Source organism: Podarcis vaucheri, assembly GCF_965113315.1.
Source record: "Podarcis vaucheri genome assembly, chromosome: 9".
NCBI lineage: Eukaryota > Metazoa > Chordata > Lepidosauria > Squamata > Lacertidae > Podarcis > Podarcis vaucheri.
Genome location: NC_138767.1, coordinates 8,246,393 through 8,318,481, shown reverse-complemented (window position 1 = coordinate 8,318,481; position 72,089 = coordinate 8,246,393). Strand labels below are relative to the sequence as shown.

The 72,089-nt window shown below is 45.4% G+C and overlaps 1 long non-coding RNA gene across 1 annotated transcript; it reads right to left on the bottom strand.

Annotated features, from left to right (window-relative positions):
- Positions 1-36,882: 36,882 nt before the first annotated feature.
- On the bottom strand, positions 36,883-43,330 carry LOC309540602. Its single transcript, XR_014223379.1, has 3 exons — positions 43,169-43,330; positions 39,812-39,917; positions 36,883-37,068 (listed from the first exon to the last, which is right to left on the bottom strand). It is a non-coding gene; the product is annotated as an uncharacterized lncRNA (long non-coding RNA).
- Between the last annotated feature and the right edge of the window lie 28,759 nt (positions 43,331-72,089).

Below are 72,089 nucleotides of genomic sequence, written 5' to 3'. Positions count from 1 at the left end.
TTACACCACACACTGTTGACAGAGGCTTTCATCTGTTATAAACTACAATGATGTTTGCTTCACATGATAGGATTACTTCTTTAATAGTTTTCCCCCTGCCTAGCCTGCCCTGTCATTTTGGGTAAGTGTGTGTTGCTGGTTTTGGTTTTGTTTTGTTAAAAATCTCTTTATGTATAAAGCACACACTTTCATTGTTGGAACAGAAATATACTGCCATTCTCTTGCTATTCTAGAGTGTAATCACATTTAAAAGCATATCCATTTGTGTTGAAGGCGTCTCACATAACACCTCCTTATCAGGTGCAGAGCTGAACCTCAAGCGGGAGGGGAATCACTGCAATCCTATATTTTTGGGAGCTATCACAAGCCTAGTAATGCTAACTAGTATTGCTGCAAGTTTTCCTTCTCCCTCCCAAACCTTCTCCCTCCTATGTCATGTCTGTTTAGATTCTGAATCTGAGGACCAGGACAGCGGCGGAGCAAGCTGATTGGGCGCCTGGGGCAGCACACATGGCCTGCGCCATGGGGCAGGGCAAGCCACCCGTGGGGCGGGGTGAGCCAGGGCAGGACACTCCGCAGGGCCTCCAAGGAGTCTGCCTGCCTCCTCCCACTCAGCCGCCCTACAGCTGAGGGGGAGGAGGCAGCGGGCGGACCGCTTGGAGCTGAGCGGAGCCTGTGGGCACCCAAACCACCGCGTTACTCTGCAGGCCCCCCCCCCCGGTGAGTGCTGCCCGACATTTTGTCACCTTCTTTAGTGGTGACACTCGGGGCGACCCGCCTCCACCACACACCCCTTCCTCTGCCCCTGGATGGACTTAGAACTGATTTTTGTTTGGTTAGGGACTTTATTTCCCTCACTTCTGGCTCACTTTATGTTGTTGAAAGCCAACTCCCATCAGCACCAGCCAGGTAATACTGAGACACCCTGAAGAAGCTGGATACACAGCTTGGGGGTACCTCTGCATCCATTGCTGTCACTTGAGGCCCAGGTGGCCTCAATAGTGCAGGGAGCCTCTCATCAGCTTTGGCAGGTGGCTCAGCTGTACCCCTCTCTGGACAGAGACAGCTTAACCTCTGTCATCTATGCTCTGGTATTCTCTAGGTTAGATTACTGCAACGTCTAATATATGGACCTGCCTCTGAAGTTTCTCATATTCCATTGCTTTGCTGTCTGCATCACCAAGCCTTTTAAATGGTTTGCAGACTGTACTATGCTAGCTGGGGGGGGAAAACACAACCCCACTTTAGGCACCGTAACAAGCCCTGTTCCTTTTGATTCGTGTTCCGTCTGACTTATGTTCCTTGATCTCCTCCCCTAAAGAAAGGCTGGATCTAAACACATCAAAGAAGCGATTCAGTTAAATGCGCTGCAAGCTCATACAGGGAAATCCAGTAGGGAAAGACGAGGCTCCACGGTGCCATTTGGTGCCACAATGTTATATTGCATATACGATGCATATAAAACGCTTTTTCTTTACCGATCTTGCTGAGTTCAAAGAGAAACCAAGCCCAGGGTCATGATAGCTACCCTTCTTGGCAGCCTCTGGATTTTGATATACACCACTTGCCTTTGGCCCTTGTGATCACTAGATCGTGCATCTGCAAACTCTGAATTTTCTTGTGCCAAAATGCATCCCAACCCACTTGTAACCATGGCTCATGACTCACTCTCCCCCCCCCCTCTCTCTCCTGATGCTGAGTTTTGACACTGCTACAATGAAGGGCACCACCTTGCAGCAAACTGTAATGACTGTTCAGTTACAAAAACCCAAAAGCAAGAAAGAAATAACTATGCATATGCAAAACCCAGATCCTGAGCAAATGTCCTTTCCTAGTGCTGTTGGGAAAATAGTAATCGCTGACCCTGGTTCTAATTGCACAATAATTGAATCACAAAGAATATTATTTCCTTCTTTGAAGCAGGCTAGTTCAAAACATTACTAAAGATTTATCCTGTAAAAATATAATCCCTTTCTTACCATTAATATTGTTCTTCGCTCCTCTTAAAAAGAAAGAAAGAAAGACTACCTCCCCTATCTGCTTTGGTGCTTCAGAAAACAGTTTTATCAATGTAAATTAATTCTACATTCGGATACATATCCAAGACTTACAAATAGCCAGAAATGGATTTGTGTATCCCAGAGCAATGTGTTTTCTTAATCATGGCCAAATGCAGGAGCCCAAATAACCAGGAGAGGCTCAGTGGACCAGACAGATGAAGCTTCTCATGCTTTGCTTCACTTTGTCACCTCCATCAGTCAATTGAATTGAGCATATGTCCATGATACACTCGCTCCAGATTTCTAGCTGAATGATCCATTAGAAAATAAGCCGATTCATTAAAACATAAAAATGAGAAGAGGATTCATGGAAGAAGAAGTGACATATGGGCCAATAAAATGTCACTGTTTGGTTTCTTAGAGAGAGGGGGGGAGGGAGGAGGAACTCTGTCTGTATGTCTCAATGTTTGTAATAATTTGACAACCCAATGCAAGGATCTCTGGGAAGGCCCAGTTTCATGTTGGACTCACTTCTCTTGAAAATCATAAAATGTTTTGGAAGGTTCCCCCCAACTCCCAGTTTGCTATTTGGCATAAGAAGGGTGGCAGAGCTCATAAATATGTCCAGGATGTAGGCCACACTCACACCAAAACATCTAGGGCTGTATGGTACTACTTGAAACAATCATGGCTTCCCCCAAAGAATTCTGGGAGATGAGGCTTGCTAAGGGTGCCGAGAGTTGTTAGGAGGTCCCTAGCCCCTTCCCTGATGGGAGGGTGTTCCATAAGGCCCTCCACTACTGAGAAGGTCCTCTACCTTGTTTTCTGAACCTTGTGATGAGGAAACCACCAGAAGGCCCTCAGAGCAGAAGTTCAGTGTCTGGCCTAAATGATGGGGGCGGAGGTGCTCCTTCAGGTATACAGGGCTGAAGCCATTTAGGGTTTTAAAGGTCAACACCAACACTTAGAATTGGGCTTGGAAATGTACTGGGAGCCAATGTAGATCTTTTAGGACCAGTGTTATCTGGTCCTGGTGGTTGTTCTCAGTCACCAGTATAGCAGCCACATTCTGGATTAATTGTAGTTTCTGAGTCACCTTCAAAGGTAGTCCCACATGGAGTACATTGCAGTAGTCCAAACAGGAGAAAGCCAGAGCATTGTACCACTCTGCAATCCCCATGTGGCTTCCAGTAGCTGGTATTCAGAGGCTGCCTCCAACAGTGGAGGTAGAACACAGCCATTTCAAAGGATAGCTGCGTTTCAGTTCACATGTTATTGACATGTGTCCCAGCTGGCATGGCTAGTGACCAGGGATGATGGAAATTGCAGCTGAATAGCATCTGGAAAGAAAGAAAGAAAGAAAGAAAGAAAGAAAGAAAGAAAGAAAGAAAGAAAGAAAGAAAGAAAGAAAGTAGTGGGAATTGGGGTTGCTTGTGCGTAAACTGCAAACTGCTTCAAGCTGGTCGTATAGCTAAACCTTTCCCTGGTTTGACAGCCCTTACAACGCGACTGTCTTAGTCACTGGCAGAATCCGTTAGTGGGCGTCTCCTAAACTTCCTCCAACATAGAAATTCTTTGACTCCAAGTCTCCTCCTAGATTCTCTGCGCGGAAGCCTTCTGCGCAGCGTGGGCGTGCCAAGCGGAGGTCCTGTGCTCTCTCCGCTGATTTCACTGGAAGAGTCTTGGAGCCTCCCCTCCGCAGTACTCTCAGCCTCCCCTTTCTCCCTGGTGTCCCCTGGATTTCCTTCCCCAGCGGAAGCTCTCTCTCTCTCCTTGCTAGTTCCCTCCCCTGCATCATTGGAGCGTCTTACCTCTCCTCTTGCCTCTGATGGCAGTACCCTGACAGAAAGAAAGAAAGAAAGAAAGAAAGAAAGAAAGAAAGAAAGAGAGAGAGAGAGAGAAAGAAAGAAAGAAAGAAAGAAAGAAAGAAAGAAAGAAAGAAAGAAAGAAAGAAAGAAAATATTTGGGGAGGCATTGCTCATCTTACTTTCCCTCTGCAGGTTTTCAAGCTCCTCCTAGGCTACCATGCACAATTGCAAGCCCTCCCTGGTTCTCCCAAAGTGCAGTCGTTAAAATGAAAAGCCATTTGTCTTCTAGTTACATTGTTCAGCCGGTAAAAACGCACACAAAACTGGATTGCTCCAGTGGACATGCTCCATGCTTCAGCACTGACTGCAAGGTCAGAAAAACTCCTCATTCAATTCCAGATGGAGAAAGCAGATGTCAAGGTGAAGAGAGGTGGGGGGAGCCTAGCAGATGGAAGTGTTAAGCATTTCCCATACCGAAAGAAAAGAAAAGAAAGTGTGATTCTGCCGGGTGTATTGCAGCTCAGCATCTTATCTCTAATCATTCTTGTTAAGTTTAAAGATGCTGCTTTCACGCAATACACCCCCCCACACACACACCCCTGCCTGGCTTCTACATTTAGCAATGGCTGCCTGTGTAATCTCAGAGAATAAACTGCCGATCCCGCTCGAGCACTTTGTCAACTCTCTTGGTAATATTTGGATTAAAGTCGGGGAAATTAAAAAGATTGCCGCGGTTAAGGAAGTTTGCCATCTGTAAAATCGGAGACTAGTCACGCTAATCAGCCCCGTGAGTTAATTGGATTTTGGAATGGGCTGGTGTGAGAATGTTGGGAGCAGATTAAATTCAGACTTCGTCAGACTACACATTAATTCCATTCAATTTACAGCACCTAATAATTTAGGACTGGCTCCTCACAGAAGGTGGAGTGGATTTATTTATGTATGTATGTATGTATGTATGTATGTATTATTTCGTTTTTGTACCGCTCTTCATAAAATAAAGTAAAAATCCAGTGTGAACAATGCTGAGCAAAACTCACAGTGAGCCCCACTGGCAGTAAAATAATTTGTTTGAAGTACCAGTGGGAGGCGCAGAATAGGCCACCTCTCAGGACACAGATCAAATATGGGTACCATATTTGTTTTCATCATATTCACCTTGCTCTTCAGACTCAGAGGTAAATGTATCCACTGTTGCAAGTCAGATTGCAGTTGGCCATTGTAATGGGAATTGTAGTTGCTTGTGTGTAAGTCACCGACTTCTCTAAACTGCTTGTTTGTTTAAACCTTTCCCTAACTGAAGCGCACTCCTGTGTGTCTGCTTCAGTCGCTGGCAGAATCCGTTAGTGGGTGTTTCCTAAACTTTTTCCAACATAAGAATTCTTTGACAGCCAGTCTCCTCCTAGCCCCTCTGCGTGGAAGCCTTCTGCACAGAGTAGGCGTGCCCAGTGGTGGTCCGGCACTCTCCCCGCTGATCTCACTGGAAGAGTCCCTGAGCCTTCCCTCCAAAGTGCTCTCATTCACTCCTTTCTTCTTGGTGTCACCTTGATTCCCTTCCCCCTCGGAAACTCTCTCTCTCTCCTTGCTGGTTCCCTCTCCTGCACTATTGGGGCGATTTCTCTCTCTGCTGGTCTCCGATGTCAGTTCCCTGACAGCCATGTTACCAGCATTCCTGGGAACTAGAATTCCAAGATGAGTTAGCTCAGTGGGGCACAATCTAGAAATGGCTGCCATTGTCTTACCAACTGATGGTGGTGAAAGGCACTCAAGCCACCAAGGGCACCTTTGCCTCCAGTGACAGAGCTGGATTGAAGAGCACCCTCAAAATCTGTAAACAAATTCATTTCGTCCAAGCCACTCTGGGAGCCTTCTGGGCTGAAAAGTAGGTTAACATGTCCCAGATACACACATACACAGTGCTCGAGTCAAGAGTTGGTACCTTGTACCTAGCTTATAATGTGGTGCTCAGCCAAAATCAGTTTCTCGTAAGCCCAATTTCTGCTGTCATCGATGCCACTGCAAATTCTGAGGAATCTCAGTGGGAAGGAGTTGGCTGAACAGAGATTGATAACAGCCTGGGAACCCTTTAAAAAAGTCACTTTAAATTTATAAAGAAAAGAAGCCAGAGAACAAGCCAATGTTTGTAGCCCAGTCAACATAATGAATAACCCCTTAATCTGCCCTATCTCATGAAAAAAAAATAAATATTTTTTTATATTGGGTGCATGAAAAATGTTTATTTGTCGCATGGAAAATACCACACATCGTCACTACAGTCTCTTGCAATCTGGCAAAATATTTCTTTAGTTAAGTAACAACACACATACACACTTTTTTACAAATGTTGTCCTTCAGCATCATTCTGAAGGACAGGACTAGCCCTATTACTGGTCTGAGAGATATGGCTTCCTCATGCAATAGAAGGTAAGGGGTGGGGAAAGGGGAAAGGCATTGGCCCACAGGACCATGCAGTCTACGCTACACCCCTAAGCTAGCCTACCATGATCAGGTGTAATAGAGAATGCTGTCCCATTGTATCTCAGCTCACAGTCAGAGGTACCTGGCCTCCCCGAGGCATTTGAGTGAGATACTGTGTTTACCTTCCGTCTGCAACTCCCGGCAGGCTAGGTAAACAAACCGGCGATTCTCCTCATCAGTCAGACGTGAAGAACACACCCTCTGCTACTCTGTTTCTCTCCCTCCCTGCATTCTCCCCAGGGAGGGGAAATGAGACAGACAGGAGTCTATTTACATGTTTTATTCCTGTCATTCAGCAGTACATAGAAAACGTGACTGCACCCTTCAGACTCCATCAGAAGAGTCACAACTCCTCCCCTGTACTTCCAGCACAGGTCATATGACACTCTGAGCTAACATCCGGTGCTCAGTACAGAGAATAGACTCCTCCTTTTTGCCATCAGTACAATTGCAAACCAAAACATCCTGTTTTGCATTCCAGCCATCTGGAGCTGGCTTTTGCCTTGGTGCTTTTTCCCAACACGCTACACCCCTAAGCTGGCCTACCATGATCAGGTGTAATAGAGAATGCTGCCCCATTGGCAGTAAGAACACAAGAAGAGCCCTGCTGGATCAGGCTGATGACCCATCTTGTCCAGCATCCTGCTCTTGCAGTAACCAACCAGATACCTGTGGGGAAACCCATAAATAAGTGCTGAAATTAGATCCACCTGCAAATGGTCAGTTTCTGTCCATGGAATTGGACAAGCCACCTTCTTGCCCTCTGCCAGCAACATGTTTTGGGCCAAAGTTAATTTGTACAGTCAATTCAAAGGCCTTCAAGATGGAGAGAGGAAGAGGGAAACATGGAAAATTGGGAGCATTCATAGAAACACTAAGAAAGCTATAACGCTTCTGCTGTTGTTGGCAGCTAACCTCCCCTGAAACTGAAGCATTAAAAGAGCCCACTGCAAAGGTAAGCAAGTTTTGAATGAGTAAAAAATAGCAGGGAGTGGTTAGAGCAGGATGGGGAACCTGTGACCTTCAAGATGCTGATGCACTCCAACTCTCGTCAACTCACCATCATGTCCTATAGTCAAGGGGAACTGGAGTCCCACAAGACCAGGAAGGTCATATGCTCCTTACACCTGGATTAGAGGGACGGACAAGGACTAGGGAGTCAAGAGTTCATATCCCTACTTGTTTTTGAAGCTAATTGTATGTCAAAGATACTAGGTGTCCTTGGGTTTGTGTATGACTGCCCCACATATGAGCATAGGCCAGCACAAGCCAACCTTCCCTAACCAGGTACCCTCAAGATGTGCTTCAATCAATGCTGGCTGAAGGTGATGGGAGAGGAAGTCCAACAACATCTGGAGGGTACCAGATTGAATTGGGCTGCCTAACACAAAGCACAGTACAATCCAAAAATATCTACTTGGAAACACGGATGGGAAAGGCATTAAACTGAGTTCACATTAAAAGCAAACCTCTCTAATTCACACTTTCCAAAATGATGTGCAAACTGAAATGAAGACATCTTTCAAAACTGGCTTGAGAGCAGTACATGTGAAAAGGATCTAGGAGTCTTGGTTGACCACAAACTTGACATGAGCCAACAGTGTGACGCGGCAGCTAAAAAAAGCCAATGCAATTCTGGGCTGCATCAATAGGAGTATAGCATCTAGATCAAGGGAAGTAATAGTGCCACTGTATTCTGCTCTGGTCAGACCTCACCTGGAGTACTGTGTCCAGTTCTGGGCACCACAGTTCAAGAAGGACACTGACAAACTGGAACGTGTCCAGAGGAGGGCAACCAAAATGGTCAAAGGCCTGGAAATGATGCCTTATGAGGAACGGCTAAGGGAGCTGGGCATGTTTAGCCTGGAGAAGAGGAGGTTAAGGGGTGATATGATAGCCATGTTCAAATATATAAAAGGATGTCACATAGAGGAGGGAGAAAGGTTGTTTTCTGCTGCTCCAGAGAAGCGGACACGGAGCAATGGATCCAAACTACAAGAAAGAAGATTCCACCTAAACATTAGGAAGAACTTCCTGACAGTAAGAGCTGTTCGACAGTGGAATTTGCTGCCAAGGAGTGTGGTGGAGTCTCCTCCTTTGGAGGTCTTTAAGCAGAGGCTTGACAACCATATGTCAGGAGTGCTCTGATGGTGTTTCCTGCTTGGCAGGGGGTTGGACTCGATGGCCCTTGTGGTCTCTTCCAACTCTATGATTCTATGATTCATACTTCTCTTAATTTTGCAATGCCATTCTCTGGCCAAATTGTGTGTACAAAAGTGCTCATGCTCAAGCAAAAGTAATATGAATCATTTTGTTTCATAGAGCAGCAGATCTATAAAAGTATATCACCCAATAGCAGCAAAAAACCCAACCCAAAGAATGCACCCCACTCTGACAAATGCAACTCAGCCAAAACCTTCCCCGGCCTTCTTTCCCTCTGCAATTGCCTAATTACAAACAGTAAATCAGGAGCGGGGATGGAAGGAAGTGTAGATCAATTTACGAAAGAAGGGGAAGAATCCCAGAAACAAGATTATCAATCCATTCCAGCAAGTTTTCGAACACTGGAGCTGCATTGAAAATGAACTCTTGTAAATTAACCAGCCCAAGTAAATGCTGACAGGATCTTATCACTGTAATACACAATAAAGCCTCCATTATTAAAATTCTACTTAAGAATAAAAAGCATAGCGCAAGATAAGGCTGTTGTGAATGATCATTTAGCATTAATCCTAATGACAACCAGTTCCACTTTGCTGTTGAAGTTCCCGTCTGCCTGGGCTTTCATTTTGAAAGGACAACACGCCTTAATCAATCACATTTACTCCCACTATAATTTAAATCCAGGGCCCTGTTATTTTGCTATAAATAGACTACCAGCAGCCCTTTGTTTCTTCACCTCAGCTCTGCAGCCTTTGAAAGGATGTACACATAGGAGGGATTATGTGTTGGGGACAATCACCAGCATCACCAGCTGAAAAAAAGGATGACAAATTTGAACCCTACTGTGGGATGAACCTTTCCCCCTCTTTGTAAAATCACAGTTGTCCTCAGGCAGGGTATTGTGGTTGCACTGGTCACCCCAAAACAAGCATGCATCATATGGGGGGAGCTATTTAAAGATCCAAGATAAGGGAAAGCCAAACTACAAATCCTCCCATTTTACTAACCAGGTAGAAGAATGGAAGGGCCATCTTGGCTAATTTCAGCAGCACAAGCAGAAATTAGGAACATGGAAAACTGTCTTACACTAAGTCAAACAATAAGTCCATCTAGCTCAGTACTGTCTGCACAGACTGGCAGCTGATCTTCAGATTTCCAGACAGGGCTGTCTTGCAATTCTCCCTGGAGATACCAGGGGCTGAACCTAGATTCTTCTGCATGCAAAGCAGATGCTCTACCACTGAAGAGAAATATCCTTGCAGTTTTTTGACAGCTTTCGAATAGAAGTAGACACAGGCCCAAATATTTGCCTTCTATCAGTGTTTGTGTTTGTGCATTTTACTTTATTTTTAAAAGTTTCCCATTCACTATAATAGGGAATGTAAAAACAGCTATGCACACACCCCTTTGGCCAAAGTGGATGGAATTTGTAGGCAGATACATTGAGGAAGTTTGTGGAGGGTTCCTTTAACATTTGATTTAAAACACACACACACACAAATCAATTTTTTTTTTCATTTTCTACCAGAATTGGGTGCAATTTGAAGGCATGGTGACCCCTTCTGAGGAGATGAAGCCCCCGTTGAATGGTTTCTTTAAATGTAAAGGTTCATCATTGTTCCACCCGATGTGTATGTCTTTAAGGGGCCGGAGCAAGGGCCAGAGCAAACTAACGAGACCCAGCTTTGCAGCTGTGAAACATAGCAGGTGCTGCTGAGTTGTGTTAATCAAGCTGTGTTAGCAATTGGGTGTAGTATATAAGGAGCAGCACCTAGCTCTCCCATTACCCTGGGGGATGGGTTGGTGGTTGGGTCAGGTTTGTTGTTGATGTATTTAGTGTATAAGGAGTTTTTGTTTTTGTAATTAAAACCTTGTCTAAGTTATTTTTGAGTCCCTTTTTAATGCATGGTCTCCCTAGCAAGACTATGCAGCGCTACCATACTGCAAATAGCCAATAGCCCCGCCCCCATTTTTATTTTTATTTTAAATATCTACAGTGCTACTCCCAAAATAGAAGAATTTACCATTGGGATGTGTGAAATAAAGATTATTGGCCGTGGGAGAAGAGCATGGAGCCACAAGAAAGACTGGGGTGGAGAAATTGTCACCCCTAGCAAGGACCTGTATCCAACAAGAATCATTTATGGAGAGGTTAGCAGCTGCCCCTCCATGGTTTTTTTTTTTTTTTGGGGGGGGATACAGCCTCACTGGGAGAGATAAATCTTTGTTTTGTTTTGTAGAGGGGAAATGATGGTGCAGAAAAAGACCCTGTTACTCCAAGGGTCATTGGTGGGGGTGAGATTCTGGCTCCCCATTGGTTTTGAGGGTTATACTGGTGCTCAATCTACTGACATAAATAGCAGAAACCACAGATCTACATGGAAAACAAACACAGATTCACTCCCTCCTCTAAATCACAGTGGTTGAAGTGCCCTGGAAGAATAGTTTACTGTCAACTAAAAGCTAGACCTGCCAGTCAAAAAGTAACAGTCCCCACTTGCATCTCGAGCCCTGGGTGTTTTTCCCAGTTACCTTGGTTCTATTTCTTGGTGGTGGGAGCGGAGGCACTTCTTGGACAAACAAAGCCACAAAGTCATTCAGAAGCTTAAGACGCCTGCAATCCACCTGTATTATCCTGATGGTGTAATTTAACTCAGAAACATGGGAACATTCTCCAAATAATCTGTTTTGCCTTTTCATAGAGGATGCACAAAGAGTCAATGCCAAGCCCTGCTATTCACCCTGGCTTTTAGAAATAAATAAATGCAATGTTTGGCTGCAGGGCATCTGAAGGAACTCCTTATTCCATATGTCACTTAAAGGTAAAGGTAAAGGTCCCCTGGCAGTTAAGTCCAGTCGCAAACGACTGTGGGGTTGCGGTGCTCATCTCGCTTTACTAGCCAAGGGAGCCGACGTTTGTCCGCTGACAGTTTTTCTGGGTCATGTGGCCAGCATGACTAAGCTGCTTCTGGTGAAACCAGAGCAGCGCACAGAAACACCGTTTACCTTCCCACTGGAGCAGTACCTATTTTTCTACTTGCACTTTTTGGCATGCTTTTGAACTGCTAGGTTGGCAGGAGTTGGGACCGAGCAACAGGAGCTCACCCCGTGGCAGGGATTCGAACCGCCGACCTTCCGATCAGCAAGCCCTAGGCTCAGTGGTTTAGAGTAGACCACAATGCCACCCACGTCCCTATATGTCTCTTAACCTTGTTTTTTTTTTAGTTCTTATGGTGCAGCACTGCTCTCTGTACCACAACCTTCCAAGATGACATTTATGACAGTGATGCTTATAGCTATTTTTGTGTAGTTCTCTTATTAAGGAAGCCAAAGAGGCATATTTAGCCAGCCTGCAGAAAGGCTCTTAAATTCCTTGTTTCAAGGAACTCATTTGGCTGATTTTGCTGTGGCTGCTGCTCTGATTAAGTATATTACTGAGTTTGTTTCTGTAATTTCAATGTCTGCAGTTTTGTTTAGCATTATATGTCTTAACTTGCTTTGCTGTCACATGGACTTTTTGAATGAGTGGTGCACAGATAGACTGATGAATGAATAGATGCTGGCGATCTTTTTCTGCTTCCAGTGTTTAATCCTACATTGTGCCCACCCATTCCTGCTGACTCACTGATCTGAGACATTTTGCATCTTGTCTCTCAGATTAGCAGGAGCTTCCTCCCATCACCAACAGGTGCTGCTTATCACCAATGACCAGAAATGCCGTTGCTTAAATCAGGGGTCGGCAGCTACTCACCAGTACCAGCAGGTCACATGACAGAGATATGGGCTGCACTCATGCGGCAGCTTATTCTGTTTTCCTGATGTTTCCTTAGCTGTTATTTTGCACATTATATTTGAGCTTTTACACAACGTAAAAGCCACTTCTGGAAAACCAACTGAATATAGTGCACGTTTAACACTCATTTCTATGTTATTTGATTCTGGAAAAACAAATCCATTTGGCACCCTCTCAGCCTGGAAAATCATGGGAGTTTTGTGTGGCAATTTTCCTGACTTTTTCAGAGCTTTGTGCCACAGCATCAGCTTTGTGCATTGTGCTCCCTTCCCATTTCAAGGCTCACTCTTCTTCTTCTTCTTCTTCTTCTTCTTCTTCTTCTTCTTCTTCTTCCTGATGAGAAGTCATGGTGGTATTTCAGCATAGAAAGTCATGCCAAAAAGGTAAAGCCTAGAACAACAGCAGAATGTAAAAAGACAGGAGGGATGACATGGAGGAATGACATTGCGTGGATAACATTTGCTGCAACCTGGTGGTATTGTGGTCCTGGGGGAAGACTGTGAGGAGAGAGAATTCGTCAGGCAAGGCCTCTTTCCACCTGCCTTGCCCCACCCTCTAGTCTCTGCTTCTCAATTTGTATTGTATTATTTTATGTACTGTGGCTTGTCGTTGTTTTATTGATTATAGTTTAGAAATTATTTATTGTAACTGTTGAGTGGATTTCTCTTTAACTTTTATGAATTGATATTATTATTTTGTACTATTCTAATATTTGTTAAATGTTACTTTATTTGATGTAGGTTGCTTATTTTAAAGTTTTGATTTATTATCACATTTTTGTATTGTGTTAGATTGTTATAAGATGTACATTTTTTGTTTCTTCAGCTTGTAAACTGTCTTGAGTATTGTAAGATAGAAAGACGGTATACAAATAAAAAATGATGATGATGATGGTTGAGATTTGATGGAATGGGTGTGTGCATCATGAAGGGAACATTAGAAAACCTTATAATCTTATAACCAGTTCTCTCCCTGCGAGAAGTGAAACTACAGGAAACCAGGCAGAGGGCCTTCTCGGTAGTGGCGCCCACCCTGTGAAACGCCCTCCCATCAAATGTCAAGGAAAGAAACAACTATATGGCTTTCAGAAGACAACTGAAGGCAGCCCTGTTTAGGGAAGTTTTTAATGTTTGATGTTTCATCGTGGTTTTACTATTCTGTTGGGAGCTGCCCAGAGTGGCTGGGGAAACCCAGCCAGATGGGCGGGGTATAAATAAATTGTTGTTGTTCTTGTTGTTATCACCACCACCACGTACCGATTTTCAGAAGCTACCACTGTACATAAGATGAATTAGGCTTTCTTTAGCCAATAAATCCCTCTAAAGAAATTTGACTTCTATTAACATGCCACCCAAAAAGTCCCTGGTTTTGGTATGTGATCCCAGAGGCTTCTACTGACTGCTGCCCTATGTGCAAATAAAGATTTCCAAGTGAAATAAAGGGTTTCTAAATGAAACGGCAAAGAAAAGTGTTTGTTTTAGGGGGTGGGGGTCGAATAATCACAACAGAAATATGTGAAAGAGCTTTGTCAAAGTCAGGCAGATCTCACAATAGCTGTGCAAGTAAGGTGTAAAGCTGAAAAGAACACAAGGCAACAGGAATTAAATGCTGTGCGTGCAAACAAGTGCATAAGTGCTCAATCAGTACCTCCTGTAGATGAGAAATCAAGAAATTTCATATTTGTTTTTAGAGGACAGGAAGGCAATCTTGTTATAGAAATATGCAAGTAAAATGCGGCACATTGGCACATACTGATTCAGCTGGCACGTGCAAGGAGCAAGAAAATTTGCCTTAGGGACAAATATGTATTTGGTACTCTGCAAGAGCCCTGCTGAATTGGAACCTCTTCGTACAAGCATCCCGTTTTCCACAGTGGCCAGTTAGAAGCCAATTAGAAGCCCCTGGGAAGCCCACAAGCAATACTTGAGGACAAAAGCCTTCTCTTCCTGTTGTTCCCCAGCAGCTTGTACTCACAGGAATGCTGTGTCCATAAGTTGGGCATCATGGCCAATCTCAGCTGTTGGCAGAGCTGACTTTATGATGGGAGAGAGGTTAAGCACTGGGCCCTCTCGATTTAGAAGAAGTAGATTGTTCAAACTGAGATTTCTTTCACACTTTCCTTACCTTTATGAGTTATCCATGAAATGGGAAGAATGGTGGTTTGGGTTCTCAAAGAAAGAATCTAAGTTTTGAAAGCGCTGGAGCAAATGACATAAAGAGCAGGAAACATGGCCATGGTTGAAAATGGAATGAAGTACAGGCGTCCCAACCACTTATGTGTGGTCACCTCACATACGGTGCTGGGAAGTAAATAAATAATTTGATTCAAATCTGAAAATGGCGGGAGCGAGCTGGAAAGTCCTGGTGACTTGCAAGGAGACCTACCCCAGAGCCTGAAGACGATGTCTGTGAGGGCGGATGAAGCCCCGAAGATACCAAAGGCACAGTGTGGCTTTGTTTAGGCTGCTCAGCCTCCCCACCTAGATGGATGAAGAGAAGGCAGTTTCCTCCTTTCCTATGCTGATGGTTTCCCAGGTAATTGCAACTCTCAATATTGCAAAACAGAAAAAAGGAGGGTGGCATATGAAATAGCTCTTGATTTTGTGAGTTGTATGTGGGTGAAAGCAGCAAAAGTGGATACGTACCTTGAACTCAGCCCCAAAATTATAATCATAGAAACACGTGCTTGGCATAGTTAAATTGTACATGATAAATAATGCTGTATGGTTCCCAAAGATACGGTGGGTTCAAGTACCAAGAAAGTTAAACTTTCGCCTGGCAGGGGTGGGGAAAACATATTATGTAATGTCCACTCTAAAGACAGTTGGTAAGCTGTTGGTTGAGAAACAGGAGCTGTGCTTGTTGAGATTTTGGCCTGCAATGATCAAGGTCTGTAAGAAAAAAGGGGGCGCATCAGTGCAAATTAAATCGTTATTGAAAGCAGGGCTTCCTTTAGAAAATTAAATACAACTTCTAGCTCTCTTCAGCTTACACAGTTGGCCTATGAAACCTGTTATCACCAAGTAAAGGCAGAGATATATAATCTCCAACAATAGCCCATTTCTTTATCATCTCATTTGTCAATTTTAGAGATGAAGGATCCCCACGGCGCAATAGAAATTCATCTAAATCGACCTCGTTGATGAATTGGGAGCTTTTCATGTAGTTTTATGCTAATTATTTCTCTCCACCAAACAGAATCTGTTGATGACGGTTTTCACATTGTTGAGGATCAGCGTGAAAAGCCATGGAAAGGTGGAATTGAATAAACCTGCTGTTCCTCTCACAGTGGTACTTTAATCACCTCCCTGCAAGCAGTTTGCTAAAAATGGGCTGGGGGTTTAAGAGGGGAAGAAAGAGATGGGTAATATTGACCCATGCTTTGAGGTAAAAACAGCTTGTCCTTGACCCACACGTCACTGAGCCCCTCGCAGAACTCTTGAGGTAAGTAGGAACTTGGATGGGAAGTCAATGTGTCAACACCATTGCTGAGGTCTGGATAACAGACTTGAGGAGCTGAAGGATAGCACACTGATGGCAGACAACTGAAAGACCAAAGAACAATGTACCTGCATGGGAGATAATTTGTAAGGAAGCAGTTTGTAACATTGCAAAATGGAATTAGTGATCAAAGGGCATGAAGGTTAAGGATGTAGCCTTAAGCTACCAAGATATTAGCTGTGCACACACTGTGAATTTAAAGCACATTACTTCCTCCAAGGAATCTTGGGAACTGTGATTAGTTACAGCTGCTCAGAATTGCAGCTCTGTGAAGACTAAACTACAGTTCCCAGGAATCTGGGGGGGGGGGGAGTCATGTGCTTCAAATGTATTGGAGGGGGGTGTGGAGAGACGGCTGTAACTACTCATTCTTTCCTCCATACAATTAGCAAGGGGTTGCATGTCATAATGTAACTGGAGCTGCAAAATCGATTCCATGCCTTTCCCTCAGACACCGATTCTGGGCCAGAGGAGCAAGAATAGCAGTTGTAGACTTCAGAACACACTGAGGTGACTGTGGAAGATACAGTGTGCAGAACAATTCCTACCATTCCCCAGAGGAGGAAGAGATATTTGGTGGTGGTAAGTGACTTCCTACTGAGAAGGACAGAGGCACAGTGTGTTGAGGTAACAGGATGGTGTGTTGTCATCCAGATGCAAAGATTTGCAATGTGACAGAGAAGTTGTCGAGTCTTATAAAGCCTACTGACCCCCCAACCCCTCCCTTCTGATTCATGTGTGTACAAACGATACTGCCAGAAACAGCCTTCTGATGTATGGCAAGGGACTATAAGTTGAAGCACCTTGGGACACAGGTGGTCTTTTCATCATTCCTTCCTGTTGAAGGTCATGGCTTTGAAGTGAGAGGAACATATTTGAAGTAAACCACTGATCTTTCAGAAAATGATGCTTTAGTTGAGATTTCTGCATTGCAGGGGTTGGTCTAGATCAGCGTTTCTCAACCTGTGGGTCCCCAGATGCTGTTGAACTACAACTCCCATCATCCCTACCTAGCAAGGCCAGAGCTCAGGGATGATGGGAGTTGTAGTCCAATGACATCTGGGGACCCACAGGTTGAGAACCGCTGGCCTAGATGACCCTTGGGTACCTTCCAGTTCTATGATTCTGTAACATACTCCTGCTTCTAGAGGCCTTTTAGTCAACAGTTTTTGACAGTGTGGCAAGAGCAGCACTTTCTAGCTGGGTGAAATGGTAGGACACCTGTTATTTGCAGGCATAAAATGCTGGCTTGGTGCATGGATCCTACCCCCATTTCCTACCTGCAAGCTACTTCCAGCTGCTTCCACCACACCCAGAGTTCCCAATACATACGTAAAGAGAAAAAATGCAGATGAACAGTGTCTAGGGATTCAAGGATATGGAGGCAGATTTTTCTGCAGAGAAGCCATCACCGTAGTTCGCAGTTCAATGCTTTCTACTGATCACATTGATTGGTTCTTCTGCTGAAACTTCCTATTTCACATCACATTCTATATTTTTGATCACAATGTGCATTGGCTTCTGCAGATTCATTCTTATAACTGAGCCCTCCTAGTTAATTAATGTTCCACTGTGGTGCAGTGGTTAAGAGCGGTAGACTCGTAATCTGGTGAACCGGATTCGCGTCTCTGCTCCTCCACATGCAGCTGCTGGGTGACCTTGGGCCAGTCACACTTCTCTGAAGTCTCTCAGCCCCACTCACTTCACAGAGTGTTTGTTGTGGGGGAGGAAGGGAAAGGAGAACGTTAGCCACTTTTAGGCTGCTTCGGGTAGTGATAAAGTGGGATATCAAATTCAAACTCTTCTTCTTCTTCTTCTTCTTCTTCTTCTTCTTCTTCTTCTTCTTCTTCTTCCTAGATGGCTTCCCAGGAAACCTCAGCTCATTTCTTTCTTTCCCAAATTCTAAGTTCTGTCCATTCATGAAAACACACTCAGTGTGCCTGTGTAGCAAAAGAGCTGAATGGATAAATAATGAATGCATATGGCGGCCATTATTTAGGAACATAGGGAGCTGTCAGGCCACTGGCTCATCTAGCTCAGTATTGTCAATCAAGACACTGGTTGCAGCTCTCTGGGTTTCAGATAGAGGACACACCTTGGCCAAACCAGAAACATCAAAGATTGAACCTGGGATCTTTTGCCACTGAGCTACAGGCTCTCTTCTGCATTTTGCAACCTGCAGTAAGCTGTGATAACTTGTCTCCACTACAGTATGGTAACCACATCGCTGGGAACTGAAATTCCAAATGCTGCATTTTTTTCCTGGTCTTCAGCAGCTATGTAGCTGGCAGAATTTCAACCAGTGATTCTTTTTCTCAAGCCTGGGTCTCTGCGCTGGAAAAGGGTTAACTACCAGCCAACTCTCTGATTCCACCGAGGTTTGCAGGAGAGTCCTTTAAGAATCTGAATTGGAAGCAATGATGTTTTAACTTGCTCCTAAATTATCTAGATTGAGGGAGAGGGAGTTGGAATGCTGGTAACTGTAGCTCTGGGAAGGGGAAAAGGTGTATGCTAACAACTCCCAACACCCTTAACAAACTACAGCTCCCAGAATTTTTTGTCACAAGTAGTACCATACTGCTGTGAATGTGACCAAAGTGTTTTTTGGTCTACCCCTCAAAGTTCTGCAGCAAGGACAAATCCAAACTTTAAAGTACCGGTACTTCAGTTATTTTGCCAGCAAGTCCAGCAGGGATTCCACCCACTCCTGTCCTTCATATCATCTACAAATTAATTGATGCTAGCTGAAAATATCCAACTATTATCAAGCCTTTTATATTCTTATGTGTGCACCCCAGACTAATCTAATAAACACCTCATTTAATCCATTCATGGCCCATGGCCCTAATTAACTATCTTTTACGTATTCAGGCCCTTCAGAAATCTCCTTTTAAAAATAAATACAGCTATATCAGTATTGTCATTTTCTAAGTTTATTGAGAGACACTGCTAGTCAATGGGGACAAGATGGACAGGTGGTCTGAAACAGTATAACACAACTTTCTTTGTAAGTTTAGTAGTTTTTGTTTCTTAAAATGTCATCAGTTGACATCCAGGCCTCCCTCCCTCCCTCCCTCTCTCTCTCTCTCTCTCTCTCTCTCTCTCTCACACACACACACACACACACACGTAACCTCAACTTGTGTGTGTCCTATCAGGGTCAAATGGAACAAATCATGCAAATAGTTAAAGTGAACAAACGTTCTTTAATTGGAAGCACAATTATACTAAACGATAAGAGCAATTGCCCAAATAGAACTAAGCACTTCAGTAATTGATTTAACACATGAACAATGCAATCGTCTCCCTGTGTCCAAAGAGACAATTAGAAAATTCTATGCTTGCAAACTTTGTAGCCAGTCCAAACTTTTTCTTGAATACCCCATGGTGCCAGATACTTCAGAGTTATTCACTGCGAACCGCTTTAGTCCCCGAGTGGCAGGAAAACCACAGCAAATGACAATGTTATAATCTGCTGTTTTTGCAGGATATAGTCCTGCAATCACAATTCTACTAAAGAATACCAGAATCACACAAACCAAATCTCCATCCCCTTGCTACTGTAGCACCCTGCTTGTGGTTAACGCTTAGCTGGAATGAAATATTCAACGCAGCAATAGAGAAATTAAAATAATAATTTATTTGTCAGACAAATAAATGAGAGGCACAGTGGTATATGGTTACCAAGCTCTGGCCTGGGCTCCTGCCATTATGGCCAGCACTTATATTCCCTCAGCCCAGGCCCCTTGCTCCTCCTTTGGCTGCCTCTGTCCAATCAGCCTGGTTGAATTTCCTATTGGCTGATTGCTATAACCAATCCTAAAAGATACACCCATATCCTCCTGTCCTTATATGGAACACAAAGAGCTATATATTGTTACATCTATAAATGACAAATAAGTAGTAATATATCTTACATGTGTCTCAACAAGGAATCTTAATTACCAGCTCACCTCTTGCCCTCCTTGCCCTATTGCCTTCTAAAACAAATGGTTAATCTTAAATTTTTATCTTAAACATATGTCAAGGATCTTGAGTTTCACATCAACATTGAAAGATCTCCTTCATTTGAAGGTTTCTAAACAAATGTCTGACAACTAATATATCAGGACTGCTTGGATGGCGTCTCTTGTCTGGCAGGGGGGCTAGACTGGTGGCTGACTTACTTTCAAAATACAACTCTTACAACTATATGAAATAAGAATCTAGCATTTCTTAAATCCTTTGCATAATTACATTTAAGCCAGCATATTTCATACATTATAGATAGCTTTTTAGAAGGATAAACTTCCTCAAAGTAAAAAGGAAGGAACAGTTTACAGCCTCAAAATAAAATAGGGAAAAAAAGCCTCTTCCCCTGTTTACACTCCCCCCCTTCTCCAGCCAGTTGCTTTTTCCATTAGCTCTTCCCAACATTTATTGCCCTCTAACTTTCTCAGTTTAAGAAAGAAACAGCTTTAAAAAGACTTCCCAAAAATGCTTTCTTTCTGCCAGCTAGATGCTTCTCCATTTGGTCTTGGCCTTTTAACCTTATAAAGAAGATCTGGCTCATTTTACTGGGAGGCACATTGGTATTATTTTACTATTTACCAACTATTAATTATGTTTATCTCTGCCTTTTTTATCTTCTGTAACATGTAGGGTCAGTGTCCGTTCTCAGCCTGTAATTTCAGCTTTTACGACTTTGAGAATTGTTTTCTGCTATAAATCAAGGGGCCCCTTGTCTAGGAGGAAAACATTGCCAAGGTTCTGTAAGCTGCTGGTCTTCTGCCTGGCATGAAACTTTTGAAAATCTTTAAGCTCTCTTTAATATACAAGCCCTGATCAAACATTAATAAAATGCAGGCTTATGCCTGATGCCTCACTACCTATCTGTACATGTACAGGATTCTGGTTTAGTTATTTATTCTTACCCTGCCTTCACCACAGGAGCACTGACTCCTGAGGTATGAGCCTTTTTGGCTCCCCCAATATTTCCCCCTCCCCATTTCCAAAAAAATCAGGGGGCAGAGGAGGCTAAGTACGGAGGCAAGCCCTGTGTGGCTTCAGTGGCTGGCTCCTTCTTCTCCTCCCACCCCAGAGGGATGGTGGGTCAAAGCAGCAGACGTCCTCAGCTAAAGCTTCTGGATAGGAACAGTCCATGAAACAGCCATATCTGCTTGCTCAATGTTCCTTCCCAGTTCCTAAGCTATTTTATTTATTACTCCACCAGCTGGAGGGATGAGGCAGTAAAATATGAAATGTGCATTTCCTTGTAATGTTGTTATTCTCAGAGCCATTTGTTCATTAACTGTAAATGGCACAGAGAGAGAAGAGAGAGAGGGAGAGAGAGAGAGAGATGCCCAAGGTGGACCTACTAGGAAAAACAGGCTAGGGCTACATTTGGATATTCAAAGACCGGTGGGGCACTTTGTCAAAGTTATTACTCAATCTGATTGCAAGTGCCAGGAGAGAAAGTGTATGAATGCTAATGAGGAGGGATCCATCTATCCATCATTCCAATAGGGTACTCAATCACCCCATGAGAAGGTAGTATGTGTCCCTGGAATGTGCTTTCTCCTATTCATCAGACACCTGCATTGACTTGTGACAAAGGAAAGAGAGTTTCTTTTCTTCTCTCAATAAACTTGCATTGCATTTTTAAAATAGCAGTCAGCAATTCAAAAGCTGGGCTCCCCGCAGACTGCACTGACGAGGAACGAAGACCCCACCACCCTTAACCTCATGCTGGTACTACAGACAGACCATCGGGATGCTAGTCCTTGGCAAGCAATCTGGGTTGTGGTAGGACATCTGAAATTATCACGAGAGGGAATGTGTTTTCTGGTTTTCAGCTCGTCAATGCCATACCTTGGACTAAGCTGTGGAAAAGAAGGAGTGCAGCTCATTGGCTGAGCATCTGCTTTGCACATAGGAAATCCCAGATTCAAATCCTACTGGCATCTCCAACTAGGACTGGAAATGTCTCCTGTCTAAAATGTTAGAAACTTCATGGTGCTTGGGTTATTCCTGAGTGCAGCTGGCTTAAACTGCTTCTCTTATCTCTTCTGGATTTCACTTTCTCTTTCTATCTCTTTTCCTTCTGTTGTGGTGTTCTGTACACAGTATGCTTAGTGTTAAGGTTTAGACTTATTATAAGTTATTGTAAGTTTAAGTTAAGTCTGCTGCAACTGGATTTCTTATGGACAGTGCCAATCTTGAATGCATTGGATTTATGACCATTATGCTCATTTGCCTTCAGTAGCAGTAAAGGTCTGCTGGATAAAATACAATTGCCTCTGGTCTATGTTTTGGGGAATCCTGCAGCGTGTTTAAGTTTTTACTCTGCTAACTATACATTGGAATCTACTCTGGATCAATATTGAGTAGAATTTCAATGACATAGACAACGGCAATCTAGATGGCCTAGTGGTCGACTCTGTAAAAGGCACCCTGTGGTTATATCATTGGTGCAGACTTGAAGAAGGTATTGGAGAACATCTAGAACTATCTAAAGATCTAGAATGTCTAAAGTTTCCTACCCTCTGCCAAGGCGAGAGTCGGGAGCAAGTCCGCAACAGCTCACAAGGTGTCGGTGAAGTTAACTCTTTATTCGGTGTGGTGTAGCGGTTAAGAGCGGTAGTCTCATAATCTGGTGAACTGGGTTCGCGTCCCCGCTCTTCCACATGCAGCTGCTGGGTGACCTTGGGCCAGTCACACTTCTTTGAAGTCTCTCAGCCCCACTCACCTCACAGAGTGTTTGTTGTGGGGGAGGAAGGGAAAGGAGAATGTTAGCTGCTTTGAGACTCCTTCGGGTAGTGATAAAGCGGGATATCAAATCCAAACTCCTCCTCCTCTTTATTCAAGGAAACAAAGCAGCTCAGGTCTAGTAGTCACAACAACTCTTCCCAGTAGATCTTGTCCTAATGAGGCAGTTGCAACAACTGAAGTGTTAACAAAAAAATACTATTTCTTATGTACAATGTGATATCTGGATTTTCTTCTGAAGACCTTACTTTGAAAGAAAAGAATAGATCTCTGGCCAAGGTTTGTTTTAAGCATAACGAAAGTGAAAAATGATGTGCTCTGGATGGGAAAGCAGCACAAAGCATGACTTAATCAATAAGTTGCCAATAGATTTTGCATAGGGGTGTATGTGTGTTGGGAAAACAGTCATTGTTGTAACTATAAGCTCTGTTGGTTTCCTGCTTTTTTCATTCTTTCTCACAGTTCAGCCTTACAATATGGACAAATTTTTCATGGGAAGCCTTATGCTTGGCTTTGGTGAAGTTATACAGCATTTTGTGAAATAAGGATGTTGTTCCAAGGAAACAAGGAACGAAAAGACCCACCCAAAACTTCCCAAAGACTTCCCACTGCCACTTCACAGTGCCGGATTTACGTATAAGCTAAACAATCTATAGCTTAGGGCCCCAATCTCTTGGGGGGGCCCCAAAAAAATTAAAGGAAAAAAACTGGGTGTACATTTCCAAAATATAAGATAAAAAAAATTAAAACTACATACAGCAACAGTGTTTTGTGTTGTGTAGGCTCCTATGATGTAAGTAATGGGCCCCACCTGCTAGCCTGCTCCCTAAAATATCACAGGTTTGCTCATTTCTATATATTGGGTGCCTACATTCTGTATGGGCTGGTTGAATGGCAACATATGCAAATGGCTTTAAATATCTATTAGGTCCATAAATTACCATATAGAATATATTCAACACAAAAAAGCGACAATTTATTGCTGACAAAGGACAGCTGGACATACAAAGGGCACCATTACCTTTAGTAGCTTAGGGCCTCATCAAACTTAAATCTGGCCCTGTCAAAGAGAGTAACCATAGCTCTGTGGTATATAGCACAAGGGCTGAGGAACCACAGAGTACACTTACTGTAACTGTTGTGGAACTGTGGAACTTCCTGCCACTTAAGACTCACCAGATCCTAAATAACAGTGTGTGCCCAAAATAAATTTTAATTGTTCATGTTTTCTAAATAAGTACCTAGCATTTAAGGATCAGTTAGTAGCCAAATTAATATCTTTAGCAAGATAGATAGACAAGAGTGTTCCTAAAATCTTTTTAAAAATCTATTTGAGTGGTTAATGATTAGGTTTTTATCAGCCCTTCTGGAAAGGCTGTATTATATATTTAGAGGATAATTTTCACACTGCAGGTGTGACACACCCACCCTAGAAATATTAATTGGCTGCCTTTATAATCATATAGTAATGTAGAAGCAGAAATGATTGATCTAACAGCGGGTTTACTTTGAAACTGTGTGTTAAATGCTCAGGTGCTGCTAATTACATATCCCTGCATTTCATCTTCAGAAATGACCCAGGCAAGATAAGAGAAAGTGAATATAACCAAGTCATTGATATCAGGTGAAGATGAGATTATCAAATCTGGAAATGAAAGCCTGCTAAGAACAGGGTGGGTGGATGAAGCAGCATAGATAACACAGCAGCCTTTCCCCAATGATGCGCCTTCCAGATGTTTTTGGATTACATCAGGCATAGGCAAACTCAGCCCTCCAGATGTTTTGGGAGTACAACTCCCATCATCCCTAGCTAACAGGACCTGTGGTCAGGGGTGATGGGAGTTGTAGTCCCAAAACATCTGGAGGGTTGAGTTTGCCTATGCCTGGATTACATCAGCTCCAGCCTGCATAGCCAATGGCCAGGGAGTTTTAAACCCCCCAAAAACCATACTGCACTAGATATTGTGAGAGACTGGAGTGATGCAATTATTTATCTAGAGGAACTGCAAACCTGGCTTAAAATAACGTGAGCGCTTTCCTGCTAAGTGCATCCATTTCAGAGCCTCCTCGGCACTAGAGTCTGGATGCAGTGTTTGACTGACAGCAAATGGCAGGATTGCTGGGGTTAGCGGCTGTATATGATGCGAGAGACAAAGGACACAGCCCTTATCTGTAGTTCTGAGATCAGCTCTGGGGAGCCCCGGTTCAAGAAGGAAGTTGACAGGTTGGAATGACTTCGGGGAGAAGCTGCCAAGATGATGAAGCATCTACAAGACAAATCTTACAAAGATCCGGATACGCTCACTGTAGGAGAAAGGCGATTAAGGAAGGACGTGCTGAGAGTTTTCAAACAAAGGGACCTCAGGATAGTGATGGGAGAACCAGCTCGTTTCTGGTCCATGCCACTTCTTCATTTGTTCACCTCTAGGTCCCTAGGGGTTCCGCATTCATCGCTAACTGAACAACGTTTCTCCGCAAAAACGCACATTTATTCGCTTAACAGATTTTTAAACTGCTTCACAGTCAAATGCTACCAAAGCAGTGTGCAATCAGATAAAGTGAGATGAGATATGGGAGATTCGTACACTTAAAAAGAAAGCATTTCTTACAATTGTGCAGTTAATCTAAATGCATGCTCATAATGGATGCTCCATAAACTAGAGGGAGCCCCAGTTGACGTAGAATCAAGACGAGTTAAGCAGCCAGGCAACGAGAAGGTAAGTAATACAGGTTTATTTAATTATTTGATTCAAGCAAGAGCTCAGACTAATAAGGGCACAGTGTAAGGCCGCTTGCCCTGGGAGCCAAATCCTGCAGTGGAAATTTATTATAAAAAGAATACCTGAGAAATTGTGAATCATAGAAATGCAGAGTTGGAAGGGACTTTGAGGGTCTTCTAATGCAACCCCCTGCAATAGCTTATTAGGAGCTAAGTCCTACAGGCAGGAACCCTGTAGAAGCCTAGTTTTCTGTCCCCTCCCAGCTGAGGCTTGAGTGGCCATAGGAAACTAGGCTGAGCACCAGTTTTGGAGAAAGGGTAAAAACAAAGCTCTGGATAGAGATAAATAGTTTCACACAATGCAGATCTAGCCAGTAGGCAGCTTAGTGTCCCCTTTAGAAAACAAGCTCAGTTTTCTGAGGTTAAAAGGGTTAGGCATTTGTCAGTGGGCAGGGGGAGGGCAGGGAGGAAGACAGCTGAAAGCTTCAGCACTCAGTTCAGCTTAAAACTAGCTAAAAACTAATCTAGCACATGTAAGTTACAATTTTATAGGGCAACCTGTGCATTTAGTTGTGTGTTGTTTCTAGTAATCTTTTTCATTTTTTATTATTTAAAACAATTGAATTAGGGGGAAATTACCGGTACTTGCAAAAATTGTATATTAGGAGAAATTCACACTAAAAATCTGTACAGTGGTACCTCAGGTTACAGACGCTTCAGGTTACAGACTCCGCTAACCCAGAAATAGTACCTTGGGTTAAGAACTTTACTTCAGGATGAGAACAGAAATCACACAGTGCAGCAGAAGCAGCGGGAGGCCCCATTAGCTAAAGTGGCACCTCAGGTTAAGAACAGTTTGAGAATGGTTAAGAATGAACCTCCAGAACGAATTAAGTTCTTAACCAGAGGTACCACTGTATTAGGGGAAGGTGTACATAAACATGCATTTATTATTGAATATAACATACAAAACTGCATTGTGTTAGGGGAAATGCCATTCAAAAATATGTACCTTAAGAGAAATGCCTCCTAAAATGTTGTCTAATTTTTATCAGGGCATGTTTTTAAGGAAAGTGATGTGGAAATGTGGGGGGTGGGGTGGGGAAATGAGGGACCGGGAGAAACCAAAATTAACTGATTTGTCCTTTCCTATCCTTACAGTGAGTTGTACTGAATGTAGGTGTAAATAGTGCTTCGCATAAGTCGAATGACGTCTGCTTGTGCTGTTTAAAGCTCCTCAATGTCCCTAAATATGTTCTGTGTGTTTTCCCAAGCCTCTGGAGTGATTTGGGGATGGCATGGAGGAGGAGTACCAGACAAAGTCCCATTGAGCAAGTTCCACTCATGCATTTATTCAGTTAAATATCACCCAGGCTTTTGTTATGGTTAGACACCTTCCTCCCCGCAGACGTTAACAATGCTAGAATCAGATCAATAGATGGGAAATCCATGGTTGGGGCATTCCTGCAAATGTACCACATTACATCTCCTAAATGTTGCACTCCTCCTGTGAGAGGTCTTGACATAACGGAAGCATCCAGTCGTGCCATCTCTCACATCCTCTTAAAGTGCTACAGTCCCATCTCCATTCATGCACCTTTGCTCTTAAAGTAGGACAATTTTGATATCAGCAGAATCTCAAGCAATTACCATTCCCTCCCTCCTTCTGCGCTTAATTTTCTCTGTAGGGGCCTGTTGAGTGGAATGTGGGCTTTAGACGCTTTGAGAGCCAGGCGAACAATGGCGAACAATTTTCAGCAATGGCTGTAATTATTGATGGGAAATGTATGAGAGGACTCTCAAGCACACGTTTTTAAGAAGGTTGTTTCTATGAAGTCGCAGCTCTCTCTCCCTTTTTCTTAACTGAAAGATTACGCAGCCGTCAATCACCTTATCCAAAAAGGAGGCGGGAGTTCCATTGTCAGGGTTGAAAAAGGAAGCTGCGGACTCCAACTTTGTTTGCAGAAAGACGAGGTGTGAAAGAAATTCAAAGCTTTTTTTGGGTGAAGCCTTTCTTGGCATTTGCCTTTAAAATAAAAAGATGAAAAGCTGGGGGATGCTGACAGGAACAAAGTTTACACAACTATGCCTGGTGTTGCATACCTGAAGGAGCATCTCCACCCCCATCATCCAGCCCAGACACTGAGATTCAGAACCAAGGGCCTTCTGGCAGTTCCCTCACTGCGGGAAGTAATGTTACAGGGAACCAGGCAGAGGGCCTTCTTGGTAGTGGCACCCGCCTTGTGTGTTTATGTGTTTGACATCTGATGGGAGGGTGTTACACAAGGCGGGTGCCACTACCAGAAGTCTTCTAAAAGCCCTGTTTCGGGGAGCTTTTAATGTTTGGTGTTTTGTTGTATCCCTTTACATTTTTTTGGAAGCCACCCAGAGTGGCTGGGGCACCTCAATTAGATGGGCAGCATATAAATTAGTAATAGTAGTAGCAGTGGTAGTACATGGGGGGGGGGAAATGTCCTCCCTGCCTCATAATTCATTGTCACCCACTTAAAGTGGTAGTAGATTTACACAGATGAATGCAAATATTTCTTACAACTAGAAGTGGTTGTAGCCCAAGCAGGACAGCTCTTCCAATAGTAGATAGGTAGCCGTGTTGGTCTGCCATAGTCAAAATAAAAAAAATCCTTCCAGTAGCACCTTAAAGACCAACTAAGTTAGTTCTTGGTATGAGCTTTCGTGTGCATGCACACTTCTTCAGATACACAGTGTATCTGAAGAAGTGTGCATGCACACGAAAGCTCATACCAAGAACTAACTTAGTTGGTCTTTAAGGTGCTACTGGAAAGAATTTTTTTATTTTAGCTCTTCCAATGTGTGTGTTCCGAATGTACACACAGACAGGAAATCCAGAGACCCAGGAAACAGAAATCGCATTGTTCAATTTACTCTGCTCGAGGTTGGTGAATCCAATTTCCAGTGTGGTATAATGGTTAAAGAGTTGGACTAGCGTCTAAGCCGCAGGCATAGGCAAACTCCGGCCCTCCAGATGTTTGGGGCTACAATTCCCATCAGCCCTAGCTTACAGGACCAGCGGTCAAGGATGATGGGGATTGTAGTCCCAAACACCTGGAGGGACGGAGTTTGCCTATGCCTGGTCTAGGGGACCAGGGTTCAAATATCTGCTCAGTCGTGGGTGACCTTGGGCCATTCACTGTCTCTCAGCTGGAGATACCTCCCAGGGTTGATGTGAGGATCAAATGGAGAGCGGGAGAATTCTGTCTTCCAGCTTGAGCTCTTTGGAGGAAAAGTAGGAGAAAAATGAAAGAAAGTAGACTTGCCTGACCTATGTTTCCAGGACAAATGTGCAGAATGGAATGTAGTCCTTCCTTGGAATTCTGATTCTAATCAGTTCCTCAAGGTGATCCAAGAGCTGCCTTTAAAACAATTAATATTTCCCAAAGAGCTCATAGCCACTTGCGTGCTGAGGTCCCCCAAAACCCCTACCCCAATAACTCACACATCACACATAATTTTTGTTTAAGGTTTTTGGCATACTTTTGGCCACAACTTTATTTTCATACAAATTGAGAGTGGTTGCTTAGGCATTGGTTATGACTATCTGTCCCCCCCCGCCTTGGGGACAGCGCTGACTCCCGTGAGTCAGCGTGTGGAGGAACAAGACCAGGGACAGCTGGGACTGCGACACAGACCCTCAGCTATTCCCTGCTTGTTCCTTGGGAACTTACACGGCCCGCACCCTGCTCCAAGGGTTTGGACGAAGGGATGGTAAGCCCCAGAATTCCTTTAACGGAATTCCCAGCAGCAGCAGCATTGGAGGGGCAGGCACAGCCAATCCATACCCCTCCACCAACCAATTTAACCAATGCCTAACCGCCAACCTTACAAGTTGTGACGATTTGCTAAGCAGTAGGCAAAACCCAAAAGGCACACACTAATCAGCCAATTGGAAAAATTCCTACTGGGCCCCCGCACCAAGGCGAACGACCCCATGACAGGCAGAGCAAGGTCAAGGCGCAAGCCCAAGCAAGGGAGGGCGGGCGGGAGATCCGATGTCCACAGCGAAAGAGAAAGAGAAAGCTGTGGACCTTGCTTAAATAACCACTGATCCCACCCCTAAATTGGCAACATCAAATTTACCCCAGTAACACCATCCTCCAATCTGCTCCAGGCCCCTTGAATCTAATACTGCCTGGCAACCAAGTGGAGTTTTGTTCGGCCCCATCCGCAACACGTGCTCTCTTTTAGTGAGAACACGCTTTACTGTAGAATGACTAAAAAAGGCATGGCTGCCGGAGTAAGAATCGGCTCCAAAGGCTCCTGGGAGTGATAAGACATAACAATGTGGCATTTGTCACCCTCAGTTTCACTGCATGTGGCAGGATCCATGTGAGGATATTTTTTTAAGGCATATTACTGCAGAAATAGGCGTGAACCAGTTGAAACTTGAAAAGTTTCAAAAGCGTCATGAACCATATTTAGAGTGATCCTTCTTTACCTATATATAGCAAATATCAGATGGCAGAATGAAACATATATATATATATATATATATATATATATATATATATATATATCAGCTCAACATGAAGAAAGCCTAGATTTCATGCTCAAACCCTCATCTGCTTTACATTGATCTTCCAAAATACGGATGGGTATATTACCAGGAGCAAACGCTTGTCAAATATCATATGGAAGATGTGCTGCCTCCCACACTGATCAAACACTTGCCCAATTACTCCCACAGCACTGATAGAAGTGATTAAGCAAAATAACACCACTTTTATCGTTGATCATAAATTGCAAATGAGTCACGTCGCGTGTGAGTTCGTGCCTTCAACAACTTGACAATACTTTGAGAATGCAGAAGGTGCCGGTCCCCTGCGCCCTTGATGAATGAAAGAGAGGGGTCCACTTACCTGGCTCCATCTGGAAAGAACATAAGGGAGCTTGGGCTCAGTGCTTCTTCGCATGCCACCTTAAATTTCATTCATACCAGCTGGTGTAAATGTGACACAACAATGAATATCATTGGATGTCATCCCCACCCTTTCCTCACATGTGTGCTTCTGTTCCCCCATGATTTGTCCATGAAAACTTCAGCAGAGAACTGTATGCCCCCATACTACCTTGAATTTTGTTGCTTTACTCCTATTATTTTCTGGCTTCGAATTTTTTTTTGTTTTTCCCCCCTTCCTGGAATCAAATAACATGGAAATGAGCACTAAGCATGTGCTATGTTCCATTAGTTTTCCAGAAGTGGCTTATATTTCATGAGAATGCTCAATTATAATCTGGAAAATAACAGTTGTGGAGATGGAACAAGCTGCCATGTGAATATAGCCTCAGTACAGACCATTATAAACACAGCTTGAAATACAGTTTTGGGTGTGAACCCAACATAACAAGCTCCCTACACACAATGGTGAAATTTGACACCGGCAGCAAGTGGAACACACCTGCATGATAAACTTAAAACTACAAAAACCATGATCCAGTGTGACATGAGTGAAATATACATTAACCCATGCTGAAGTGACCACATAAGTATACTGTAGGCCAAGCTCCTAGTTAATCCCACTGAATTCAAAAGAAATGATTTCCAGGTAAGTATGTAAGACTGCAGAATTCATTTTTAAGGTGCCACAGCACTTAGCTAGTAGTTGTGTAAGCTTTGAGCGTTTGGGACTAATGCTTCCAAATAAATACATAAAATCACATAAAAAGTTAACTAGTATTCTTCGTAACGACGAGCTCAGCCCAGTAATTTAATTCTTGTTGTAGCAGCAACAAGCAGCAGTTAATTCTCAGCAATTGCTCCTTGTATTTATTCAAATAAATCAGGGTTTAATGTAGTAATATCTCATGCGGAGCTCAGCCTCTTGCTAAGGAATGCATTTCCAGACAACATGGCTTCCAAGACATAAAAGAGGCAGCACAGGCAGACTTAGGACCATTATTAAACTTATGGGTACAACACACCATTACGTTTTATGGATTGATTAATAACAAATTACTGCTGCCCCTAATAATAATTTTGGAAAGCTGTATGTGTGCCAATAAAAAGTAATGTTTGGTTCTGATCATCACAGTTTCTCAGTTAAGCTCATAATTGATTGGAATCCTGAATGAGCTAGGACTTTCTTGGGGGTTTTTATCAAGGAGATGAAGTACTGTACATGCCTAGGGAGCTGGACTTCAAAGTTCAAATTCCAGCTTAGGCATAGACCCACCAGTTGGCCTTGGGCATGCCTGTACCTCTCAGTCTTCATTCCTCATCTATAATATACTAAGGGGAAGGCACGTTTGACAACTCCTCATCATGATCAACTCCTGCCTGAAAACCTATGTCACTGCTATGGAAGGATGTGCAGATCCAGAATTGGCCTCCACAGTCTTCTACGGATACACTGGAAAGACTGCATTCATGGAAGACAATCTTACTCAGCCACAAGTGATCTCCAAGAAAAAGAAAGAGAGAATATACATGTAAGGTATATCAGATTCCCACATTCGTCTCCCTACTATAGGAGTGAGGAACGTGTGGCTCTACAAATGTTGTTGAACTCCAGCTCCAATCATCCCTGATCATTGACCTTGCTGGCTGGGGCTGATAGGAGTTGAAGTCCAACAATATCTGGAGGACCACACGTTCCTCACCCTGGCCCTACTGTGACACAGAATTCACCAGTGCATGGTTCTGCCAAGAAGTTGTGCAAACCTTTTACTTGGAGCTTCCCAATAAAAGATTGACCAAGCATCAGCTGGAGATTCCTGTCTTCTTAATGAGATGTTTTGCAGTGTGACCCAGTGTGAGTGGAGGTCTCAGCCCCAGGCACTGCCAGATGGAAGATGAGCAAAATGGCAAGTAGACTGCATTGAGAGAGGGTTGGAAGAGAGTTCGCCACAGACAACTGTAGCAGCTGTTGGAACCGTTAACTGATTCAGTTATCTGGAGTCTCATAAATACATGGAATCATGATCACTGTAATCTTTGGGAGTCTCCTAGCAACTGTCAGCACCCTTAACCAACTACAGTTTCCAGGATTCTTTATGGGAGGACATGACTATTTACAGTGGTGTGATTCTGCTTTATATGTATAATACAGATGTGACCTTATAGTCTTTGAGTAATGGCCCAGAAGGCACTACTGCTTACTGATAGCTGATTAGTCCACTCATTCAGACATCAGGAGCTCTTGGGAGGTGGTCAGGCCACAAAATATGTGTAAGACAACTTGTTACTCTTTCCATGGAAGCTTTCTGAGCCCATGGCAAAGTTGTCTGGTGACACTTGTGTGTGTTTCCAATATGACTGCACCTCTCCTAGTTGACCTTGGGTGCTGAATTATTAGCCTCCTTCAACAGATTGATTATGGCGCCCACCTCCAAGGTGCTCTCCCCCACAAGGCTAATAAGACTGGAAGAACAGGCTAAGAAAAGGGAATAGATTGAATTTTCCGATAGGCAGAGAAGGGTGAGCATGACTTCCACTGGAAATAGCTTGCATCCGTTGCTTCTGGCTTCTCATGCTGAGATTTAATGCCTTCCCTGAGGAGAAGGCTAAACCTCTGAAACCAGGCAAACCTACTCCCAGGAGGTTGTAGCAAATCATTATATCAGAAAGCACCACACACTGTTCAGACAGGCTCAGTCTTGCTTGGGACTTTCCTGTCTCTGGTTTCTGGTTGCCTTAAAAGAAGAAGAAAAAAGAGAGGTTGGGGAAGAGACAGACAAACTAATTAAATTGTGGCGTTAGGAGAGGGACATGCACTCAAAGTAAAAGCAGTTTGCACCGTTGTCTTGCATTAGCATTATCAGAGGATGACAGTGTAACCGAAGAGGGTTGTACACTGAGCATGAGAGGAAAGCTGCAAAAATAGAAATAGCGGGCAAAGCGTCAAAGGCAGAAACTGAATGTCAGGAAGCAGACTTATGATAACCAAAGCTGAGGCAGCAGCCAGCCAGACACTCGACGCAAGCGAGGGAGAAATTAGGTTTATGCATAAAGCCATCAGAAACGAAAGATGTGAATACAAAGCCCTGCAGGATCAGACCCTGCTCCAGGTCAGTCAATGCAGGAATGGGCCCAGGTAATGTAAACGTAGAAGACCAGGGTTCAAAATGGAAGCCCTGGAAATCAGCTGCCAGTCAGAGGCTGGGACTGTCAGAACATAAAGCCAGCTATTAGTCTCGCACCTGAAATTCTTGAGCCTGGGTGTTAGGTGCCTGTGGGAGAGCCAGCCATACCCCCTATTATATAACTTCAATAGCCTGCTTCAGTTCCTCAGCTGCTTGGAAAGGGAGGTACTAGCACACCAAGATGTTGCACCTCCCGTCACCCCATCCAGACACAATACTTTGTGGGTCAAATCAGGCCACAACTGCAGATGTAAGATGTTTGGCATAGGCATTGGGTATAACCATTTGACTTCTGGTTAGACTTCTGCTGGACTAGATGGGACAGTGTCCTCACCCAGCTAGGCTCCTCTTATATTCTCAGTTTGAAGGAAGCATGATTTCACCACTGAGTTTTAGTGGTCAAAGGGTCAAACTAGAAAGGACATTATCCATATTTGGTTTTTGTTTATTAAGTGAATAAGCGCCTTGTGGATAGGTCTGCACTACTAGCTGATCAATCATAGTGGCTAATGTTTTGCTAGTTGCGTGGAATGTATCCTTTTTCAGATTTGCAAAGGTAGTGCATGTGTGTGTGTGTGTGTGTGTGTGTGTGTGAGAGAGAGAGAGAGAGAGAGAGAGAGTTACAGTTAGTTAGTTTATTTTATTTGTTTGGTTCTAAGTTGCTTTGGATTGCCCTGTGCAAGATAAAGCAACTGACAAATTTAATAAGTTAGACACACACACACACACACACAGTCCTCAGGCCCATACCCAGCCAATTGGGATGTACATAAAAACTTACTTGGTTATTGTACAATGCTTAGATCCAGCATAGTATAAATGGCATTGAGCCTTTAGGATTGTTTAATATCTCATCTTTGCATCTATGCCTCTTTATGTTTTGATTTTATATATACCTTGTGTTGCACAATTTTAAATATCTTGTATTACTTTGACAATATATTTTGTTTTGCTGATTGTTATTGGAAGCTGCTCTGTGCCCACACAGCAATGGGAAGTGGAGAGCACTGCTGTACTCAAGTCCTGTGCTCATCTCCAACTCCTCGAAAGATTCCATCAATGGTGTCTCCTGGAAAATTTCACTTCACTTGGGAAGACAGGTGAACTAATGCCAGTGTACTGGAATAAGCAAAGATCACCAGTGTCAAAGCGATGATTCTTCAACATCAACTTGTTTGGACTGGTCATGTTGTTCGGATGCCTGATTATCGTCTTCCAAAGCAACTACTCTATTCCGAACTTAAAAATGGAAAGCGTCATGCTGGTGGTCAGCAAAAGAGGTTTAAAGACTCTCTCAAGGAAAAATCTAAAAAAAAAATGTAGTATAAACACCGACAACTGGGAAACACTGGCCTGCGAGCGCTCCAAATGAAGAACAACCTTTACCAAAGGTGTCATGGGCTTTGGAGACACTCAAACTCAGGACAAAATGGAGATAGTTGCTAAGAGGAAGGAACATTTGGCAAACCCTCACCGTGAGCAACTTCCCACTGTGGAAGAACGTGTGGATCCAGAATTGGCCTCCACAGTCACTTACAGACTCACTGTTAAAACCGTGTCTGTGGAAGACAATCTTACTCAGTTGCGAGTGATCGCCAACGAAGAAGAAGCTCAAGTCCTGACTGTTTGTTTCCCACAGATATCTGGTTGGCCAATGTGAGAACAGGGTGTTGGGCTAGACGGGATGTTGGCCTGATCCTGCATTCTCTTCTAATGTTGTTATGGTATAGGAAATATTGCAAATTAATGAATTTCAGTGGATCTGTTCTGAGTATGATTTAATTGGCTCTTACCCAGAATATTGAATTTATTAATTAACTTGATTTCAGTGTGCATGTGAGAGTGGTATTTAAGATACGATCCACCTGAGTTAAAAGAGTTTTGTCCCATTAACTTCAAGCATAACCTGAGCTTTCTTCCAGTGAAATAAATAGGACGTAAAATTCCTTGACTTTACATGGATCTCCAACAATGCTCTTTCCAGAACAGCTAACCCAGTATTTGCTGCTTCTGCTGAAACAGATGGTACCTGTGTGCTTGACTTCGATTGGAGTTAAATTTATGGTTTGCTTTTTTTATTTCATTAAATTCTTTTATAGATACAAAACTTCATACGATGCCCAAATATCCCCACAATTGACCATTTCGCACATGCACCCTCTGCTAAATCCCCTCTAACGCAATCCTTATAAAGTCTTCATAAAATTCCAATAAAGAATTTGTAAGTCATAAATCAGAACCATAAATCTTCACAAAGCAATAATTTCCTCGCTTCTAATCATGAATATATTTCATAAGTGAGACGACTATAATTTAGTCACAAAGCACAAAACAGCACAAAGTGGAAAAATTCATTTCTTCCAGCGACTATACTGTCAGAGTACTCCTATACTGCATTAATATATCAGTCCAGAAGTACATGCATACAGCTGCTAGAAGGAGTGTGCGTCAGCTCTGTGTGAGGGCTGAAGGAGGCAATTTGAAGTGATTTAGGAGTCCCCCCTCCCTTGAGTCAACTGTGATGTCAATCACCTCCAACCCAAAATCTTGTGTATCTCTCTGTCTAGAAGTTGTCATGTCTTAAGGAGCTATATCAGTCCTGTGCACATCTTTATTCCTGCATTGGGGAGGAGGAGAAGAAGAAGAGGAGGAGGAGGAGGAGGAGGAGGAGGAGGAGTTTGGAACTGATATCCCGCCTTATCACTACCCGAAGGAGTCTCAAAGTGGCTATCATTCTCCTTTCTCTTCCTCCCCCACAACAAACACTCTCTGAGGTGAGTGGGGCTGAGAGACATCAGAGAAGTTTGACTAGCCCAAGGTCACCCAGCAGCTGCATGTGGAGGAGCGGAGACGCAAACCTGGTTCACCAGATTACGACTCTACCACTCTTAACCACTACACCACACTGGCTCTCACTGGGAGGGTTGGACATTCTTGAGCAATCCCTATAATTCTATTTTTCTATCTTAACTATCAGCCAGAACAGCAAAATCCTGTGTCTGTGTCTGTGACTGGACACAGGACCTCGAACAGAGGTGTGTTGCTTAATTACAATCCCCCCTCCCAATCCCTGACCATTGATCATGCTCTCTGGGCTTGATGAGAGCTGGAGGCTGATGACATCTAGAAGACCACAGGTTCCGCATCCCTGCTTTCGCGCATTGTTCCATTTGGTAATGAATACCTGGCAACCGAGGCAGGTTGTTGTGAAATTATTTTCCTGATTCTCTTGAAATAGCAGGTTGGTTGAAATCAATAACAGACAACAGCTGGTCGCCTCGAGGGGAAAGCCGAGTATGAAGCACCAATATCCATTAGCAAGGAATGTGTGTCAAGATCACCTGCCATTCAAAAGGCTTTTACCCAAATCTATAAATATTGAAAGCTCACCGAGTTTCTCCAGTTTCATTTGTGACCATCAGTTTAATTTCTCTTTTCAAAGTGAGCCAAGGTGTGTGTGTGGGGGGGGGGTCCAGCCCTTTTTGAATTTTCATACAATGAAGGCTTTTAAACAGGATAGGGAGCATCACATTTATTTAATTCCCCCCTCTTTCCTGTGCCACTTCACATAGAAAATGGAGGCAATTTATCTGCCCACGCAAACTTTCAGGACTGAGCAGTGATTTGAACATGCCCCTTACATTCTTCTATCCTGCTTATCACTTCTTTTCTGGACTGCTGATGGAAGTGGTAGTCCAAAACATCTGAAGCACACAAGGTTGGGGAATACTATGGGGTAATCTAAGAGGTAATCCAAAATTACATATCATATAATTCAGAGCTGCTTCAAATGTGCATAATCATCATTCAATGGCTTTAATAAGTCTGCAAAAACTAACAATGGATAGAGTGCTTTTTGTGTGTGATGGTGGTCACCATCTTCGATTTTTTTTGCTGCCATTTTGTGCTGGCACCCGCAGCACTTTTACCATGTTATGAGTACCAGCACCTCTTAGAAAGAAGAAGAAGGAGACAGGGGAGAGGCTAGAAAGATAGAAGTATTCATAAAGAAAAATCAGAAAGTATACAGGATGCCTTTTTTCTCCTTTGTGACTTTTAGAAAGCAAACCAAATAGACTGGGGATGATATGTCAAGGGGAGACATTATTCAGTAGCAGGGGATACTAATAAAACTAATAAAGCTTAAGCATCAGGGCCCCTAATTCCAGAGGGGCCCCAGAAGAAACTTTAGAGCTCATTTAAAAACAAATGGGTCTAGTAGATGCAATTTGAGCAGCACAACTCAAATTGATTTTTTATTATTTTTTGTGTATCTTTCAACAATCCCATTGTGTGGCAATTCCCGCCCCCACCAGTTGGAATAAATAAAGGCACAGGACACCAGAATTTAGGTTAATGGGTGAAAAATGGCCACAACTTTATTTGGTTACAGGTAAGAGCGGTATTGGCTTTAGGCATTGGTCCTACCAGACTATCCGGCATGAGAACCAGAAAGGGTTAACACCAGCAGGGGAGCCCCTGAGATGCACATCCCTAGGCACTCCCCGAGGGGTCACCTCTCGGGGGCACGCTTTAGGCCCTAGCCTCCATAGGTTTTGGATGAGGCAATGCCCCCCAGAATCCTTTATCGGACTACCCTTAAATATTTGGGGGAGGTGATGGAGCTCCCCCCCGACTCATCTGCATAATAATACCCCTACCAATGCCTAACCACCAAAACCAAAGGCGTTGTGACGTTTTGCTACGAGGTAGGTGAAAAAACCAAATGGCTTTAAATCAATGCCAATTAGCCAAGTGGAAAAATTCCTACCAGGCCCCTTGCGGCAACCAACCGAGGTCCATAGCAAAGTCCAAGGGAAAACCTAGAGGGTGGGTGGGTGGGAAACCGCAGCTGGAGCGAGGAAGGAAAGCCCCGCCCCTGCAGCCAGCCGTTTGGCTGGCCCTGGGGCTGACGCGGCCCAAGGATTCCCCAGGTCGCATGGGGCTGCAGCCAGCCCCGCGCGGATGTTGGTTGGGCATGAGCCCGCAACACCTCCCCCCCCCTTATGTCAGGAGTGGCTTTGTTTGAGAGTCAGATGTTGCAAAGGTGTGGTGATCTGTCGTGGAACAAGCCCATCAAAAAAGGTAACAGTGGTTACCTAGACCTCATTGCCGGTTGTGAAGGGGTCCCCATATCAGTTCAAGCTTTGGGGGCCCCAAAAATGAAGGTTTGCCACTGCTCAGTAGAAGAGCATATGCTTTGTTTCTAGAAGGTCCCAGGTTCAGTATCGGCTGCTTCTGGTTAAAGGACCAGGTAGCAGGTTATGAGAAGGACCTTTGCCCATGAACAAGAAGATCAACTGACTACCAGCAAAAGGAGACTGTACGGGCTACATGGCTGTATGGTCTGACTCAGTAAAATACAACTTCACGTGTCCATATGTTATTGGCATTTCTTGATACAGGGGTCTGGAAGGATGGAAGAGCCTTTGGAGAATGCTTTTTTCCTGAAATGTGCACTGCTTGTTCTGATCTGACCTTCTGCTCTGTCTCTGTTCCTGGGGCCCAGGGGTGATTATTGAGGTCCTGAAGCAGAGGTCCTGAAGCATTCTGAAGACTTCCAGGAGGGAGAAGCTTCCAGGTAGGTGCAGTCAGATGTGAGGACTTTCGCATTAGTTTTCCCGCTTAAAATGCCAGCACTTCTGTCTTGGTTTCTAATGTTCCTTTTACACTGTGTTACCTGTTGCATTGGGACGTGGGTGGTGCTGTGGGTTAAACCACAGAGCCTAGGGCTTGCCTATCAGAAGGTTGGCAGTTCATATCTCCATGATGGGGTGAGCTCCCATTGCTCGGTCCCTGCTCCTGCCAACCTAGCAGTTTGAAAGCACGTCAAAGTGCAAGTAGATAAATAGGTACTGCTCCGGCAGGAAGGTAAACGGCGTTTCCATGCACTGCTCTGGTTTGCAGCTTAGTCATGCTAGCCACATGACCCAGAAGCTGCACACCACCTCCCTCGGCCAATAAAGCGAGATGAGCGCCGCAACCCCAGAGTCGTCCGTGACTGGACCTAATGGTCAGGGGTTCCTTTACCTTTTACCTGTAACCGTGGCTTTTTGACTGAGATACCGCCATGACACAATAAGTTTCATTTACACCAGTGGGCATGGTGTGGCACAACAGTGGACATGGCTGGGCATGTTGCCAAAACCATTATGAGCACACATGCTTCTGTTCCCTCATGAAAATGGCAGGAGAGAATTTTATGCTGGAATTCCGGCCCAAATATCATCACATGGCATTGTCTAGGAAAATGGTGGGAAATTACAAAGCAGAACTCCCATGACCTTCCAGGTTAATGGGGTTGCAAATGGATTCTTTCTGGAAGCAATTAGCATGCAAATGAGTACTAAAGTTCCTCTAGATTTCCTGAAGTGGCTTTTCCGTGAGGTGAAATATCACATAAAATGTGGAAATGATCTGGTAAGGAGACATGGAGGAAATGGAATAAAGTGCCATCGGAAAGCAGCTTTTGTCAACAACTTACCTTGGTTCCTACACATGCTGGTTTGATCTTGTCCATTTCTGGATCTGAGTCTGGGCTTAACTCGACAAGGAGGTGGAAGGATTTGATAGTTCCATATTGGCTGCACCTGAAATTTATGAATGATAGCAAGGTCAAGCTCATCCAGCTCTCCTAATAAGATATATCTTTGCTCACTTTCCTAAAAAAAAAAAAAAAAATCCCACTGAAATCTGAATTGAGATAAAATCACATTTGAGGGTGGAGAGAAAATGTGAACAGGCCATATGGCAACGCTTCAACCCAAAGATAATGTAAGGAGCAACTTTGCCAATGAACAGGAATAAACCTTTCAAATGAAAACATAGTAGCTTGAAGAGATTGAGGGAAGGATTTAGAATACCAGAAATCTGTCATTGTTTAATTGAGAGGGTAAAAGCACATCGTATATTATAATCACCTATCTTAAAGGACAAGAGGGGCTATTTAAGGAGGAAATATGAAAAGTCACATGGTAGGTCTAAGCAGACTAAAAAATAATGTTCTATGGATTTGTTATCAATAGCCAGGAAATCCACTCTAAGACTAACCATCAACCATTAAATCCTATTAGAGATGGATTATTCTGTCAATTTCAATTTCTCTCAGTTTCTCATTTTTCAGAGCTTAAATGCAGTTTAGTCCAGCACTCTAACCACTACACCGCACTGGTTCTTGTCTTACGTGCAACCAGATAGAGGGTTGTGCTGCATGTCACAGCTTCTGGCCGTACCCTTCCTAAAGGGCAACAGCCACCACTGGGGGGAATAATGATAACTGAGTAAGGCTGACCACTGGGTAAACATCTGTAGCCATGGCGTAGCATGCAAGGGCCACAGGGGCAAAATTGTTAGAGGTGCAAAATTTCAACACTTGGTGGTGCCTCAATACAGCTGCACAATTCCATCACTGGGCTCCATTGAAAACGGCGTCTCCATGCAAACTAGGAAGTGACCTCTCTTGACAATGGAACAACTCTTCTTTTCTTATCTCTGTGGCTGCAGTCTCCTGGGTGACGCCATCACTGTTAGGCAGATTAATGTACATGCGTACTATGTCCGTTTCCCTCCCACCCACCCTTTGTGCAGCCCAGGGCACTGGCAACCCATGCTACAACACTGAGGCATAAGATTGGGCTATTTGTAATTAAGCCAATCAAACCTTAGTAAACCTCTATCATACCCATTTTGTTCTTGACTAAAAAGTTTATTTGTAGGGAAAGAGCCCTGAATTGAGAGCAGCAGAGCTGACTTTCATTATCCTGAATTATAATCCACAGAAACTACCGAAAGCCTCTTGTATCCTATTAGCATATTATATCTTTTGCTTTTTTTAAAAAAAGTTACTTTCACAGGGTTTTTTTTCCTCATTTTTTCTTTAATGTACTAAAGGGTTTCTTTAAAAAAAATGAGGGCAATGAACGATGTGGGTAGCTAAGCATTTTGCAAGATATGTCATTTTTCAGTAGCGGGAAAAGTGTTTTAACAACCGGTATTCATTGGCACGTAACTGTGCTGTCCCTCATTATGAACCTAAATTTATCTCCCTTCCCACACAGCCCCAGTGTTATCTCACGTTTTCCTCTCCTAAATTGCTCACATCCAAAACGAAGGCTCATGAAATACAGAGTATAGAGGACATTTATATAGCGAGAACAGTATGCTTCCAGCATATATATATATATATATATATATATATATATATGAATGAAGTTCTCTGCATAACAGGGTTATTCTGTGTCCATCCCATTTCAGGGCTTAGCGCAATGGGAGCTATCTCACATTTGCACCTCGAAAATTTAAGAGGCCTACATCTCCCTAGCTTCCGAGAGCTCCAAATTAATGTACTCAACCTTCGTCCTAAATGTACTGCTATAAAAGAGTTAGCCTCTTTATTGACTTGGAGCCCCCTGGATGAGGCTATTTTGGCATGGAAATTATTCAGATTCGTCAGCTTAGCTTCCCCACGCTTAGGTAAAAAGAAATTGCAGATTCTTCTCAAGGGTGCACAGCTTAATTGCAGCCCTATTCATCCATTTCCCGTGTGTTGGGGAATTGTGTGCCGACAGGGAAGCAAAGCCATGTTTCGAGGCCCACTCCACCCCTCAGCGTGAAGTCTGCTTCCTGGAATAACTGCCTGTCTGCTAGAAACAAAGTAATATGGGGAGCTGGCTTATATATATCATACCCCTCAACCGTCCCAATTTACGTGGGACATCCTGGAATTACAGGAGCCATTCTGGCTTTTGATTGGATCCCAGAATGCCCCATGTTTTGGTCTGATGCTCTGGCATGAGTCAGCAGGCTGACACCAGACCTCAGGACACACAAAAATGCTCTTTTTGGGTCTCATACTCTTACACGAATCAGCTGGTTCTTGGGAGAGCTTGGGACCAAAAAACCAAGCACCCTGATTTTGATCAGCAGAATGTTGGAGGGTATGTTATACAGTTGTATCTTGGTTCTCAAACAAAATCTGTTCTGGAAGTCTGTTCGACTTCTGAAAGTAAACCTTGAATAATAATTTTTATGCGTCTGGGTAATGTTTGCTTCCAAAAGGAATCAGTTATTATGCTTCCAGTTGCTACAAACTGTGCAATATTAATATCTGCACTACATCTCACCTGTACTACATCTCGTACTACATCTCATAGTACTACATCTGTACTACATCTGGTAGGTGATACTACATCATCACCTGTACTACATATCTGCACTACATCTCGTAGTGAGAGATTTTACTTTCTTGGGCTCCACGATCACTGCAGATGGTGACAGCAGTCACGAAATTAAAAGAGGCCTGCTTCTTGGGAGAAAAGCAATGACAAACCTAGACAGCATCTTAAAAAGCAGAGACATCACCTTGCCAACAAAGGTCCGTATAGTTAAAGCTATGGTTTTCCCAGTAGTGATGTATGGAAGTGAGAGCTGGACCATCAAGAAGGCTGATCGCTGAAGAATTGTTGCTTTTGAATTATGGTGCTGGAGGAGACTCTTGAGAGTCCCATGGACTGCAAGAAGATCAAACCTCTCCATTCTGAAGGAAATCAGCCCTAAGTGCTCATTGGAAGGACAGATCCTGAAGCTGAAGCTCCAATACTTTGGCCACCTCATGAGAAGAGCAGACTCCCTGGAAAAGACCCTGATGCTGGGAAAGATTGAGGGCACAAGGAGAAGGGGACGACAGAGGATGAGATGGTTGGACAGTGTTCTCGAAGCTATCAGCACGAGTTTGACCAAACTGTGGGAGGCAGTGGAAGACAGGAGTGCCTGGCGTGCTCGGGTCCATGGGGTCACGAAGCGTCGGACACGACTAAATGACTAAACAACAACAACATCTCACCTGGCTTTTCACCAAAAAGTCCCAATGAAGCAATGAATCTCCTCTCTCCCACTTTGGTGCCTGGTGTTCAGTGACATAGCATGCCAGGTGCAAATAGACCACAGAAATGTAATTATTATACTTAGTTATTTAATTCAAGGACTACTGACACCCAGTGCTTCCCCCCCCCCCCAGGGCTACACAAAGGTATGCAGTACCAGCACCTTTTCTTCTAGAAGAAAAACACTGCTGACATCTCTAGTAGACTTTGGCAAACTAGCTTTCCCAGGTGAAGTTATGTCTGACAGCATGTCAGGCACCAGAGATGACCTCCCACTGCCATTACCACTGTCAGAGCCAGTTGCAAGATGACTGAGCAGGGGATTGTTACGTCAGAGCAAATGAAGAGGTATTTTGCATGCATTCAGGTACATGAGAGAGGCAAGTATGTTTGTAGGATGCACAAGTGGGAGGAGCTTGTGAGGGGAAAGGATCTAATTGGTCAGAAAGTCACAGGTGTGAAACTTAAGAGATGCTAGAGCAGGCATAGGCAACCTTTGGCCCTCCAGATGTTTTGGACTACAATTCCCATTATCCCTGACCACTGGTCCTGTTAGCTAGGGATCATGGGAGTTGTAGGCCAAAAATCTGGAGGGCTGAAGGTTGCCTATGCCTGTGCTAGAGAGAACAGTGCTGTTCCGAAAAAGAAATCTTAAAAAATGCATTTAAATGACATTTTGTGTTTGAGCAATATAATCTCGATGTCATGGTTTTTCTCATTTGAATTATACCTTCTAGATTTTTAAAAAGTTGTTTCTGATGAAGAGTTGTCTTCTAAATGCATTAGGTGCAATCATACAGAATTGGAATGCATTTGTAAACACATTGAACTATTTTCTTGAGCACCTTATAAACTTCACCACTTAAGGTGTTTGCTCCAGAACTGCAGCAGACCCCCCTTTTTTTCTTAAAGGGATCTAGCCTCATTACCCTTCTCATGACATCATCAGTGGGCCACAGCAGGGTCCCACTCAGGCATAGGAGCCAACTTTCTAGGGACCTTCAAAATATTTGAGGAGATCGCCCCCGCATTGCCATTCAAATAGTGTGTGCTTGTTTCATCTTGTAATCAGTTATGGGGGAGGCAGGTAAGCCCCAATACTTTATTCAAGTTGGCACCCCTGCCCTCAGGTCAAGATTGCATGCAAAATAAACTGAGTTGTTTTCTGAGTTTTGAAGCGGAGGGGAGTTTTCTGAGCCTGTGTGAATACTTAATCGAGAAAGGGCACATGGTATCATACTCTGAATTGGCTTTAAAAAGCAGGTATTGTAATCTGAATTGGCTTTAAAATGTAGTCATAGAGCAATTTCTGAGCTGGAAACCTATTCTGGAATGCTTTCAGCCTAGAAAGAGACGTTGTCTCAGCTTAATACATGCCCAGGTCTTAGTTCATGTTGTAGCTTGTGCTTCATACATCATTTTGAACATCACACCCATCAAATGTGACACGGAAAACCACTTTATTCACCCAACAGTGTGGACACTCACTTTGCCATTTAGGATTTGCATTATTGCCGTGCAATATCCTTCCATTTCCCTTTGGGGACTCCATCTGCAGTTCAGCAGAATTTCCCTCCCCAGTAGTAAAGTCCCCATGCAACTGAAACTGAAATGTGTTGAATATTTTGAAGACACTGCACTTTTTGAAATACAAAGCCTCCACACCATTAGTTGAGGGTCCCATGAGGCATTCTGAAAGGTAAAGCAAGGAGGAAACAGAGAGTTCCCTTGAAAATAGATGTCATTCTCAATACAAGTGCATGCAACAAAATGAGCTCCATCCATTTCTTCAAAGATGGGGAGGAGAATCCTTTAAGGCTGTGCCTGTAAAAGTTTCAAATACTGTTCACTTTCTTGACACAGTTAGTTCTTTCTCCAGCCTGCTGCTTTAACCCTACTTTTAAGAATGAAAACAATGTCTTCTTCCTGAAAATACCTTATCTGAGGACAGCGCAGGCTGTGTGATGACATTTGAGCAGATTGGGTTATGTGATCACATCCCAAAGCCAAATAGGAGGGAGGGCAATGCTCACTCTGAAAGGGATAACATTGCTGCTCTTTTTCATAGCCACTGCCTCGAACCATAACAGTAGTACCTCAAGTTACAAACACCTCAGGTTACAAACGCTTCAGGTTACAAACTCTGCTAACCTGGAAGAGTTACCTCGAGTTGAGAACTTTGCCCCAGGATGAGAATGGAAATCATGTGCCGGAGGCGCAGCAGCAGCAAGAGGCTCCATTAGCAAAAGCACGCCTTTAGTTATGAACAATTTCAGGTTAAGAACAGACCTCCGGAACAAATTAAGTTCATAACTAGAGGTACCACTGTACTGATATACAGAGGTCTTTTGTTCAGGGGTAAGGACATATCCTATCTTCCCATATCATCTGGATAGGTCAGTGGTCTAGAGCGTGGTGTTGATTATGCTAAGGTTGCAGGTTCGATTCCCATATGGGACAGCTGCATAATCCTGCATTGCAGGGGGTTAGGCTAGATGATCCTCAGGGTCCCTTCCAGCTCAACAATTCTATGATTCTATGATCTCAGCCAAACCTAGACTCATGGTGGTGTCCTCGCTAACCAGACTCAGCTACAGTTTGTTGCTAGCAAGGTGAGAACTTAAACATGGGATCAGGTTCAGACAATGTGCTAAGCCCACCCTAAGCTTAAAGGTAAAGGGACCCCTGACCATTAGGTCCAGTCGTGACCGACTCTGGGGTTGCACGCTCATCTCGTTTTATTGGCCAAGGGAGCCGGCGTACAGCTTCCGGGTCATGTGGGCGGCATGACTAAGCTGCTTCTGGCGAACCAGAGCAGTGCACGGAAATGCCGTTTACCTTCCCGCCAGAGCGGTACCTATTTATCTACTTGCACTTTGACGTGCTTTCGAACTGCTAGGTTTGCAGGAGCAGGGACCGAGCAACGGGAGCTCACCCTGTCGTGGGGATTCGAACCGCCAACCTTCTGATCGGCAAGCCCTAGGCTCTGTGGTTTAACCCACAGCGCCACCTGCGTCCTAAGCTTAGGGTGAAGCAAAGTTGTTGTGACCTTCCTCCAGGAGCCTAGGCAGTCTTGTGTCATGCGAACCAGGCAATTATACAGATTTCTGCCTGCTTATGCATAATCGAATCGTGTGTGACCACGTCTACGTGCAGCGCCAGGAAGTAAATAAATAGAATCATACCAGGAAATTTCGGGAGACAGCTGGATAGTCCATGTAACTTGTGAAAAGATCCTCTTCAGAGCCTGAAGAGGATGTCAGTGAGGGTGAAGGAAGCCCCAGAGAGACCAGGGTCCCAGTGGGACTTTATTTAGGCTGCTCAGTCTCCCCACCTAGCAGCTGATACGTGTTGTAGTACAGCAGCTGCAGCCACTTCTCCACGCATCCTCCAGCTTCCGGTTAGCCCCTGAGCTTCAGCTCTAGATATTTTGGTTTTGATTAGAGAGAGATCAGGAGAGAGAGCTAGAGAGCAATGTGAGTGAGATAGGGGGGGAAGGGAAGGGAAGTGGATGCAAGAGTAAACAGAATGTATGCAGCTACTACAGCTACACACATTTAGGCTTCCAGCACAATCCAAACCAAAGATTCAAGAGAGTTTGGATTCACTGGATAGGGGCCTTTGCCATCTGACTCAGGGCTCAGCCCAAGATACACTGGTGTAAGTCACTCACCCCAAAAAAGGTCAAAGACCCCTGGATGGTTAAGTCCAGTCAAAGGCGACTATGGGGTTGCGGCGCTCATCTCACTTTCAGGCCATTTGTCCACAGACAGCTTTCCGGGTCATGTGGCCAGCATGACTAAACCGCTTCTGTCACAATGGGACACCATGACAGAAACCAGAGCGCATGGAAATGCCATTTGCCTTCCCACCACAGCAGTACCTATTTATCTACTTGCGTTGGTATGCTTTCGAACTGCTAGGTTGGCAGGAGCTGGGACGGATCAACGGGAGCTCACCCCATCGTGGGGATTTGAAACGCCAATCTTCTGATCAGCAAGCTCAAGAGGCTCAGTGGTTTAGACCACAGCGCCACCGACATCCTTACCTTACCCTCGCTCCAACTCATCTGGGACCCTGACAAAATATTTTAGTCTGGAGTAATTTACCCTACTGTAAGTCCCCCGAAAGGGTCTTCTAAGGGTGGAGCAGGATGAGGAAGGAGAGACTTACACCTGTTCCAAGCCCTGCTAAGCTCTGTCATGTGACCTAGGGCCCCATCCTTAAAACCTGGGCCCACACTCACCTGTTGATTTGTCCATCTTTAGCACCTCCCAGAAACTCCTGAATGGAGTTTGGAATTGGAGTAAATTAGACTGGACTAAATTATGCTGGCCTAGGTTACACTGGGCAGATTCTTGTTTTTAGGATTGCTCTGTTTATTAGTAAAGGATGGGGTATTGCAGCTTGAGCAAAAGTCACAGTACAGGCAGTCAATAAATATACAGAAAAATACAGTCAAGACAATAAAGAAGGGTAGGAAAGGTGGGGGGGAGGAGAAAGAAACTAAAGGCCAAGCTATGTAAATCAGTAAGGTGATTTTTAAATAATGGGCTTCATCTTTGTGGATCTGCTGATCCTATATATCTGGGCTTAAACAAGAAAATGATATTATTCTGCATCTGTATTTCTGTGCCAGTATTTATGCCCAAATTACTGGTGGGATGCATGCTCCTAATGAGAGATATAAATTCTTATCTTGGTTAGGTAAATATTAAATCTTACAGGATGGGACTAGAACTGTCAGGAAAAAATGAAAAAATGTTGCGTGCTGAAGTCCCACAAAGCCCCTTCCCCAATAACTCAGACATCACACATAACTTTTGTTTGGTTTTTGGCATAATTTTGGCCACAACTTTATTTTATATACAGATTGAGAGTGGTTGCTTAGGCATTGGTTATGACTACGTCCCCCCCCGCCTTGGGGGACAGCACTGACTCCTTAGCCAGTCCCGGAGGAAACATGGTCAGAGTCAGATGGAGCTGCGTCACAGACTCTCACTGCTCCGCGCATGTTCCTTGAAGCTTACACGGCCCGCACCCTGCCGTCAGGGTTTGGACGAGGGGGATGGTAAGCTTCAGAATTCCTTTAACGGAATACCCGTCTCAGCAGCATTGGAGGGGCAGGCACAGCCAATCCATACCCCTCCACCAACCAATTTTAACCAATGCCTAACCGCCAACCTTACAAGTTGTGACGATTTGCTAAGCAGTAGGCAAAACCCAAAAGGCACGCACTAATCAGCCAATTGGACAAATTCCTACTGGGCCCCCGCACCAAGGCGAACGACCCCATGACAGGCAAAGCAAGGTCAAAGCGCAAGCCCAAACAAGGGAGGGCGGGCGGGAGATCCGATGTCCACAGCAAAAGAGAAAGAGAAAGCTGTGGACCCTGCTTATATAAGGGGACTAAACCCACCCCTAAATTGGCAACATCAATTTTGCCCCAGTAACAGCTTTAACCAATCTGCTCCATCCCATTGCCCTCAATGGGCTGGTCACTAACTGGGGGCTTTGTTTGGCCCCATCCGCAACACGTGCTCTCTCTTCTATGAGAACACGCTTTGCGTGCTGAAGTCCCACAAAGCCCCTTCCCCAATAACTCAGACATCACACATAACTTTTGTTTGGTTTTTGGCATAATTTTGGCCACAACTTTATTTTATATACAGATTGAGAGTGGTTGCTTAGGCATTGGTTATGACTACGTCCCCCCCCGCCTTGGGGGACAGCACTGACTCCTTAGCCAGTCCCGGAGGAAACATGGTCAGAGTCAGATGGAGCTGCGTCACAGACTCTCACTGCTCCGCGCATGTTCCTTGAAGCTTACACGGCCCGCACCCTGCCGTCAGGGTTTGGACGAGGGGGATGGTAAGCTTCAGAATTCCTTTAACGGAATACCCGTCTCAGCAGCATTGGAGGGGCAGGCACAGCCAATCCATACCCCTCCACCAACCAATTTTAACCAATGCCTAACCGCCATTCGAGCCCTTACGCTCGCCGCCAACCACTCACAAATTAAACCACACCCTCAGCCTGGACACTAGATCATCCAGCCACACATCATTCCCCAATGGCGAGAGATGAACCCCATCATCCCTGTAAAACTCAGTCGCCTTGAATGAAATCAGAGGGTGAGGAATTACAGCCCCACCCAGATTCACCACCAGCCTGCTTGCTGCGGAATTAATCCGCTTCCTTACACGTTCCGTGGCGACTGGGCAAGGACTACCCCGCCAGATGCGGCGTTGCAACAGCTGTGACCAAATTAGCTTAGTTGACGGCACCCGTGCCGCCAATTCCCCAAGGTCCTGTAATATGGTAGCACGCAGCTCGTAGCAGGAAGAGGAAACCATATCGTTCTCCCCGAGCTGCACCACGATCGCTGAAGGAGGGCCACATTGGAAGACACGCCTTCGCATGAGAGGTAACAATTCCCTCCACAGCATCCCCCTTCTGGAAATCCAGGACACCTGAACGCGGCGCGGTAATCCCAGGCCGTCACCCAGTCCGGACTGGCGAGCTCTGTCTGCAGCCCAGTGCACAATACTGTGCCCTACTATCCAAATACAGATAGCAGCCTGACCTAGGGTAAAACACACATATGTAAGTACAACAACACATTATTTCCTCACGTAGGTTCTGAATGCATCCGAACGCCACCGACCCAGGTCCTTTATCCTCTTAACTGACAAACCCCAGTGAGCGGCAGTTGTAGCCGCCCCAATCCTAAACGAGTGAGGGGCAAACTCAGAAGCCGGGAGGCCGCAAGCCTCCACAGCTTTTCGCAACACTCCCGCAAACTGGTGTCTCACCAGCGGGCGGCCATTTTCGTGTATGAACAGGGGCCCTTCGCCACCAGGGCGCAGGGCTAAATACTTCTTAAGGTCCTTCACCGGGCAAGGGCCACCTTCGCCCGTCGCAGGAAGTGTAATGACAGCGCCCCTACCTAGTTGATCCGTCTTTGAATTCCTGACGTGAACCTGCAGGTCCCTTGAAGACACACTCACATCCTGCATCAACAAACCCCTGGAACCTCCGCCCTGCTTGGGCTCGAGGACCACTTCGCCAACCCTCAGGGCCCCAAAGAAAGTTAACGAAAAGGCTGCTGAAAATAGCCGAACCTCAAATTTCGACCAACAGATGCTCCGCAGCTTAGACCGCATCTGCGCCAGCAATTCAAATGTAATGGGTCGCCTGGAGACGGGCCTGGAAGGAGTGAGTCGCCCCCATCCCTCCAGGGCCCTACGCACTACAAACTTCTTACACGGATCTTTATTAAAATATGCTTTACTAAAAAAGGAAATTGCTGCAGAATGCAGGCGTAGGGTCCTAGCTGCACGACGCATCTGGAATAGATGTGCCAGATACCGGAGCACCTGAGAGGTGGAGTGGGGGGTGGTAACCTCCCCAGCAGGCTGCCCACTAAATAACAAAAAGTCCGCCCAGGCCTTTTTATAGGACCTCAAGGTAGAAGGTGCCACAGATGCAGCTACTCCCTGTAAGACTAAGTTCTGCCAAGGTTCCAGAGATGATCCGGGAAAATTTCCGGACGGTCTCGAGCCACTGGCACCAGGGACCTGAAACGCTCCATCTGAAAACGGGACAGAGCATCAGCAATTTCGTTAGAAATTCCTGGGACAAAACGGGCAGAAAAAACAATGTTAAAACGCAAGCAATGCAAGACGAAGGCCCGAAGAAGGGCAGATACCCGAGGGGATCGTGAAGACTGCTTGGCCAGTACATTCACCACCGCCTGGTTATCAGTCCAGAAACAAACACGGTGATCCCTAAATTGTTCGACCCACAAGTGCACTGCCACTACAATGGGGAAAAACTCAAGAAAGGTTAAGTCCCTGGTTATAGCCTGCCCCCTCCATGCAGGAGGCCAGCGCTCAGCGCACCACCTGCCATCCCAGTACAAGCCAAACCCTAAGGACCCCGCAGCATCCGAATGCACTTGGAAGTCGTTGTGGAGGTTCAAAGTGTCCTGCCACAAGGACACCCCGTTGAATTCCTCCAAGAATTCCAACCAAATAGCAAGGTCAGCCCGTACCTGAGCAGGAAGGCGGACCCTGTGATGCGGGGCCTGCAGGCCCGAGGTGAGTCTGGCCAAGCGTGAACAGAAAGGTCGCCCGGGAGCGACCACCCTGCAAGCAAAGTTCAGGTGGCCCAGCAAAGACTGAAGTTGCCGCAGGGAGACCTTCTTTAAAGGAATCATCTCTTCGATGACCATTCTTAAATTGGTTATTTTTTCAGGAGGCAGGCTAGATGTTTGAGCCACGGTATCTAACAAGATACCCAGGTAAGTCAGCTTGGTAGAAGGACCCTCGGTCTTCTCAGCCGCTAACGGGACGCCCAGCTCTTTCGTTAAGGAAGCGAAGGCTTGCAATAAGACCACACAATCCCCCGTATTGCCTGCAGAGGCGACCAAAAAATCATCAAGATAATGCGTGACACCGCTTAAACCGGTTTTTTCACGTAAAGCCCATTCCAAAAACGAACTAAAACACTCAAAGGCCGCACAGGCAACTGAGCAGCCCATGGGCATAGCCTTATCGAAGTAAAAACTCCCTTCGAACTGAAATCCCAGCAACCAAAAATCATCGGGATGAATAGGAAGCAGCCGAAATGCTGATTCAATGTCGCATTTTGCCAGTAAGGCGCCTGGCCCAAATTTTCGGATCATCTTGATTGCGTGATCCAAAGAAGCATACCTCACTGAACAAAGCTCCGGGGGAATCACATCATTTACTGATGTGCCTCTGGGATGTGAAAGATTATGTATTAGGCGAAATTCCCCCGGGGCTTTTTTGGGAACTATGCCCAAAGGTGAAATATGCAAATTGGGAAATGGAGGGACCGCAAATGGACCGGCCATGCGACGTAAAGCTAGTTCCTTGCCAATTTTTCTTCGTGCCACCTCTGGCATATCCCTAATCGATTTCTGGTTGGCTGGGTTTCTGGCAACCGGGGTAGAGACCACCGGGATTCTAAAACCTAAAGAAAAACCTTCGCGCAAATAAGACGCCGCCTTGGCATCGGGGTACAACTCCAACAAAGAAAGCAGCGGCTGTAGCCTTACCGGGGTGTAAGCTAAAGAGGAAATCAAGCTACTTCCCTGCTCCCCCGGCAGGGGCTTGGGCTGCGGTTTTTGGGGGCTGTTGAGAGCCCCCCCCCTTTTCGAAAGGGGCGGCGGCCAGTCTGGCACGCGGACCCGGAATGGTTCCCTGAACACTTATCACACGCATGTGCGTATTTACAAGACTGCCGTGTGCAAGCACCCTTATTGAAATCCCAGCAAAAAAACTTTTTTCCCAACCTGGTAGGGGCAGCCTTAAACTTCTGGGAGTCAGGGGCCTTCTTCTCTATTCGGGGGGCCACATAAGTGGTCCAGACATCCAAGTCCTTCCGATCCCAGCGGGCCGTAGGGATCTTAGCCGCCCTACGCCTAAAATTCTGGTCGTAAGCTAGCGCAGCAGTTTCTCCAGCCATTGTGAAGGCGGAACGGACAATGGACAGATACACCCAAAGATGCAATGATCTCCTGGGGTAGGCTGCGGCCACAACTCCAGCAAAAACCTGAAAACTATCTAGCCAACGCTCGAAGGTCCTGTCGGCCTTAGCTATGATTGACCGCTTCTTTGGAGCAGGCAGGCCCTTATCCAGAGGCTCCTGACCTTCCAACGGGGGAGCTAAGCTAAAGATATCAACGTAGCGGCCGTCCAAGATCCTTGAGCGTAATTTGGCGGACAGGTGAGCCCCCGGAATAATGTCCCTGGCCGAGTTGGTAGAGACTTTTACATCCGGCACCAGGACCCCTTCAAGGCAGTCTAACACTGCCCCATATCTGGCCCTATGGGAGTTCGCCCTCCGCTCCCAAACCCATTTTGGAAGCCCCGAGGCTTCCCCAAAACCCCAGTATAACTTAAGGTGCGCTTCCTCATCGCTACTCGAACTCTGGGATGACTCACCTGATGAAGAGGACGAGGTGTCCCTACGCCTCTTCTTGGCACGCCTCCTTGAACTTCTCTTATGGCGGCGATGACCACCTGAGGACGTCTTCGGAGGGAGAGGGAGGCTATCCTCGACCGACGATTCTGATGCGTCACCCTGCTGCGAAGTGGCTGGAAGTGACTGAAAAGACACAACCTGTGAATGACCAGGAATCGCTCTGCCTGCAACTGCGGGCTGCGCAGGCCAACCCCGCACAACAAGGCCCCGTGCAGGTGCCCTTCTCCTAGCCCCCGCCCGGGCAGAGACCCGACCCCGTGGCACGGCCACCTGCGACACAGGCGGCACCGAGGACTGAGCCTGTGGCACGTCAGGCAAGTAGCCACTGGCTGGCACTGGCTCTTCCTCTTCTTCACTGGATGAAGACGGTGGAAGCGGAGCATCCACAGGGGGAGCCAGCATAGCAGAAGAAGTTGACGGGGTCGAGTGGCGATGCATCAGGCCATCCAGCTCCGCCTCCATCCTTGCCAGAGACACCGGGTCACCAGCCAAACTAGAGACCCTGGATTGGACTCGTTGTAAAGACTGGCCAGGTTGAGGAGAACGCAGAGCCTGAGATGGGCCTTTTATGGGCCGCTTAGCAGAGAGGGGAGGGGCCGACTTCCTTGTCGCCTTTTTTGGAGCCATGCCTGCTACTGGCTTTGGACAGAAAATCAAATAAGAGGAAATAAAACAAATGAAATTAAGTCAAAATTAAATAGAATTAAATAATAATACAATAAAATAATACAATACAAATTAACGAATTTTAATAAAAGAATAAACAACCAGCAGGCAGGAGAATAACCCCAACGCCCCAAGCGTATTCGGAGGCTTAGTCAGTGGTATAAGCAACAGGGATTAACAGGCAAACCTGAACAGGTAAAATTCAACAACCCCTGCAATACCAGATTGGCCACTAGAGGCCACTGCGGTGCGCAGCTAACACGAGCAGGCCCTGCAGTTACCAGATCCGGCCAGCAGGGGCCTCTATTAGTGAAACGGGGCAAGATGGCGCTCCCGCCAAAATTGCCCCCCGCAAATGGGGGATCACAAGTGAGGCTGGGCCAGGAACCAGGGATCGATTCAGCAGGAGCCCCCCAAGCGCCGATGAGGAGGCCCAGCGGCGCAGGTAAGGGCTCCGCAGCTCTCACGGCCCCCCGCCGGCACCCCTAGAGGGCCCGCAGGGACGGGAGGGGCGAGAGAGGAGGGGGAAAGGTGGAAAAACTGCTCCCCCGTTCGGGAGCCGAGAGGCCTCCACGGGCCTCAAAACGAGAAAGGCGGCCCGGGCCGCCCAAGCCTCGGCCGCAGCAGACCCCCGCGCCACCGGAGGCGGCCCGCGGCGCGGCAGGCCTGGCCGGATGGGCACCCCCGGCGGGCCGCGCGCAGCAGCCGCTGCAGCAGCGAGCCCCGGGAGCCCCTAGGCCCCGATGCCGGGAAGGCGGCCTAGGCCAACGGCGCGGCGCGGCAGGCCCGGCCGGATCCGGCCCAGGCGCGGGCGATCGAGACGCCCCGGCGGGCCGCGCGCAGCAGCCGCTGCAGCAGCAAGCTCCGGGAGCCCCTAGGCCCCGACGCCCGGAAGGCGGGCCAGGCCGCGCAGGCCCCCTAACCGCGCCGAAGCGGGCCGGGGCCGATCGCCGCGCCGCCGGACGCGACCAACGGCGCAGCGCGGCAGGCCCGGCGGGATCTGGCCCAGGCGCGGGCGATCGAGGCGCCCCGGCGGGCCGCGCGCAGCAGCCGCTGCAGCAGCGAGCTCCGGGAGCCCCTAGGCCCCGACGCTGGGAAGGCGGCCCAGGCCGCGCAGGCCCCCCCAACCGCACCGAAGCGGGCTGGGGCCGATCACCGCGCCGCCGGACGCGTGAAGGCGCCTCCCCGCGGGCCACAGTCAACCGCAGCGGCGGCAGCGAGACCCAGGGGAACTCAAACGTGAGTAAGGGGGAAGGGGGGAGGGTGGGTAACAGCCGAACCGCAGCCGCCCCGCAGCAGCGGTAGGCCCCGGGAGCGGTAGGCCGTGGGTCAGTAGGCAGGCTCTAATGGCCAGGGATAGCCGGGCCAGATACAGCAGGGACCCAGCCCCCGCCGGCCAGAGCCTTCCCGGCCCGGACAACGGCTCGGCCGAGACCGGGCCGTAGCCAGTCGGGACCGGGAGATCACCCCCCCCCCAGGGAGAAGACAGGATAAATTAACAGGGAAGAAAATTAAATTAATAATAATAATTCAGAAAAAATTAACTTAACCAATCGCTTGGGGATAAATTGAATTAGGAAGGAAAGAAAGGTAAAGCTAAGATCAATACGACCAAGATTTCTCTCGCTGTTTCACTCCGGTGTAAAAGATCCGATGTCCACAGCAAAAGAGAAAGAGAAAGCTGTGGACCCTGCTTATATAAGGGGACTAAACCCACCCCTAAATTGGCAACATCAATTTTGCCCCAGTAACAGCTTTAACCAATCTGCTCCATCCCATTGCCCTCAATGGGCTGGTCACTAACTGGGGGCTTTGTTTGGCCCCATCCGCAACACGTGCTCTCTCTTCTATGAGAACACGCTTTACCATTATGGAAACCAACAGAAGCAAAAGCAAAGATAAATAAGAACTCTTGCTCAAAAGCAATAATTCAAGGCTTTCAGGAGCACTTTCCAATGGGAGCTTTCAAAATATATGACAGATCTCATTTCCAAACACACACAAAAAAGCCTAACTTCAGAAAAATCCTGTTGCATTTGAGCAGCTAAATAGTTGTGCCCATTGCTGCATTAAGCCATGTATCACCGAGGCCCTAGTCAGCCATTTCGAATTAACTTTGGTTTCCAATGAATTCAGGTGACATTTTTGAGGGTAATTACAAGGTTCCTAAACAGGAAGAGAATCTAATAAATTATTTGCTTTTTTTGTTGGCTCGTTCTTGTTATTTAGATTTATATACCTTACTCCAAACGGGCCCAGAGCAGCAAACATGTCAATACTAAAACTTCTAAAAACAGCCTTTAAAATAATCAAAAACTCCTGAAAGCAATCACCCACTCTCAAACCAATATTTTCAGGGCGGCCAGGGATGGAACTTTCAACCATGAAATGTCTGGGTAAACGTGAATTATTATTTTTTTAAAAAAATCTCTAATAGTTAATAGTAAGGGAGACTGATACACTGGGGGTGGGGTGGATTCCACAAATGGGGACCCATCACGGAGAAGGCACTGGTTACTGCCAAATGGACAACCCACAGTGGTGGCATCATCAACCTCTTCCGCTGGTTATAGGACCTGAGATGGTTGATACTGGCATCCCTCAAAGGAGTTCAGGTTTTGTCCCCTCATATTTTTCCCTCACCTCCTATGATGCATTTGTTTATGAAATAGTACAGAACAATAACATCCATCCATCTTAAATCCATGCACCTACTTGCAGAGCTATGGGTGTCAGAGCATTCTGAAAACAGAAGTGAACATTGCAGGCGTTTGCTTATTCTTCTCATTCTTCTGGAATGCAAATCAATCCAGTGAATGCAATCGGCATTTGCTGCTCTTATTCCTTTCAGTCTGCAAATGTTACTTAATTAACTACACCCCACCATAGCTGTCAACTTTCCTCTTTTCTTGCGAGGAATCCTATTCGGAATAAGGGAATTTCCCTTAAAAAAGGGGAAACTATGACAGCTATGCATCCCACTCCCACATCTGCATTGCATTTCCTTTTCATTATAACATAATGAAAACATAACTTAATCAATTTATGTAATTGATTAGGTAAATGGTGTAATTTCACCATGGTGCACAGCAGGACGAATAATAGCTTCTGGTGGAAGACCAACTGCAGCAGAATGGAAACAGTGCTGAAGGTGAAAGAGAAAATGAAGCCTTTTCCCATCATGGAACTGTAAAACTGGAAGGGAACTCAAGGGTCATCTAGTCCAACCCCCTGCATTGCAGGAACCACATCCCCACCTGCAACCATACGTAGCATGTGCTAATGCAGACATGCTCTTCAAACTGCTTATTCGCAGATTCTGCTTTCTTCACACCAGCATTTGTGTCAATTGTTTCCCTTTTTAAAGGGGAAATATATGTCTATATCTTGATGTTCTGTTAATGGTAAACAAGCAAATAGCCACAGGTGTTCTAATTTGAAGGAAGCAACAAATTTGCTTATAAATCAAATGAACCTCAATTCTGCTGCTTCGTGTCGATTTAATGAAGTTGGAAGATTAAAAATGATGCTTGAAGACTGCAAAGCTCTAATTTAATTACCAGTCAGTTCCATAACAGCATATATTGAACAAAAAATGCCACCATTGTTGCATATTATGCTTGTATCAGCACTATGGTTGATTCCCCACACAAACACACACAGCCCTCTGTGTGGGCCAATGCTTTGATTACTAGTTTGATTGCAATGTAGTTTAGCAGGTGGTGGTATTTAGCATAAGTAAATAGAGCCCTGCTGCATAAGGCCAGAGTCCCACCGAGTAAGGCGAAGTGACAGCTCAGTTGGCAGAGCATGAGACTCCTAATCTCAGGGATATGAGTCCGTGCCCCACGTTGGGCAAAAGATTCCTGCGTTGCAAGAGAATGATCCTCGCGGTCCCTTCCAGTTCTATGGTTCTAGTCCAGCATCCTGTCCTCACATTGCCTAAGCAGATGCCTATGGGAAGGCTGCAATCAGGATCTAAGCGCAAATGCCCTCTGCCCTCCAGTGGCTTCCAGAGAATTAAGAAGTATATAAATTGTCAAGCTAAGACACTTGAAGTTCTGTCTGTTGGTCACAAACACTGTCAGTGGCTTTGCACTCTCCTATGAGTAAAAAGGAGGGTATATTTGAATGAAGGGATGGAACAACCCCCCCCCCTGGGAGGAAAGATTGCAAGACATGAGCCTTTTTAGTTTGGAAAAGAAGGGCAAGAAAAGGACAGGCAAAACAATAGAGCATACGCTCCAGCATCTTGAGTTCCAAAACAGGGGTGTATGTTGGGTTGGGTTGGGGGTTGGGAACTACTATTCACTCCTAAGACTTCCTGCATAAGGTCCAAAAACGTATCAGCTAGGCCAGTTCAAATCTAAGGTTCAAATCTTGGAGTTCTTACTTAAAGGACACCAACACAGTCTTGTTTTCCATCACTCTAGAATGCTCCCCCCCCCTTATTTAAAAGGAGGGAAAAAAACTTTTGATTGCAGTTAATGTGGCATGTTATGTGAGAATCAGCCGTTTCAGAGTTGAATAGTCCACAGAAATGAAGCTATTTAGAACAAATTATCTGATGGGTGTAATGAACAGTCGTGCTTTAAATGCTGTGCCCTTCTGGTTCCCAATCACTCTTTTCTTTCCAACCATACAGAAATAATGTTGGCTTCCTTCTGGAGGGCATCACCTCCATCCAACTTGGAAAATGGTGGGCATCGCTTCTCTAAGAGCAAGGGAATGTTAACATTTGCTGCCCGCGCCCCCACCTGCCAGTAGCCACGGGGAAGAGCCATAGCTCAGTGGCAAGGCATCTGCTCTGAGAGCCGGTGTGGTGTAGTCGATACAGTGGGTAAACCCTTGCCACCTACTATGAGGGGTAATCCCATTTCCTTCAGCAGGACCATGACACTTCTGAATTGCCAATTTGGGCAGCATTCCCAGGAATACTTACCTAGAAACAAACTCCATTAACCACTTTGGGGATTACTCCTGAGTAAGCAGGAGGAACATCAAACATCAAGTAACAATTGCCCCACCGCCACTGCTGCACATTAGAAACAGAGTAGCTCAGCTGAGGTGTTCTTAAATTCTGTTTTAGAGCTTTCCCATACTGAGCAGTAAGATCTGAAGGGGGGTTGTATTTAAGCGTATTTGCTTGTTCAGACCCAGAAACCTCCCCCCTAGATAAATTCACACTTGACTCAAAATTTTGGTTTGGTTTTTGGCAGAATTTAGGCCACAACTTCATTGATTACAGAAAGTGACTGGTTGCATAGGCTCTGGTTTGACTAGCTCCCTGCCATGCAGGTAGTGCTGACCCAGGGTTCCAGCATAGGTCAGCCAAGGGTGAACACCTGGGTAAGTGGAAAGCCAGGCACGGGCTATCTCTGCCACCCAAATGTCCCCCTGGACTCAGGCACGGGCACAACCCCCTCACAGGGGTTGACCAAACCATCAAGTTCCTGGATTCCTTTAATGGAATACCCTTCACATAGGGATGGCAAGGGCGTTCTCCCATCCCTATCACCTGAACCAGAGCCTATCTGCAACCTTACAAGTTGTGACGATTAGCTACACGGCAGGCAAAACCCAAATGGCAACAGCCAATCAGCCAAGTGGGGAAAATTCCTGCCGTGCCCCTGTCCCAACGACAGACGACACACGACCGCATAGAAAGATCAAGCGCAACAAGCCCTAAAAGTAGGGAGAGGTGGGTGGTTGTTCTGAATGCACGCGCCAAAAGTAGAAGCTCTGGGTCACGTGCATGGGCATAAATAGGTCCCTTGAACCGTTTAGACTGCATCCCATTGGCCAGATTGTACCCAGCTTCAAGGGACCTACCAATCGGGTGTTGTGGCTGTCCAAACGTACCCACCCACAACACAGGGTGTGGGTTGTCCAGGTCGTACTGCAATACGTGCCCTCTTTAAGGGAGGACCCAATTTGATAAATTCCTGAACACAAAAAGGACTTTAAATGTATTCAGCCAAACCTTCTTACATAACAACACAGGAAGAGTCTTCTAGATCAGGCCAATGGTCCTTCTAGTCCAGCTTCCTGTTCTCATGGTGGCCAACCAGATGCCTGTTGGAAACTCATAAGCAGTATTCATAGAATCATAGAGTTGGGCAGGACCATCAGGATAATCTAGTACAACCCTTTGCAATGCAGGGATCTTTTGCCCAATGTGGGGCTCAAACTCATGACCCTAAGAGTTTCGTGCTCTACTGCTGAGCCATCCCTCATCCCAATGCTATTGAGTACTATCCCTTCCTGCAGTTTCCAGCAACTGGTATTGAGAAACTTCTGTCTCCAGTTGTGGAGTCAGAGCATAGCCATCATGGCTAGTGGATCTCTCCTCCATAAATTTCCCTAATCCTCTTTTGATGACCTCTTTTATCTGTCCTGAATACAATCCCTCTTCCTAGTCGATGTGGGAAGAGAGTAGGCGGGACTGGTGCTCGTAGTCCGCACCCCCTTCAGAGAGCGAAATTAAGGACACCTGAATCAGGGCTGGGCTACTGAATATACCTAAATTATGGTGTACCAAATGTTTTCGAAACTGCATGCTGAAGATAAGCGCTGATGAGTTTCTTAATCTCATTAACTAAAAGAGAGAAACGGCATGTTATTCTTAAGCTCTGAAGGTGGGAGGTGTTTTTTTTATGCAGTCCCGCTGGCAGGCTGTTGTACAGGGCAAAGAACCTGGGTCTATTATAATCTACTTATCTCTAGAGAATTTAATTTCCAAAAGGAAAGATTTTTTGAAGGTAAAAAAAGAAAGAAAAGAAACTAGAATGCAACTTCCCCTATTCTCTATTTATGTAGCAGGAATGAGATACGTTAAGCCTGGGGGCTGAATGCAGGCCCCCAAGCCTCTCTGCCTGACCCCTGGCACTGCCCCCAAACTGCAGCCCCTCCCCAGACACAGCCTGTACTAGCCCTGCTTCACATCCTCCTGGGGTGCTTTTTCCAGACAAAGCGTGTTCTCATTAAAAGGAGAGCACGTGTTGCGGATGGGGCCGAACAAAACTCCACTTGGTTGCCAGGCAGTATTAGATTCAAGGGGCCTGGAGCAGATTGGAGGATGGTGTTACTGGGGTAAATTTGATGTTGCCAATTTAGGGGTGGGATCAGTGGTTATTTAAGCAAGGTCCACAGCTTTCCCTTTCTCTTTCGCTATGGACACCGGATCTCCCGCCCGCCCTCCCTTGTTTGGGCTTGCGCTTTGACCTTGCTCTGCCTGTCATGGGGTCGTCCGCATTGGTGCGGGGGCCCAGTAGGAATTTTTCCAATTGGCTGATTAGTGCGTGCCTTTTGGGTTTTGCCTACTGCTTAGCAAATCGTCACAACTTGTAAGGTTGGCGGTTAGGCATTGGTTAAAATTGTTTGGTGGAGGGGTATGGATTGGCTGTGCCTGCCCCTCCAATGCTGCTGCTGACGGGTATTCCGTTAAAGGAATTCTGAAGCTTACCATCCCCTTCGTCCAAACCCTGACGGCAGGGTGCGGGCCGCGTAAGCTTCAAGGAGCATGCGGGGAGTAGCTGAGGGTCTGTGTCGCAGCTCCAGCTGACCCTGATCTTGTTCCTCCACACTGACTGGGGAGTCAGTGCTGTCCCCCAAGGCGGGGGGGACAGCTAGTCATAACCAATGCCTAAGCAACCACTCACAATTTGTATGATAATAAAGTTGTGGCCAAAATTATGCCAAAAACCTTAAACAAAAATTATGTGTGATGTGTGAGTTATTGGGGTAGGGGTTTTGGGGACCTCAGCACGCAAAGAATATGTCCTTGAACTCTAATAATGCCTCTTGATTTCTTGTCATTGACATGGATGCCTGCAGTGGGAACACCTGTGTGTGCTTCCTAAAGTCCTGGGATACTGCACCATTAGGATTCTAGGTGCTAAGGAAATCTATATGCCTGTTCTTTTCCTCCTACAGAAGTTTACACCAGGAATCCGGAACTGCATATAGCCAGCAGCCCAGATTCTTCCTTGAACCACCTCCTGCGGGATAGCTCTATCTTGGTTTCATTATGCCAGGTGACAACTTGAAAAGGGCTTGCCTTTGAAGTCCTTTGGCAAGCAACTACTTGCAAATGGATTTCAGCAGCGACGTCTCTCATGCCCATCCGGTGATGGGACACCACCTCTGCAGTAGCGTGTGGTCAGTGGACATGGGAGACTAGGTTAGTCTCCCCAAATGTTCCCCTGGCACCTCCTTCCCAAAGCCCAAGAAGCTTCTGCCTGGCTTAGGGAGGGAGGAGCAATGCTCCGACAAGTCCAAGAGCTCTCCAGCCACCTTCCCAAACCCTGCCCAGCTTTGGGAAGGTGGCAGGAAGGTTGCAGCATCCTGTCGGAGACCTGACACCTTGTTCCCAAAGCCCAAGAAGCTTTGGCTTGGCTTAGGAGGCACAGTGCTCAATAGCACAACATCAGGACTTAATGATGTCACACACGTTTCACCCCCCACCAACCACAATTGCCCTCACGAGCTGCCACCTCTGGAGCTAACTGTTCCCCTTTGAAAAAATTAACTGCATTCCGCTGCACCTCTGAAGCCCATTTGCAAGCAGTTTTAGTACAATCTACTTGCAGCTGATTTCAAAGTGGTAGCAGCCTCACAACTGAATTTGTACGTTTGTGACATCAGGTTAGGCCAAGTGGACATGACTTGAGGGAAATGGGCACACAAGACAAATCAGCAATTTTCTCAGGTCTAATTAGGGCTGTGAGCTGGAGCATCTCCATCACTGGGTTATGCTTCAGAAAAACACAGATCAGGGTTCTCTACCATTTTATCCCATGACCCATCAAGGAGAAGAAGGAGGAGGAGCAGATTTGTGTCTCCTTATCTTTTACTTCTATTTGCTAGCTTGCTTGCTTGCCTTTTATAGCAAACAGAATTGCTTCTTACATCAAAGCTGCCCACATTCAAACACAACTTTATAAACAGTTACAGATAGGTAGCCGTGTTGGTCTGCCATAGTCAAAATAAAAAAATTCCTTCCAGTAGCACCTTAAAGACCAACTAAGTTAGTTCTTGGTATGAGCTTTCATGTGCATGCACACTTGGTATCTGAAGAAGTGTGCATGCACACAAAAAGCTCATACCAAGAACTAATTTAGTTGGTCTTTAAGGTGCTATTGGAAGGAATTTTTTTTATTTTGACAACTTTATAAAGTTACCGTTATTTAAACTAAGAACTGTTCCGTGCCGTGGCAAGTGCACTGTGGGGCGTGAGCCGTTTCCCATGTGACGCATGAGGCCTACCTGAGAGACGCATCACATTTCCAGCCGATTCATGATCCATGTCAAAGGATCGTAGCATATGTTGGTAGCAGCTGTGCAAACCAGCCACTCTGATCTCACTCTAAACTAATTAATTACATCTCTCCCCGACATATGTTAATAGCAAAATCCAAACCCACATGATATATGCTAATATTATGGGAAGGCTTTGCCACACAGTTTCAAAAAAACAAAACCCCAGCTGACAAGCAGGTGGCTTCTTGAACAGAAAGAAAACATCAGGGGCTCATACAGGATCATTTGGGGTCACCTCTTTGGTGGGTTTCAATATTCATGCTGCAGAAAGTGCCCGTAGCCTTGCTATTCTATATTCTTTGCAAAGACCAGGGGCACACCAACTCTATGGGGCCAAAGCGTCTTCAGCCCCCTTGATATTGGTTGAAATGGGGCCTGTCCCCACCTCAGTGGGTCTCCCGCCTGCTGGGGGGCATGCTGCCAAAGGCTGGTCAGTTCAGGTTGCCTCACTGGTGTGCCAGCCATGCTAGGGCTGCCAGCTAGCTTAGGGACTGCAGGGCAGACCACATGACACACCTTGCTAGCCACTTCCCACCCCTCAGAATTTGCCCCCTGAGGCAGCTGCCTCATTTGGCCTCATTGGAGAGCCAGTGTGGTGTAGTGGTTAAGAGCGGTAGTCTCGTAATCTGGTGAACCGGGTTCGATTCTCCGCTCCTCCGCATGCAGCTGCTGGGTGACCTTGGGCTAGTCACACTTCTTTGAAGTCTCTCAGCCTCACTCACCTCACAGAGTGTTTGTTGTGAGGGAGGAAGGGAAAGGAGAATGTTAGCCGTTTTGAGACTCCTTCGGATAGTGATGAAGCGGGATATCAAATCCAAACTCCTCCTCCTCCTCCTCCTCCTCCTCTTCTTCTTCTTCTTCTTCTTCTTCTTCTTCTTCTTCTTCTTCTTCTTCTTCATCATGGTAGGGCCATCCCTGCTGGATACTTTTCAGCAGTCTCATCGCCTAGTTGTCATTCTACTGGCATTACTGAATCCAAAATGTCTCCCTCTTTTCTGCCTAGCTGCACACTCATCTGTTCTGGCTCTCAAAATTAAATGCTTCCTCGAGAATATCCACTATCTTTTTCTATCCCTCCGTCTACTTCTTTTTCTAAGCTTGCATTTCTCGTTGGCTAAATATATTGACAATGAGGCATAGTATTTGCTTTGGCGGTGACCTCACACAGCTGCTGCATACTCTGCAGTCCTTGTGGAGCTTCAGAAATAACTTGGAGAAATGGAGGTGCTTAACAATGGCATTGGGTCAGTTCTATATACCAAGTGTCTATTTCTGGCTTAAAATTCATATACTTCAATAATTGCTTGCCACATCCAGGAGGTATTAAGTATCTCTCTTGGAAGACTGGGGTGAAAGTGGGGATTTATATGACAAATGCTTTCCTTTATAGCAAGCTTCCTTCTTTCCTAATGTATCAGCAGAATGATGTTGACGTAGGGAAAGGACAGATAAGTGCAAAGTAGTTTAGATCACAGTCCGTTGCACACTTACCAGGGAGTAAGTCTCATTGAACAGGATGTGTCTCACTTGCAAGTAAACAAACACAGAAACAACAAGTAGTTTATTCTAACTTGATGGGGGCAGGGAGCACCATTAAGCTGCAGGGTCTTTATTTATTAACATTGGGATAGTCGTCTTAAGTTTTTGTGTCAGGTTACACTGCAATTTGTTGCCACTGAATCACAGGCAAAATGCTGTGCCACATCATCTTAAAGAGAGATGTGAATTGGCCCCCATGCCTGTGCCTTGGCTCACTGACAGGGAGCAAGGCACTCACATTCCTTTCCAGGCTGCAATTTGAAAGCCTGCTTTTTTATACCCTCATTGCTTTGTGGACGACTCACCGTGTAAAGCCTCCCAAGCAGCAGTACTTGAGGAGCACCACCATGCAGCACAGAACCCTTGTGATGTGCCTGGCCATGGCAGCAGCAGATCACAACCAACTCCATCTTCTGACCTCTTACCTCTGGACTGTGCTGTGCAGGCACCCTCAGAGGAGACCATTGCTTCTCTGCATCGTGAAGCAGCTGGAGTGCCCCTTCCTGAACCACTGCTGCTGTGCATTTGCCGCTCCTTTGCTCTCATTGACCACTTGGAGGCTGCATTTTTTGTAAACAAGCTTCTTTTCCTTCTTCTTCTTTGGCGATCACTCATAGCCGAGTAAGATTGTCTTCCATAAACACAGTTTTAACAGTGTGTCTGTAAGTCACTGTGGTGGCCAATTCTGGATCCACACGTCCTTCCACAGTGGGGTGGGAGTTGATCATGGTGAGGGTTTGTTAAACTTGCCTTCCTCTTAGCATGTTTCTCCCTTTTGTCCTGAGTTCGAGTGTCTTCAGAGCCCATGACACCTTTGGTAAAGGCTGTTCTCCATTTGGAGCCCTCACAGGCCAGTGTTTCCCAATTGTCAGTGTTTATACAACATTTTTTTAGATTTGCCTTGAGAGAGTCTTTAAACCTCTTTTGTTGACCACCAGCGTTATGCTTTCCATTTTTAAGTTCAGAATAGAGTAGTTGCTTTGGAAGAAGATAATCAGGCATCCAAACAACAGGACCAGTCCAACGAAGTTGATGTTAAAGAATCATTGCTTTGACACTGGTGATCTTTGCTTCTTCCAGTACACTGGCATTAGTTCACCTGTCTTCCCAAGTGATGTGTAAAAATTTTCGAATACACAGTTGATAGAATCTTTTGAGGATTTGGAGCTGGCTTTTATAAGTGGTCCACGTTTCACAAGCATACAGTAAGGTTGGTAGTACTATAGCTTTGTAAACAAGCATTGGGGTTTCCCTGTGAATGTCCTGGTCCTCAAACACTCAAGCAGCAATAGTGCCGACCTGAGGGGCACCAGAACTGCATTCTGACGTGTTACAGCAGATAAAAAGCCCTGCTTTCAACTCCATTGGCATTTCTTCAAAAATGTCTAAGCTTGTCTTCAGTTAATGGCCACAGATGCAATTATGGTGGAGTGGGTTTTGCTGCAGTTTGTGGAAAGGAAGGACCTCACTTCAAACTTTTAACATTGCCTCTAATGAGCAAAGGCACAAGACAAATATGGGTGTTTGGTAAAAGAGGAGAGGCTGGATTGTGACCAGTTCAAAAAGTCAGTTCCCCCAGTGAATGTTATTTGAAACATTGGGTGCCTGTAGTAATTGCTGCAGTCAAATTAGTTCTTTGCACATGTCTGAAGGGATGGCAGAACTGGATTTTGCCAGCCCTGAATTTGCCAGGTAGTATAAAAACAGACATGTGGAGTTTCTGATCCGTCAGTGAAAGGTAAGAAGTAATTGGATAGCTGACTCTGTCCAAATCTCAACTCCTGTGTTTTATAGCTGATGTACACCATCTTAGGAAACCTTTTGCTTTGAAGTTAATTAAAAGCTTGAATTAAGACCCACAAGATGCTACTTGTGCGAAGAAATGAGACAGAGTCTGAAAATAATGATTCACTCATTTTGATCTGTACATTTTTCCTCTTTTATAAATAAGCCCCAAAGATCCATTTTGTGGTACATGGCTGATCTTAATTTTTCCAGTAAATGGAGATTTTAAAGATCATTTGGGGAGTCTGCTTTTGAACTTTATATCTTTTGCTGCATTATAAAACTTAAATGCCCTGTCCTCTTCAGCCAAAAACAGCAAAAAGCCTTGTGGCACCTAAAAGACTAACATATTTATCAGGCCAGCTTCCCCCCAACCCGGTACCCTCCAAAACGTTGTTGGACACCTGGGATAACACAGTTGGTAGAGCATGAAACTCCTAATGTCAGGGCTGTCATTTGGGCAAAATGATTCCCGCATTGCAGGGGGTTGGGCTAAATTATTGGGTTGTGGTCCCTTCCAACTCTACAGTTCTGTGACTACAAGTCCCATCATCCCTGACCGTGCACAGCAGACCTGATGGGCATCGTGGTCCCAACTATATTTGGAAGGCACAAAGTCAGGGAAGGCAGTATTACTTTCCAAGCCATTTTATCGCTTCAACATTGGCATAGGGGACCACTTATAGATAGCAGGCCACATTCCTGCTTAAGCAACCTTCCAGAAGCCATATACCAGCGGGAAGTGGAGCCAGAAGAGCAATGGCTGTGACAATAGCCTGCATCCCACCCAAAAGCCAGAGGTTTCAATAGGCACAAACACACCTCTTTCCATCCTCTGTGTAGGATGGAAAGCATTGTGAGGCATCATCACAGCTCAGGGACAAAATACCTGAGGAGGGAGAGGAGCAGGGCTCATGAGAGAGGTGACCTGAGGAAAGTCTTGAGGGTATCATAGAATCATAGAATCATAGAGTTGGAAGAGACCACAAGGGCCATCGAGTCCAACCCCCTGCCAAGCAGGAAACACCATCAAAGCACTCCTGACATATGGTTGTCAAGCCTCTGCTTAAAGACCTCCAAAGTAGGAGACTCCACCACACTCCTTGGCAGCAAATTCCACTGTCGAACAGCTCTTACTGTCAGGAAGTTCTTCCTAATGTTTAGGTGGAATCTTCTTTCTTGTAGTTTGGATCCATTGCTCCGTGTCCGCTTCTCTGGAGCAGCAGAAAACAACCTTTCTCCCTCCTCTATATGACATCCTTTTATATATTTGAACATGGCTATCATATCACCCCTTAACCTCCTCTTCTCCAGGCTAAACATGCCCAGAGGGCCATCCAAATCTGAGATTCTCCCATTCCTGCTTTAACTGGAGAGGCTCAGAATTGAATCTGGGATATCATCCATGTAAATAACTTGGTAGAATATGAGACTCTTTGTTATGTAGTGTAGTTTCACCCTGGGCCAACAGGGGGATACTGTATATAGTTTTCACTCAGTGATTTCGCTCTGTGATTCAGCTCAGTTCAGAGGCTGGCCGCATCTGGCTGTGCTCTGATGTCCATCCATCCCATCCTCGTTGCCAGTATTAAGTGGTGGGTTGACATAGCAGCCGGCACAGCGATTTCTTCAAGTAGCTCTTTTATTCTGGTAAGCTGGAAATAAACTGACTGCGAACAGCTCAGCCGGCCTGTATTTATAGTCAGCCGGCTGTCAACATTGTAACCATAACAGCTCAGAGTTCCCGCCTAAAATAACGGATGCGGACCTGAGTGAAAACTATCTACAGACCTGAGTGAAAACTATATACAGTATCCCCCTGTTGGCCCAAGGTGAAACTACACTACATAACACTCTTAATTTCAGGGTTGAGGGTTCAAGCCCCACATTGGGCAAAAGATTCCTGCTGTCAAGGCTTCTGTCAAGGCTTCAGGAATTCTATTCCACCCTCATGGCAGCAAGAAGCAGAGAAAACAAAGTAGAGTCTTTTTTAATGAGTTTATTCATTCATAATAGTGATAGACAAAAGGTTGCAAGCCCTGACACTGGCGTTGCTCCAACTGAGCCCCTTCTCCCTTCTTCCTAACAGGAGCATTTCCCTTTATGGTGGCCGTTCGCAGCCAAGTGTCTCTGAGACCTTTGTTCCTGCACTCTTAACGAACGCCGAATTATTGGAGAAGGGGGGTCAGGAATAATTTCCAGTGACAATGTGTCACCTGGCTGCTCTGCCTCTGTCTCCCCGTTCCCTTCTTCAAACACTTCCCAACTCTTTTGTTTGTCTAAAGCCACTTCCGCCCTTTGGAGGAGGTGGAGTTGCAGGCTTCATGGCCCCACCACGCGTGCAGCAACTGGAACCCAGCTCCTGCGCAACTGGGGGGATTCCCGGCCGCCTCACCTCCCGGCCAGCCAATCGGCTGGCTCTGGGGATGTGGCCTGCCTTATTTAAAGAAGGACACAGCCGGGGATCTCCCTCTTTGCTGCTTACCAGCTATTCCTGCTTTTTCCCCCATTTCCGTTTGTCTAACTCTGAGCTGTGACTTTTCTCAAACCTCTGCTGTAAATCAAGGCTGCATTCCTCTTCTCCTACAGCATCAGGAGAAGGGGGGCATCTCCACCATTCCTCCTCCATCTCATCCCCTTGAATCCAATCCCTGACACTTGCATTGCAGGGAGTTGAACTAGATTGCCCTTGCGGTCTCTTCCAACTCAACAGTTCTATGAAATCACATTCCCTCGCGTTGAGCTGAGGTCTCACCACAGAAAACGTTTCTGAAGCCCTGCTATGAATTGCATCAAGGTATTGTTTGATGCATCACTCAACTTTTAGAATGATGGAAGCAAAACCCCAGTGAGTTGGACCCAGACAATAGAATAAAGTAGTCATGACTTCGCCTTGAATACCGTTGACTTCACCCAACTTCGTCTGGATCCAAGCCAATGATAAGAAGCGCAAATGTTTAAAATCCCTAGAGACACTCGATGTGAGGATCACCAGGAAGTTAACAGGTGGCTGCTTTTAAGTACAGATGCTGAACGCCACCAGTGCAGATGGCTGTTCAGCAGAGCTGCTAAAAAAAAAAAAGACCCACGTACATCTTTATTGAAGATTATGAATCCTTTTCCCATAGAGTATTAAACACAACTTCTCCTGGTTTGAACTGTAGAAAACAGAGTGTTTAAAGGTTAAATTGCATTCCAAATATATCTCCAACTTAGAGATTGCTGCTAGTATCCTGGAGTTTTGATGGAAGGGGAAACTTTGAGCAGGAAAGAGAAAAAGTAAAAAGTTGCTTACTGCATTACGTGTAAGTTTAGCTGTCTGCTGTGAAATTATTAGAAAATAATTCAACAAGTGGCAACTCAATCTCGGTGTAGGAAGTATACTACCCTCACCCACATCTGGTAATAAAAATCCGGGGCATGGTTAGGGATGGGGAAGGATTCAGTTCAGTTCCCATTTAATGGTGAATTAAAGGCAGTCATCATCTGGATTCCACACACCTCCACATTTTACAATGCAATTCTCCCATCAAGCAATGTGTCCAAACTGCATCTATTAGGATAAAGTGAGCATATATAATTATAAATAACATAAAAAGTGCATATTAGGATGAATTGCTTTGCAAAAATGTGCATATTAGGCAAAATTGCATACCAAAACTGGGCGTATTAGAAGACAAATGCTCTGTAATGCTGATGAATTTTCATGAGCATTTTTTCTCTTTTTTAATGCAAACTGATGTGGAAATTTGGGGAATTGAGCTTAGGACTGGAAAAATGAGAAATGGAGAAATACTGAAATCGACAGATTTGCCCATTCTTAGGCAATTTATTTTAGTTTCTCTCTGTTTCCTATTTTTCCAACCTTAGGTTCAAGTTCTTCACATTTCCACACCCCATGCATTTAACCACATGTTGCATGCCATTCCAGTCTCTGAGCAGTGTGAGATTCCAGGGGTTTGAGACATTTACCCAGGGTTTATGTTTCCTTTCAGAAATGAGGCACAGTAGAGACTGTGGTGTCCTTATGATATATGGTTTCAGCCTACGATGGAGGGGTTCACATTATCAACACCCCAAGAAGGTCTTGCTTCTCCCATGGCCACAGCCTTAGATTCAAGCAGAAATCAGCCATGACACACTCTCTCTCTCTCTCTCTCTCTCTCTCTCTCTTTCTCTCCCATTGCATCCTGCAGCTTTTCCCCTCTAGGTCATATAACAGCAAAACTGGCCTTCAAACACAAGCTTTGTCTTTCTCACTATCTGAGAACTGAAGGAGGTTTGTCATCTGGCACAATCTCACCTTTCCTTTGCTATCTTAATTGCCCATCACTTCTCCTTTTTTCTCTTAATGACTCATCGCCCATGCAATTACTTCATCCAGCAGCTAGACCAGCTTGATTGGCTTTTAACACTTCTTAGGATTACAGGGGTCTGGCACCCACAAATTCATAACACTGCTTTTCATAGAAGCCAGAGAATTTGGGGATGTGGGTGGGATAGAGAACTTGAAACTATTATATACTAAGAAGCTTCAGCTGCACTTGCTTTTCTCTCTTCCACTCTTGCTCTGAAGAGTCTGCATAGAAAGCCAGGAAGCTGTCTTATATTGTGTGAGACCATTGGTCCATCTACCTGTCTACACTGATGTGTAGGAATGATCGCGGAGTGGGGAGTGGGGTCTGCACGCGTGACCTTGGGGTGCGGAGCACAAACACCCCTCACAGATAAAGCCACGGCTGTCTGAACATCGTTGCCTCTGTCTAACCTTTTGCGGTCTCAGTAGTCTGCGGTGTCCTGTCTGTAACCTTTGTCTCTGAGACCTTTTGTCTCCTTTGTCATATACTGTGCAAGGGGGAAATGACGCGGTAGAAACAGGTGCCAAAATACCTTTGTACCACCCCACGATCTCGGGACCAGAAGATGCATAAAGGTCACAGCCTAAAATGTATCCGCCTGGTTTGCATATTTGTCTCAATAAAAGAAGGCTCCACAGGGCTGGCCAGCAGCTTGCATGCAGCTCACCTGTGCGCAGCTCACCTGCATTATCAACTCCTGCCTCATGTCCATCACTTCACTGATGGGCAGCAGCTGTCCAAGATTTCAGACAAGGGTTCTCTACCTGAAGATGCTGGGGGTGGAACCTGGGATCTTCTGCAGGCAAAACAGCTGCTCTACAACTGAGCTAGTCATTCCCTTAAGAAACAGCTGAATTCACAACCCAGAGGAAGAGTTTTGGATTTTGGATAGCAATTGATATACCTACTTATTCTGTGGTGGGACAGATATAAAGAAAGATTAGGTTGTTTGCATTGCAATGAACAATTCAAGCTCTTTTGAATCCTAAGCCTCTTCCATGCTGGGAATTTTCCATTGTCACCAGGAGAATGACTTTGATTTGAAATGTCATTTGGATGACCCTTATCTGAAACAAAACAGACATTCTAATTATCATTCCACAGTCACACTTCAGGCTCAAATGTCACTGGGCATATAGCTCACCTTTATGTGTGAAGAGTATCTTCTTGCTTGTGGTTTCATTTTCACTGACAGATC